The sequence below is a fragment of the Neopelma chrysocephalum genome, unplaced genomic scaffold (genome assembly GCF_003984885.1).
Source record: "Neopelma chrysocephalum unplaced genomic scaffold, ASM398488v2 Primary Assembly neopelma1_43, whole genome shotgun sequence".
NCBI classification, from domain to species: domain Eukaryota; kingdom Metazoa; phylum Chordata; class Aves; order Passeriformes; family Pipridae; genus Neopelma; species Neopelma chrysocephalum.
In genome coordinates, this window is record NW_020897702.1 from 6,995,852 (window position 1) to 7,067,940 (window position 72,089).

The following is a 72,089-nucleotide window of genomic DNA, read 5'->3' on the forward strand; positions in this document are numbered from 1 at the left end:
ATTTTGTGTAACTGGTAGAACTGGAAACATGCCAGAAAATAAATAATATATTTAGCCACTGTCAAGAAGTTATTTCAAGTGGTTTATGTGTTTCTGAAAAAATAACTCAAAAAAGACAGTTTTAAGAAACCATTAAGTGGAGTGAACTAATTAGAAACAGATCACATGATGATAAATGAGGTAATTGGATCTGTTGACTGTACTACTAGCCTGTAAGTATGCAGAGTGACCCTGCAGATAATTGTATCACTACCTGTGCTAATAAGGGTTTATGGAGATCAAAGCTGTGCAATATTCCCAGATCCTCAAGCCCCTGAATTGTATTAAGATTAGATTAGTAAATACATATCAACTAATTTAAAGCAGTGTTATTACAATGTTGCAGTTATGAAATAAAGAGAAGGCTTTGAAATGTGGCAGCCAACCTTAACTCTGACCTGGTCCTGCTGCTCTTGTTCCATAGAACATGAGGGACAGTGAGACAGGAGGGAAGGGGTATTCCAGCACCAGTTTTGGTGGTGTTGTCTGGAAGTGACCTTCCAAACCTTACAGAGAGATACTCCAGAGTAGTTCAAAAATCATGCCAAAATGATGTCTGTGAATGACCTTGGAAAGAAACTAAAATTTAGAACATCCAGTGTTCAGTCCTGTTGACTCTCTTTCTGTCTATTTGACACAGCGACCCTACATCCCTTTGCTGAGAGCAAAGGTTTTAGGTGAGATTTCTGTTCTCAGATCTCCAGGACATCTCTCAAAACTGCACTTGCTTTCGGTGACTTTCTCTCTGGTGGGAGTTTCGTAATACTTTTGTAAAATTTATGCCATGATACATTTATGCTCCATACACTTGAAAAATACCTCTGAAAACTGCAGCAGCTGATAAAGACATAATTGTTCTAAAGCAAATGCAGGTAAAGTTATTTCTTTTGGGCTTACTGGCATTGATTTCAATATCCTACTGTTTGACATGATAAGACATTGTCCACTGTTGCTTTTATCTTTCTTTTTATTTTGAAGATATATTGTATTTAAACCTCTTTACTTGCTGATCAGGAGTTGAAAATATGGCTTGCTCAGTTTTCCTTTTTTTGGTCCCTCAAAATTTCCACTTTTGAAAACAAATAACACTCCCAAGGCATTGTATTTCACAGAATCACAGAATCCTTTAGGTTTGAAAAGACCTCTGAGTTCATCAAGTCCAACTTTTGACTGATCACCACCCTGTCAATTAGACCATGGCACTAAGTGCCAGTCCTTTCTTGAACATCCCTAGCCACCTCTAGGGGGACTCCACCACATCTCTGGGCAATCCATTCCAACATTTAACAAACCTTTCCATGAAGAAAATCCTCCTGATGTCCAGCCTCAACCTCCCCTGGTGCAGCTTGAAGCTATATTCTCTTGTCCTGTCAGTAGTTTTCAGGGAGAAGAGACCAACACTCACCTTGATATAACCTCCTTTCAGGTAGTTGTAGAGAGCAATAAGGTCATCCCTGAGCCTCCTTTTCTGCAGGCTGAACAACTCCAACTCCTTCAGTTGCTCCTCGATGGACTTAACCTCCAGACCCTTCACCAGCTTTGTTACCCTTCTCTGGAGACCCTCCAGCACCTCAATGTCTTTCTTTGAGTGAGCGGCCCAGAAATGGACACAGTACTCCAGGTTCCTACATTATCACCAACAAATACTTACTGTCATCCCTGATATACAAAATTTTCTGTTTTCTTGGTCTATCTTCCAAACATCATGCAACAATGCAGAATTTTGTTGGGAAAATATCTGTAAAGTGAAGATCTCCAGTCATCTGGACCATTTCTAAGTGGTAGACCAGCCAGTTTTTCAAGTCACACAATCATCTGCTCAAACTCATCTCTGATGATCTACATATGCACACAGATGGATAGACTCCCTCAGCGATAGATTCACTGCTCACGCGTTGCCTGATGTGGAGAAACGTCTTGGAAAACTCACATTTGAGGTCTGGCTGCCATTGCCTAAGCTATTCACAGAAACTGCTTTAACCAACTTTTCCCTGGGGATTCCTATGACTTTCTCAAGATTCAAACTGGAAGCCATATCGGTTGTTCTGGCATCCTACTCCCAGACGTGCTTTTGCTTACCTGTTCCCCAATTTTGAGCTATGTTGTGTGATGGACAAAATCCCAGGTGACACTCAGAAACACAGTAGTCAGAAACGTGGTTTTGATCTCATCAAAGCAATAGAGGCAACCCAAAATTGATTTCAAGGAGATTCCTGGGAAACATAACCACCAGAAATGGCTCTTGACCAGGTGATTTGTTCTAGGAGATCATACATGGCTCCATTGGCCATAATTTGATCCCCTTTATGCTGAAGGGTGCAACATCACATAATACTAGAAGAGTTGCCAAAGATGTTAAAAAGTCTTATTTCAAGAAAATTAGAGAGCAATAGAACTCTCCAGAGAAGATAAAATCATAACGGAAATTCAGAGTATAATATCCACAAATATCTTCGGCCTTCATTTGGATGGAGAGCCTTGTTCTACCTGGTCTGAATACTCCTTGGAATGTTACATCTACAATACTGTGAGACCACCTAATCTGACTGGTTTTTTTAGGCATATCTGAAGCTCCATCAAATAAGATGGCTGCATGGAAACTATTACATTTTGCAGAGATTAAATGTGCTGAACACTAATGCAGGCTTTCTTCCAGAAAATATTTGAAAACTGGTGATTTGAAAAATTCTCTCCATTGCTTTTTAAAAAAATAATTTTATTGAAAGTTAAAAACTGCATGTCAGTTATGCAAAGCCACACAGAGGGCATCAAAATGGATGCCAGCTCTCAAAGGGATCCAGGCAACTACATCAGGCATCACTGGAAACAATAACCTTACACAGAGTTGTCTTATGATTTAGTTAATAATAACAGTATAATGGAAAACAAAATTCAGAAATCCCACAAAGCACTCATTCTAAAAGATGAAAAGATTTATTTCCAGTATTCCAAGCCTCTAGCATAAACCAGTCCACATCTCTAAGATAATCCAAGAGCTCATAACAGAGGAATTCTAACAGAGGATGAAGAAAGTATCTTTTCTTTTATCACAGAATCATTTTGTGCACCAACTAGTGCTGAAGCATGAAGTGTCCATGTGCCAATGACTGCATCACATCTCTCAGTGCCAGTTTCAGATCTTAAGTCTCCTCCTGTTAAAAACCACACTATATTTACAACTGGAATTTTTTTCTACCTTTAGCAGCCAGCCACTGGGTCTTGGCAAGAGAAAGAAAAATAAAAAAAAGGTGTCAGCAATTTAGAATACTGTATTCTAAATCAAGTTTGCTTGTTGTGATGGACTGAGTCACTGCCTCAGGGACTGCAAGGATTGATTATTCAAAGGGAAAATTATGTTAACCTTTAGGTCTCCCTGCATTTTGAGAAATTATTGTTCATGTAAGTATAAAATGAACATGGAGACCAAGTCTCAACAAAGTCCTGAAACTTGCCCTACAGGCATAATAATAATTTGTCCATGATGGGAAGGGAGGCTAACCTTTCTATCCACTGTCTCTGTGGGAGGCACAGCCCTGCCTTGAGCTCTGGTGACCACATTCTTCACAGATATAATAATGGTTTTAACACATCTGTTATAATGTTGGTATATAAATATGCACAATGGTCAGTTGTTATCCTGATGCACTGAAAGAGGGTATTACATTTGTTTCCTCTGCTCCCTATTCTACCAGCGCAAGAGCAGGTATTGACAGCCAGGACTTTCTTAGGCTGTAACTGTTCTCACTTTCTGCATGTTGGTGGCACCTATAGCCCCTCTCTCTCCTGCTTGATACCTGGAAGTATAGGGACCCAGGCTGGGTTTACACCATGTGCCTAATACTGGTCAGGAATTATCCCCAGCACCCCAAAGAGCAGAATCAAGCCAGTAATGTCTTCTGCAGGACAGTCCTGCAGTTGAAAATCCTGCCAGTCATCGAGATGGCTGTACCTGCACACAGCCTCAAAACAGCTCTTCATATCACCATGCAACAATTAACTATTTGCACCATCTCCAGTTTTCCTTTCTTCAGAAGATATCTTACATAAACTGGAAAGTACAAATAAAGTCCACTTTATGATTGAAGAAAGAATTGTTTAAAAAAAAAAATCTTTACAAAAGCAGATATTCTACTTGTCTATGCATATTGAGTATGACATTTCCAAAGAAAACAACCAGAGCACTAGAAGAAGCATACCATCGACAACACCTGCACCAGCAAGTTTAAAATCATATCATATGCCACTATAGTGAACATAGTTTGTTTTCTATTATTGCTTAAATATGATGATAACCAATTTAGGGATTGACATAAACCCCATATTGTATTATTCTGAGGCTTTGTTAAGAGCAAAGAATGTGTGACCAAATCAAAGGCTTTACTAAAGCTAATAAACACAGCTTCAGTCATATATGTGGCCTTTATCCACAGCTTGATTGATATCACATTTAACCTAGAATAAGGCTGAGGTTATGGAGAGCTTTAAACAGAAACCAGATTTGAAATAGGGTAGGGTGAGGGGAGTAATATGTTTAGATTAATAAAGCCATTGATCTTTCCACACACCAAACATTTGGAAATGTTAGCTAATAGCATTAAAGCAGCTGAAAACCTATGATTACATAAATCCAAGAAAATACCACCTTTCTGGTACACAAAAAGTCTTCCAAATTGTTCAGAGATTCAGCAAGCACTGAGACATGCTGAAGGAATCATGAAAGAAAACAATTGCAGATTTGAACGGTAAAAGGGGGATTTCATCCACCCATCTCTTCAAAGGGTAATTAATTGTTTTCAGTACTTCATTAAAATGTATAGTTTCAAATAAGGAAAAGTTGATTATTGATTTTAAAAAAACCCCAAACAATACAACAAATTAGATTAACTTGACTCCTCAAAGGTCAGAAGGTTTCTAAATCTGTTAACAGGCCAGGTGATGATTATTTAATGCCCTAACTATTTGTTATGTCTGTTACAAATTAACCCAAATCTTTAATTCATTAAAATGAGTTGTTCTAGCTCTGTTTAAAAGTCCTTTCATTCCTTTCCAAATGTTCTCAGATTCCTCACCCCTTTTTAACATGATAATCTAAATAAAATGCAGTTTTTGCTTTTCTTAACTCATCTTTATTTCCATTTCAAAGTTGAGTATAGTACCTGGGTCACCAAGTACTGTTATGTCTATTATTTTTGCTATTTCTTGTCTCCCTACTGAGATACTTCAATCTGTCATGGGTCATTTGAGGATAACAGTTCCCTGCTTTAACCTGACTAGTTCCTGGAAATCTGAACTGACTAGGGGTGATCATCATTCAGAAGTTAAGCAGTTGCCTCATAGTGAGTAGCTATTATTATGCCAAATAGTCCAAGAGCTCTAGGCCGTAGGGTGGATGTGTAAGAGGAGAGCAAAGATTTTTCCCACTAAAACAGCAGCTCCCAGAATTGCTATAAGAAAAGTTGCTTCTGTTAGAAAATTTCTGTCATTCAGATAGAGCTGAAATTAGCAGAAGGGTTTAAAATAAGTCAAGCAAAGGATATTGTAATAGACAGCCAGGGATGGATGGCATTTGCCAAAAAACTTGAATATAATACTGCAGGACCAGTAAGGAAAAATGAGCTGCTAGGAGACAGCATTGGCCAAAGGGAGATCCTGAGAATACACAGACAAGATAGGAAGAGCCGGGCGTGGGGATGGAGGGGGAGGGGGCGGTCACCTATGGCTTTTGGAAGGTCAAAACAGGTATATTTATCCCCAACTACACTTGTCATTTGCAGGTGCCTGAAGACACGCAAGAAGGGATAAGCTTACTTCTGTATGTGATGCATATACTGCACCCAGTTGCCCACATCATTTTGTATAACCTAAATGGCTTTTTTAAGACAGGCATTTGTAAAGCCCACTGACCAGGTTTGTGAAAAGTTGTTTAAAATCATAACTCAGAGGCAATTAAGTGGGTTAAAAACAGCCAAAGCATTCATGTGAGACCTAACTACGCAGTATAACATCCATTCAAACTTGGTGACCTGACTGGATGTATAGTTTGGGGGAATTTTTTTTTTGTAGTGTCTTGCCACTAATCACTCACCCATCTGGTACACAAGAAAAGAGTAACTGAAGAAAGGCAAAATCTATGTTTTCAGTCAAATCCAAATCTCATTGGACAGATTTCATTGCTAATAGGAACCAGCATACATAGTGCCATGATAAAATATTAAAAATTTATTAAAAGCATCTCCTCAGAGTTGAAAGCAGAAAATATTTAATCAGTCCTGACAATCACAGGATGATCTAGTGGAAACACACAAGATTCATTCCAGCAAAGAAAAGATGGGTGGGCAAGTCTTCTTAATTTGCTCTGATTTATTTCATATGTTTTTCTATGTGCACAGCTCCATTCACAGGTCTCTTATTTGTACCCATTGACACACTGGTACACAGATCATTCCAAATGATTTTCTTTATTCTCCTCTTTGAGAGGTTCTGATTAAAAAGTAAACCTAGGAAATTCTGTTCAAATGAAGATACCACTATTTCACAAGTACTTGTGTCCAAGATTTGGATGAAAAAATGAAATAGCACAGTTTTGGGGAAGTGGCAAGGGAAATGAAAACAAGCAATAAAAGTAGGTATGAAAATGTTGTAATACTTGATTTGAACATTTCAATGTAAATGACTTCCACATTTCCAAGACTATCACACTAAGTGAGAGTACTTTTAGGAATTTCCCAGGGCTTTGCAGATCCCACATCATCCCGTGCTTCGTATGTTACACCCAGCAGGTTACCACACATCCAAAATTATGAGGGAAGCACCAAAGAAGCCAGGTGTGAGTTTGTCCAAGCCTTTGCTAGACATCTGAAAAGTACTTCTCTGATCATCTAGCACTTTACCCAGCACCCAGCTGTGTTCACATATTTTCTTTCAGGTGTCTTCTCCTAGGAGTATTTTTTTACTGTTGTTTCCTGATCAGCTTTCCCCATCCTTCCCATTCTTATTCCACCCAAACAGATGAATCTATAGCAAACCCACAAACTATGTGTTGAAAGACCAAAATAAATGGCAATAGTGGAATGATCTGGGCCTACAGGACATTATGAAGATTTACACCAAGTCCTTCCTTACTGTGCACTTGTAAATTTGCACAAGGCAGCTCTGATCACATCAGTTCCCACTGGCATTTGTGCTCCAGCCATCCCATATAGAGACTGGCAGTTCAATGGCTTTTTTCTAGGACCTTCAGTTCACCCATGGTCCACCAAACACCATCATCCTCAAATTCCTTGGCAAGAACACTGGTCATCAAGAAACCCTGTCAAACTGAGATGAACTGCATTTGATGCCTCTGCAGATATATTCATAAATTGCAGTATTAGCCTCGCTGCTGCTGAACAGCTATAGTACAGGAGCCTGTCCCATCCATGATTTTTATTCCCAAAGGTATTTAAGTCACTTTCATTTCCACTGATGTTAAAATATTAAAATATTGATAACACATATCATAAACCAAAAATTGTTATTTGAAAATATGTAATGTATATGCATGGATTTTCAACAGATCTTGGAAATTAGCTGTGCTAATCTCCTTGACTTCCCAAGACAATTTGGTTCCTGAGAATATCATTCCAAATCATTAACCTCAAATAAATTTTTGCTATTAACTTCAACAGGATTAAGTCTTAAAGACACTTACAGCTTTAAGGTAAAGCTATAAAAAGATATATTGGGGGTGTGTGAATATTCATGTGTCTCTAAATAAAAAAAAAATCAAATTAATTATGTATTCAGAAGAAACAATTAAAATGCAATGATGAAAAAATTCTGGACATGAGAATAATTGTTGTCCCAGGGAAAGTTGGAGGGTATTCTTTGAGAAATAATATGCTAATGGGTAATTAAAGGCCCACTGAAGACATAATACATCAAATAACATACTAAAGGTTTTATGTTCAATCACCATACCTCAACTTTGTCATTCCCTGGCTTACGAATGACTAAATAGACAAGCTTGATGCCTTATAGACTGCTCTAATGCTATTTTCAAAGAGTATCTCTGATAGACCTGACACCCGAATTGTTGCCATGCAACAGTTTACTCCTGCTGTGTGCTGGCCTGTTTACTGAGATGTTTTTTGTATGACTACACTGGCCTAACTCACCAAGCCTCAGCCTGGAAAAAACCTTAATACTCAAAAATCTTAAGAGGTTTAGCCAAAACTGATAGCTTTGATGATGGTTCTACCTCTGGCGCTGTCTGAGAGCAATCAAGGACCTGCAGCCATCCAAGGACAGAAGAACAAAGGATGCTAGTAACATTTCATAAGAGTGCTTCCAGAGACAGCAAGCTGTTGCTTGGGAGAAACAACGGATGAGTAGAAACTCTTTGGCACATCTGAGGCTCAGCCTGCTAGCCTAACAAGCATGGTGGGACTGAGGGCCTCTAGGTAATTTAAACAGGTGGAAAATCCACTGTTTCATTTTAATTGCTTTTGGCTAATATCTTTATGTCTACTAGTAAACAACTAAATAGTGGAGTTTTCCTTAAACAGGTTCTGGGTCACAAAATTTTGTTGCAGGATCGCAACATGCTCCACCATCCCACCTGCTGCAGCAGCAGGCTGGACTCATGGGTGTAGGAATGCTTTATTTATGATAAGAGTGAATACAATTACATTGTAAAAGCAAAGAATCACATAAACACTCAGTGGGTTATAAAGTAGCTGCTGTACATTTTATTTTCTCCTGCTTCTGACCCAGGCGCTCTCTTACTGAAATAAAGCTGCGCAGTGGGATGCACTTCTGAAAGAGCAAGTTCTAGTCAGAAAATCTGTGTCTGCACTTCATTGCTGAAACCTGAGCATGTTTGCCTATCTGGCTACCTCAGTGGGAATATAAATCACAGAATAGAAGCAGCATATGTTGAGGTTCATAAATATAACGCATTTTGTAGTCCACAAAAATGTGAGCATATATTTGGCAGATGCAAATTGCCGAACTCTAAAAATTGTGGGCCTTTTTATCTATCAGTTTCCATGCCGTGCATGGGCTGAATGGGAGCTGGCTCCTGCCCAGCCCACTTGCAGCTCAGCTGAAGTGTGTCACATCTTTTGTCTCCCCTCAGCACAGGATTGCAACACCTTAAGAGAAAGCTGCAGCTGACCTTTCTGAAAACAGACCTCCCAGACACAGTCCTGTTTTCAGAAAATGTCTTCCTTTTTTCCCTTCTCTTGCATACAGAAAGCTATAGGTAAGTAGTGAAAGAGCCTTGGCAGAACACACAGATAATTAAATATTTCATCATTCTTCCGATTTCAAAGCTCGAAACAAGAAGAGGTTACAGAGGGTTTTATGTAAAATACTTCAGATGGAGTCTAGCTATATAAGAAAATACTGGGATGGATCCAGATACAGATGTGCTATCTACCCAGAAACTATTTGGCAAGTCAGTGAACTGTGATATTGTAAGAAAGTCTGGGCTTCAGGACAAGTTTTCAAAAAAGTGCTTGTTGGCTGAGCTATCATAGTAAAGTTGTTTATTGGCAGAGATGTTACATCGTAAGCTGAAACGAAGACCCTGCTTCTTTTCCCACTGTGATTTTTTTTCTCACCACAATGAATTTATTATAGGTAGTTCAGTCCAGACCTTCTGCATAGTGGTTAAGGGACAAAGTCTAGACATAATTTACTGGCCAGTGCCTGTTGAAAACAGAATTGCAGAATGCACATTTTCCCTCTGTTTCTCTTTTTTCTCCTGCCAGACACATCAAGTACGCTGTATGCTAAGTATCTGGTATGTGAGACCAAACTGACTGAGGAAGGTTTTCCTTTTCTAGAGCTGTCCTCTGTCATATCGTGATATTTTCACATCATGTTAAACAATAAATATCAAACTAAACAATAACAGCAGTAAAACTTTGATTACTTGGTATGTTTTTTCTGCCTTTCACATGAGCCCATAAAAACAAGTAGCGGTGTTCATCAGGTCCCTCCATTTCACAATTCCTGTTAGCTGGCTAGATGCTTTTTATAACCACTGTATACATTGACAAAGTGCAGAGCAGGTAAATTACATGATCACAAGATATCAATGGCAAATTCAAGAACAGAAACCCAAAAACCTTCCTAAGTTTTAAAGGGGGGTAATGTGGTGCTGCAGAGAAATATCAGAGTAGTAAAACTTGTGGTATGGAGACAGGCCAGGAACAGTAGAAGTTTGGGACTTGGAGGGTCCACTTCCCATCTTCAGAATGCTTTACAAATGTTAATTTGACAGTCACTAAATAATCTTTAAAAGAAGACCTAGCACAAGTTTATGCTTAGTGGGAAGACAGCTGGCATTGAGAGTCTGCTCTGGGTGTGCCAGTCAAATCAGTAGCAGAGATGAAATTAGAATTAAGCCTTTCTGCATCCCAGGGCCACAACACAGCAGATTAGATAACCCCACTTGCTGTGGGGACAGAAAGGCCTCTGTTTACATGCAGCCATGCGGCTGGGACTGTGAAGTCTTATCCCCCCACTGCCACCAGCATAGAGATCCATGGCTCAGTCCAGGCTCTGGGGTTACAGCAGAGATGAAGAGGATGGGTCCCACAGCCTGACTTCAGCCTGGAAGTGATTTCAAATTCATTCCCTAGACTGCATTTGCCTGGTTAGTCCAAAGGCAACGCAGCTCTGAGACAGTGCAGTGATCTCTGTTGCTTTTACCCACAGCCCAAGCAGTCACTGAAGCTGTCACTGCCAGTGTGCAGAGAGAACAGATGTTACTCTGATGTTCCACTGGTGGTGATGGTGCCTTGGGGAGGAAGGGTCACATTTGAGCTCCAGGCTGTGGCAGGTTTGCATGGCTGCCGATCAGGGAAAGCCTGATCCATTTCTTTACAAAATGGCTGTGTATGGTGCATAAGCTACTGCAAAGTGTTAAAAGGTTGCTGTGATAAGGCTGGTTCATGGTATGGGCAAAAAATTTCACTTTAAATAAGGAGTGCCTATGCTGCTGTCAGTTCACGACAGGAACACTTTCAAAGTCTCCCACAAAACACTGCTGCTCTCAGGTCAGCTTGCCCCCAAGACTGATACTGGCATGGTGTCCTTCTGTCCCACCTGTCTGCTGCACTTGCTCCAAGCTCCTCTCACCTGTTCAGCAGCCCCACCAAGGGTACAAGCTCATCTTCATTACCTCCTGCCCAGCCACTGGCAGGAAGCCATCCTTCTCTGCTTTTTAGGTCCTTATTCTCATCTCTAGTGGTATTACTGCATTGGAATAAAAAATACTATGGGGCCACTTTCAGCTGTTCCTAATTCTCACCCAGGCAGAAACTCAGCATTAATTTGGTGTAAGAATCACTTAAGCAATACCTTGTGGGGCAGTAATCTAGATGTTTTCATGTGGTTCTTTGACAAAGCTGATGCTGATATGTCATTAGCATGGTTGTGAACAAAAATCACATGAATTAAAAAAAGAATTATATCTCTGGGAGTAGAATAATAGAGACCATTATACAAACATGCACCTAAGTCTGAATGGTGATACTGAAAACAGTAAAAGTAGCTATTCCAAAAAACCCCAAAAACTGAGCAAAGAATTTCTCCTAGCAACCTTTCATAAGGATATATAATAATTCTAGCATATAATGGCTGTAGGAAAAGATGGCCTGAAGGAGTGAAGAATTGTAAATTTACAGCACAGATGATATTCCCCAAATACTCAGCAGTTCATTTACAGTATTAAGCTCTTTGTAACTGCTTGAGCACCTCAAGTCTAACTCTTTCATGCAGGATTCAGAAGAAGGAAAGTGAACTGCAAAAAACATGAGAAAGAAAAGCCCTAGCATTAAGGTGATCCACTAGTTAAGCAGTGAATTTATCAGAAGTTTAGCAAGTTTACTAAATTATTCAGAATAATTGCTGTGGATAATTGGGAAAGTGTCTGACTCAACAAGAAACGAATGGCAGATGAAATTGAGTGTAGACAAAAAGTGTCTTTTTTATAATCTAAAAGGTAATAATTATTACAATGAAAAGAAGGGACTTACGGTTATCATAGAATGCTCATGAAAACATCAGGTCAGTTCTCATGATCAGTCAAAACCCCCAGAGTTTTAGGAGAGAAAAATCAAAATAGAGAACATCATTATGCTGCTGTAGAAGTTCCTTATCTGCCTAAATTCAGGAATACTGAGTGCAGTCCTTGTTCCCTTGACCCACTATGGCTGTAAGTAAAATAGAGAGATTCAGAGGATAACAATTATGATCAAAGCTGTAGATAGTACGAGGAGTGGCTGAGGGGACTAGGAACCTCAGTCCAGGATAACTTAGGGGAATTATGATTGGAGCTTATAAAACCATGAGTGACACGAAGAGGATGGGGACTTAGCTTCATTGTTTTCTTCAGTACAATAACTAGAGTCTCCAGAGGAGCTAGCAGAAACCATACTGAAAATAAAAAATTTAAAAAGTGCGTGTTCTTCACACAGAGGATAGCAGGCCTCCAGTGACTCTGTGATTCCCAGTAGTTTACATCAGTTGAAAAGGAGAACAGACAAACATATGAAAAAGCAACACACTAAGGGCTAATAATACAAAACCACACCCAGTTTAGAAATCTTCTTGAACTAGAAATAGTCAGATGTTGAGAAAATATTCATACATGGTTGTCCAGATGTTGAAGATAAGATACTGAGCCAGACAGACCTTTAGGTTGGCAAAGTTTTTGTGTGGTTATGATAAATCAGGATACACAAGCACATCTCACAAGACTTTACAAGTTTTTGTGGGGAAACAAAAAGGACACATTTTCACAGTAGTGAAAATGTTTAACCCTATTAAAACAAAATCTGATCCTAAACACTCAAGCCCATAACCTATATTTTGCCTCTTGAAAAATTCAATCTGAACTCAGAACAAGTGATAAGACCCAGTGCAAAAAAGTGACCAACAACACAAGGGAAAGCAAATATTAGACATCCCAAATGAGTGCGGAGATTTTTTGTTAATTTTGAGATATGGTATGTATATCTCATACGTATTCCTATAGACTGTTTCTACTGAAAGGTGAAATATTTTAGTACAAATAGAGAAATATATCTCTTTTGTTGGAACGCATCATTCGTGTCGTGCCTTCAGGACAAGTATCCACTCAGATAATCACAGCAGCAAATAGAAGAAGTCAAATCTCATACTTCCATGAACATACAAATATGTGATTTGTCTGAAAACAGCATACAGGTGGATGCTCAAAGGTGACCTTGCAATAACAGAAGTCAAGGTACAATATTCTATCTGTAAATTAATATCAGACAGTATTTTAGTGTTTTATTCTTTGTTTCTACTAGGAGCAATGATTTGGATAGCCTGACCTGGACAGTAATGTCCTTACCAGTGTTATCGTTTACTTAATCACATCCTCTTTACTCTGCAAGTGACACAGGAGTTTCGCAATGATCCTCCACCTGTCTGTATCCTTGGCTTTCTAGCTGATTTCATGTTAATCAGCCCAGCCTCATAGCACAATCCTGTGTAATTCAGGGGGCTTCTCTGCTCATGTGCTACCTGAAGTTCCAAGCTGAACTCCAGAATTATGAAAATCCTGTCCAGTTTCCTCCAGGTTTAATTAACCCATTCCAACATATCTATTCTGTGTATCTTTGTTTTCTATTTCATCTATTAAATCTCTGAAAGCTGAAAACGATTTAGATTTTTGGACAGGATTTCAGATCTGTTTATTTTTTCGCTCTATCCACCATAGTCACATGTACTTCACATTTCTGTGAAGTACATACTGAAGAAATGAAATGTCATCATTAGTAATAGTTTCTTATTATTGTTATATCTGTTGTCAGGAAATTACTTACAATTTCCCATTTCTAGTTTTCATATCTTCTTCACTGCTACCAAACACCACGAACTAAATTAAAATTAATAAGCAGCCATGGGTATCTTTTCTAGTCACTCACACGTTCTGTTGGGTGATGAAGTGTTATTTGCAATTTCAGACTTTTGCATTCACTGAAAAACACCTGCCCAGTCTCCAGGTTCAGAAGACACCGTGACTTACGAAACTTTATCCTTATCACTTGATTTCAAACATGTCACCAAATACTTTCATACTGCTCATTAGAAATAATGGAGACATATTTCACTGGAGATTTTCTTGACAAGTTCCACTATGAGCCTTTGTGTTCAGGAAAGCCTGGTCTTGCCCAGCCTTAGGGAAACCTAAGAGCTGCATTCTTGTGTTTCCAGTCCTATTGAGAGCTCTCCAGAATACCCAAATGGACCTTCTGTGATCCAAAAAGGGAACCATCTGATTATGATGAACAATTGTAAATAAGAGATCATGAGAAATTTTACCAAAGCGTTTTGGAAAAACAGGCTTTGGCAATTTGCCACACACATTCTAAGGGACTTCATTATATGATTTTACAATTAGGGAGAAAACATCAAAACATATTGTCACATTCAAGTTAAAAACAATGGCTTGTATTGAAAAGCATCTGTTTCAAGTTAACTACAGATGTGAACTGTTAATACAAACCATGAATATTATCGTTGGTGTTTTTGTTTTACCTAACTTTGTATCAGAGAAAACTTAACTGATTCAGGCATCTTGTAATTAAGTTGATCTTAATCCAATTAGGCAGGAAAATTCTGATATGTAAAAGAAATGGTTATAGTTTGGAGTCCTCTCAAGTAGAAGATTTTCCTAGTGTCTTTTGAAATACACTCATTTTTGTCTGTACAGTACATGAGTTACATGACTGCTGTGGACACTTTGGGTTGATTCAGCTCTCACAAATACCTATTCTACCTCTTTCTTACTTTTGGAGTTATTTTGCATGCAAACCAGCGTGAAAACTGTAGCTGAGCATTTGATATTCCAAGGAAAAGGGGAGAACACTATTTCTTAGCTAATCCCAAAGTGCACAGTCAGTGGGAAGGAGAGAAAACTCACGCAAGACATCAGTCACAAATGAGAACATGGACAAGTTTATGAGTGCACAGAGAATGTAGCAAAAGGGTAAAATGCAGTTGACCAACAGTTCTAGGAGCCTGCAGCAAATCTGTACAGTAGCTTGAGAGAATTTAAAGACAAAATATGTTTTATTGGATCAATAGGACCTCAGGTAGCAGTGCGTGTGTGTGTAAAAGTGTCAACCTGGGGCGCTGGGTTTTCTCATGTGTGGTGTTTCTAAAACAGTTCTGTTTTTACATACTCCGAAGTCCAAGGAAAATGGTCTCAGAAGAATTAAAGAACATTAAAAGGTATTCAACTGCAAGGAAGCATCATATATCTGCAAGGTAGGTTTTCTCCTGATGAATACAAATCTCTAGTCAACAGGTTAAAAGAAAAACCAAACAGATCAGGCAAGTATCTGCAAAAGCTTTTAATTAATTCTTAAAATGAGGTGAACAGGATATTCTAAGGAAATAATAGTATTTTTGACTAATGTTATTAGCGAACATTTAATTAAAGGAAAGTGTTCCCAATTTGATTGTTTTCCTAATTCACATTGAATTCAAGTGGGTTTTTTCCTTTCCTTCTAACAGATCAGTAAGTGTTCACATTTTTGAAACAAGTCAATATTTTTAAAATAGTATTTATAGGGTGATGTGTTTAGTGTGTCAGTATTTCTAAGTTATTTCACTTCTGCTGAAGGCAGTATAGAAAATGATAGGCAAAAGATAACCTAATTACTTCTGTCACAACCACTGTGTATTAACACAGCTATTAACTGAAACATTTTTAACACTTGGTAAGCAGCAATTTCCTACTAATTTATTCCAGGTTGAGGTAACAAAACATAAAAGCTTTCATAAACTGTAAGGCTTTGCACCTTGGAAAGGTGGATTGCATGGTTCATCATTGATAGAGTAGAAATACTTTCCCCGTACATTTTCAATGGCAGGACTAGGATCCAAGGTAAAATGTTGTTCATTTGAAGCTTTCAAAAGCTTACTGTGAGAATTTTTCTAAGTGTTATACAGTGAAATAATTTCTGCTGATCTCTGCATTTTTAAACTTCATATCATCACATTGTTTGTCTGCAGCCAATATACAATCCCAGACATAATGAGATATGTTTCTCAAGGACTGTGTTAAAAATTTACATTTTTTTAAGCAAACAAGTTTTTTTCCACATATGAAAATGCTTAAACAAAAATTTAATGACTGGATCCAGAAAGTTCCCTTTAGGCCACAGAAAATTACTTTAATCAGTGATTTGCTTCCATCAGAAGACAAAACTCCTCAGTCAACAGTATAGTTAGCTTTAAATGTGGCTTTGTATTTGTTCTGCTTTAAAAGTGCTTGTCTCTATCCAGAAAGCAAAAATTAATGCCTCTCTCTGCTTAAAGAGGTGGTGACTGAACAAAGGTGTTTATTGGTAGAACACTCATTCATTTAATAACACGTTCAAGCAGCCACACTATATCCCTGATGAAAGGTTAGTCTTAAAACAACACATTGTAAAAGCACAAATTTAACTCTGTTTTACCAAAAATGCTTCACAGAGATAGTTGTGGAAGGGAAGTGCAGATTCAGAAAGTGTAAAAATCAAGAGTTTAATAATCTTGTTTAGCAGTACTGCACAGTGCGAAAGGTTGCCATGATGAATGCAAAAGCAATCAAGGCCAAATGTCTTTTATGGATGTAGTGATAAGTACAAACTCAACCAGCTTGATGCTCCAGGATAGGAATGAAGAAACCCAAGGTATCCAGTTAGCCTTGTTATCTAAAACTATACCACAGACATTCTTAAGAGCTTCAAAATGTGGCCCAAATGACTTGTCATTAATCTATGTTGTTAAAAATATGCTTTGACCAAAGCAGAAGGCAGAACGGGCTCTTCAGTTTACCAGATTTGTTCTGAACATTTCTTTTATTTATTTTTATGTCAGTATGCTAACAAATATATGTTTAGGTAGCACTGCAGCTTTAAAACTTCCCACTGTGACATAATAAGATTACAGGTTTGTTAATTTCATAAACATAAACAGAAGCCAAAAGAAAAAGATCCCAACAGGGAAATTATTACTATTCCCACCCTTTTCCTCAACATTTGGAATTTCCACCCCCTCAACCCCTCAGTTATGCCAAATGAACCATATGATAGTGTTGCTGAGGAAGGGGCTGGGGAGGAAAATGTGGCTTTGAAGAAGGAATAATAATATCCTGGAGTGGAGATTAGGAAGCATTTGACCACAGATGTTCCCACGAAGCGGTCTCTACCTCACAGGGAAGTTCAAGGGCTGGATGGCAACAGCATGTAGGGCTTCAGCTGAGATGTTTATTTGTCAGAAAAAATATGAGGATAAAAGAATAGGAGGAAAACCAATTTCCTTGAACCTTCTCTTCTTTTCATGTTAATAATCACTTTAAGTTGAGGTGTTTATGCTGATTGATTACATTAAGCAAGCAGTACTAAACTCTGTGTTGTCCATTAAATGGAGATTACCATATAAGACAAACCTCCTACCAATGGAGAGACCTTCATGCAGGTAAAATTTGATGGTAGTGAACTGCCCTTTAGTTGGTCCTACTCAGAAAAGTATATGTATCCATGACCCAAGTTAATACTAAAGTACCTTCCCAAACTAAGATAGAAATACTCAGTACTAACCACCACGGTTTTTGTCATAATGACAGTGACAGAGGAGCTTCAAAGCAGTGACATGAATACCTAGAAGTTCACACACGCTAAATAAAGTGCACCAAGTTGGACCTTTGACACTAAAATCTCACCTACGGTCACTTTTCACTTACGGTTCATGAAAAGTGGTCTTACATGATAGGATAAAACAGAAAACTGCGAAGTCTTCACACATGTAAAACCTCTTAGTCTTAATACGTGTTCCTCCAGAGGAGTTTTACTTCGGCAAAGACAGCAGCATTGAGCTTAACACCTTGGTCAGAATATACAAAGGAAAAGGAAAGCTTTTTCCACTTACAGTATCTATCAGCTGCACTGGCAGTAAATTCTCACCATGAAGGGGACCCTATAATCCTACGTAATAAATCTTTTTACAGAGTTTAATCTCCATCATGAAAACCATTCATATGCATTGACCTTCTGCCAGTCTTAAAAGAAATAAAAGTTATGTACTGTAAAATGAAGCCACCTCAAGCTAAAACTAGCATTAATTCTCTAGTTCTTACTTTTTCCTTCTGAAAGCATGATTGCTGTGTGATGCATCCTTTTGGCACTGTCGAATTAGTTTTCTCATTCCTCTAGAAGCCCTTATAGTGAATTAGAGCAAAACAACATGTTGAAGAGGTTTCTTTTTCCATGGTTTGACTATTTCTCAGCAACTGCATGATTACTTCATTTGCAGTATAGCTCTGATGATGAAAACGCAAGGTTTTCCTAATGCAGAAATTAGAGATTCCCATATTAAAATGGTTAGGGGGCTAAAATATGGATCCTATAAGTTCTCCTCTCAGTTTAAAAGCTCTAAGTTTGGCATAAGGCTGCTCCAATGCAACTATCTGAAGAGTTAGAAAACAACAAAAGCTGCAAATATAGCCACCTCCTTTCCCATTTTCTTATTCCTTGTAAGATTGCAGGAAGAGTTGAAACACTTATGTTCTCCCACATGCCTCCTCTGAGAATGCCATGATGGAAACCCACAGAAATACATTAATTTGTTTTCTTCTCTTTATTTGTACTTCCCAATGTGGTCATTTGATGTATGTTATGATCTTCAAAGTACTACCTTCCCAGTAAGGGACTGAGAGCCATTTTAGAGCACCAGCAGTACAAAGTGGGACTTGCAGGAGGAAATCATTGGTAGACATTTCACCTCATTAAATCTAGCATTGTACCTTTACATAAATCTTGATTCCTTTTTGATAATACAGTATTGATCCAAGAAAGCCAAACACCTTGTATGAATGTCAGTGCCTAACTAATGGCTTTTAGTTACTTGCTTTGAATTTAAATATATTTTACCTATGACCGAAAATTATTTCAGTTTCCAAAGAGGCAGTCCCATGGCTGAGCACTAATCAAGCACCTCTTCAGTGATTCCTAAAATGCTAGGTCACCATCCAACTGTCATCTGCCAAATTTTTTATGGCCACTTTCTATCCCAATGATTGAAATTTGAATTATGGATCATAGGTGCCTCAGAGGGTCATTTCCTCACAGGCAGTGAGGAAATTTAGAATGCAAAGACTAGGGAAGCAGAGGCTGGAAAAAGTGCTGTGGAAAGGCACATGGGGGTCCTGGTTGATGGCAAGTTGAATATGAGTCAGCAGTGCCCTGGCAGCCAGGAGGGTCAACTGTGTCCTCGGGAGCATCAGGTAAAGCCTGTCGAATAAGGTGATTGTTCTGCTCTACTCTGCAATGACGCGGCCTCACTTTGAGTACTGTGGTGCAGTTTTGGACGCCACAATATAAAAAAAACATTATGCTATTAGAGAGCGAGGGCCACAAGGATGATGAAGCATCTGGAGGGAAAGCCTTATCAGGAGTGGCTGAAGTCACTTGTTTTTTTCAGCGTGGAGAAGAGGAGACTAAGGGGAGACCTCATTGTGGTCTTCAACATCCTCACAAGTGGAAGCAGAGGGGCAGGTACTAATCTCTTCACTCTCATGACCAGTGACAGGACCCAAGGAGGTCAGGGGAGGTTTAGGTTGGATATCAGGAGAATTTTTTCCCCCAGAAGGAGGCTGAGCACTAGAACTGGATCCCCAAGAAAGTGGTCACAACACCAAGACTGTCTGAGTTCAAGAAGCATTTTAAGACCTCAAGTCTCAGACCTAATTTCTCCCTTCGACTGCAATTTGCAGTTATCCCCCAAAAAAAGTAAACCCCTTGCTTCTCAAAGGTATCCTGCCAACTACACCTGAAAATGCAACACCCTAAGTGTCGGAGCTATGCATTCACCAAGGGAGTTTTACTTTAAAAATATACAAGGGTCAAACAATATCCACCCTCCATATTATTAGAAGAGCCCTCGGTTCTTTTAACACCATAAGAGAAAGGGCATAGGAGAAAAGCTACACACATTTTCTCAGAGGGTACTATATTGGTAAACTTTAGAAAAAATAAGAGTACTTGGCAAAAGATTAAATGGTAATATATAAAATATATAACCAAAATAAAGCCTTACACAAAGCGTTGACTTAGCACATGCTGACACATACAACTTAGCAAAAACCAACCTATCTGATATCCAGCTACCCAAAATATTAAGAAAGGAGATTAGAAGAAGAAGAAGAAAAGAAAGAGAGATAAAAGGAGAAATATAGCTACCGTTCCCAGATCCAGCGTAGGTCCAGCTGCAGGAGTTCAGGAGATGGAGGGTTTGAACATGTGAAGAGCATGTCTTCAGTTTAATCTGCTCTGACCCCTCCCAGGTAGGACTTGCAGCCTACTGGCCACTCTGGGGCTCCAGGGTGGGTTGAGGGGTGGTGTTCCCACTTTGCCAGCCAGTCTGAGTTTGGGTTAGGGGCTCCGGGCTGTGGTATAGGCCATGGTCCTGGGCTGCCTTTGACTGACAACAGCTCCAGAGTTGCCTGGTGAGGCTGGAAGGGGCTGGGATAGGCTTTACCTCACCTCTGCGAAATTCAATGTGTCCCTTCCCCTGCCCTCCCCCTACTTGAGTTGGTCTGAGCCAATAATTAATATAATAATCCAGTGTCTCACAGGCACATGGTGTGATTCTTGGGGTGTCCTGTGTAGGGCCAGGACTTGGACTCGGTGATCCTGGTGGGTTCCTTCCAACTCAGCAGATTCTATGATTCTGTGAAAAACTTCATCATACTACTTCTGTCTTCCAGATTAGATCCATTCTCCCACCTGTGAAATGGTGGTTCTCCAATGTCTCCATAAATATTAAGTATAAAAAATATCAAAGTATTTTTTAAAAATCAGAATAGCACTAGATGCCCCTAAGTACTCATCACTTCCTTGTCATACTCTTATTTCTATAGTCATCACATTAAAACATACTTGAAAGATGTCAGCTTTGGGACCTCAGTGCTTGAAGTATGCTTCATCACCTTTACTGAACCAGCAACTCAGCCGTATCTATGATCAAATAAGCAACTTCAGAAGAGCATCTGTTAGCCTGGAGTGAGACTATTTACATTGGTCTTCAAATTGCAGATTTTTCTAATATTAATACTGTAAGGCAATTTACTATGCAGTGCAAACATTTGGTAGTCTCTTACTCCAGAACTGTTGCTTACAGCATCACAGGTCACTCCTGATGTGAGAATGCAGAACGCTAAGGGATACAGAAAGAAGCAAAGATAGACACAATGTGGCCAAGACTACTTTTAAGATAAGTATGATGAAAGTGTTTAGCAGAGGTCCTAGCAACTGATATATCCACCACAGTATGGTTGACTTCTGAATTTGAGCGTTTCCACATGTGCTGGGCAGCTGGCACATGTGTCACTCTGTGCCTGCTCAGAATTACTGAACTGGGGAAATTTACCCTGTAAGAAGGGAGCAGAACATAAGCAGAATTCTCTCAACAAATGTAACTATCATTGATTAAACTTAACGTTACTAGGGAACCATAATAAGATAACATTAAATAGTCATTGACTCATTTTCCAAGGAGTAATGAAAATTGAAAGGATTACCATATGCCATTAATTTAAATGATATCAGAAGGGCCTCATAAGAATGAAAAATTACTACCGTGGGTAATTTGTATGTATGTTAAGTCAGACTAATTTAGAATCTTGAGAGTTCTGCAAACAAGAGGACAAAACAATCTAGAAATTCTCTTTTGTTACTAAAATCGTATTTTCTGGAATTGAACCCCAAGAACAGAGGAGACATCATTTGTTGTCACTCCAGATAGGTAATTACCTGGTTGAGACCATGAACATCAATAGGTCAATAATTAAGGGAACCAACATTGGTTTTGATTTACATATATGCAGAGCAGATTCTTGGCTGGCATAATAATCAATGTATCTCTGTCCAAGTCAGTGCTATCAAGCTGCATTGATTTACAGCCATTGGAGACAGAGACAATGTAGACAATAGCTATTTTTAGAAAGTATTCTTTGGAAGAAACTGTTATGAGAGGCCAAATTCTACACCCCTTGCTAGGATGCAGAGTCCCAGTAGGACTGAGAGCAAGAAGAGAAAAACAGCCCATCTTCTGGCAGTTACATCTGAGAGTTGAACATAAATTCTGATGCAGCTTAATAATAATCACATATGAACCAAATACATATACATTTAAAACACTGTAGGAGATAGAGTAAATTGTAAAATCAGTGAGGCTTGAAACACAAACATGTCTGTACTGAAAAGATAAGAAACCAATCCCAGGCATAGATGCTAACATTGTTCTTCCTCTCTTATTCGACAGCTGCTTGTCTGAGGATCTGTCACACGGAAAATATGTGAATACGATGAAACATCTGTTAATGTATCTCTACTCCCACCCAGCTCCTTAGAAGCAAAAACTGTAGACTTGTTTCTACTTTCAATAGTTCCCAGACACTTTTCCTGTGCATCATAGTACAGGGATGATTATTTCTTGGGACTGCCTGACTATTTGGGGCCAAAATGGCAGTGCATTGTGATCATCTCAGACATGTGGGGAAGTACAAAGACAAGGTCTTAAAGTAGCATGTAATCCTAAAAAGTGCCATTTCAGAGGATTTCCATTTAGGAATACTTAGCATGAGGAGAACTAACTGCACTAGCAGCTAGTTATTTTGCAGTGTGCTCTAGCTAGGAAGATAACTATTAGCCCAGTTGATTCTGTTACCTTTTTTCATCTTACTAGACAGTCAATTCTCTGATTTCTTGTATGTTGATGACACATGGCTTTCATACCTGCTGGAAACACTGACAAATTATTCCTGTCATTTTTTATTGTTACTTTGTTTCTTTACTGAAGAAACTGGGAGAATGTCAGTAAAATAGGTGCAATAAAGAAAAAAACCAAGGAGACTCCTTTTTTCATATAGAAAAGGTAATTAAAGAGTCCAAATGATTGTTTCTGTTGGCTTTAGCAATAGTCATGCAGCTTCACAAACTTAATAAAATACGCACCCTTCTCCTTAACGTCTATAGTACATATATTCCTGTCCAGAAACAGCTATCTCTCACCAGACTGAGAATGCAATGAAAGGGATATATGAGTCCAACTAAGCATTATTTTTCTACTGACAGACAAGGTACTTTGTGTCATTTCAAAATCTAATAGTCAGTATATTCTCATCGTGCTGTTTGTTTGTTTTTTTTCCTGTCTGTAAATGCAGCAGTAGGCAAGTTTAACCACATTAGGAAATTTTAATTTTCAACCTGATGATGAGATGACAATCTGTCTCAGTTGCTATCATGATATTCTATCTCAATTTGACATGTTTATTCTTGGCCATTTACACCGTGGTTGAGAATGCCATGAAGGAGACAACTTAAAAATGTTACTTTTGGTTGAATATGGCACTGCAAATAAACATGCCAATACACTCTGTAAGTTTGTCATCCTCTTTCATCATCTCAATGCTGCAGCTGATAACCCTGGGCACCTGCTACCAGCCAGTCCATAGAATAGAATCAGATTCTGTGGGCTTCAGACAGGTATATATGAAAATGACCCATAAATACCAGCTAATAAGAACAGAATTCAGATTGTAGAATTGTAACACCATGAAAAACAGTGTAAAGACTCTGGAAAAAAAAAGAATAGTTGATGTTCACTGCAAAATTCTCTGATACCCAAAAGTCATACCCTTGTTTACAGAAGAGACCACATAGCAACAGGAAGAGAGAATCACACAAAATGCGCATAATTATCCTCATATTGGCCAGTGAAAGATTCCTTTTAGAGAGCAGTATTCATTGTGCTACTCCCACTGTAAAATGGGTGTAGAGGCAAATCTCATCCGATGACGAAGGTGGAAAAACCATACTAAATATCCATTTCAGTACCTTTTGTTTTTACTGCTTTGGATGTGCATTTTGCAGAGCCATAAAAGCATGGAAAAACCTGCCAAACAAGCAAATGCTCTTCTTTAACCGTTTGGCACTGGGCAAGGATTGTCTGGAAATCTTGAATTTTAGTGTCAAGGGTATCAAAACAAAACAAACAGAAAATCAGCTCACAATTCTCAAAGTCTGGCAAGAGAAGCAGACAACATAAAAGCTGTGAAAATTTTCTGCTTTGAAAAGTGGTGTTTAAAGCAGAAATTGAAGAATTCATCTGAATACTAAGTAAATAGCAGTAAACTAATCTACATAAGCTGTTTTTTTATTGTCATGTTCCCGCATTCTAGTCAAAGAAAGAGTTCCAAATAGAGTGATGTAACAAAGTGTTTCTGAGTATTATAACATCACTTTCCCATGTTTGAAAATCCAGGATTGATATAGCTTAACCATTATGTTTTCAGAATAAGAAGAGATAAAAGTAATTTGTATTTTGACATTAAGTTATGAAGGAAGGAAGATTAAAGATCATAGAGTTCCAAAATGCCTACCATGGGCGGAGGCATCTTCCATCCAGCCTGACCTTGAACACTTCTAAGGATGGAACAGCCAAAACTTCTCTTGTTCTTTCCTCTATATTGTTCTGGTCCCTCTGATTCTAGGAATTTTTCTCCTCATCTACCATAGGTTAATGGGGGTTAATTCAAGGTTATCAGGGCTGCTGGACATGCAGCATTTGAAATAGCAAGTACTCAGTGCTTGAGCTCTTTGGCTTGCACCTCCAAGTTTGGCTGTGTCCCTAACTTGATGGCTCTGACTACACACACAGTACTTCTGGGAGCCCCAGTGCTCCAGCAAGTACCCCTGCCCTCTTCATTTGGAGCACTCAAGTACAAAAGGGAACAAAAGGGACTGACTTTGCTAAATCACCCAGAAGGAAGCTGTTTGCTAGAAAAAAAGAGGATGAAACTTAGTTCAGGCACCCCTCTGCTGCACTGCTGCCCTCATTTCTGAACTAGCACACACCTTGCGCTAGCCTTGTCCTCAGTTCATATCTTCTCCAGTTGTCACCTTGGGTGAAAGGGAACATACCTGCTGATATTTAAATCAACCTCGTCCCTTTCTGAGTGCCTCTGGTGTGATCAGAAAAACTCTGGGGATGAGGTCCCTTGGCTGTGTCTGAGACCTCTTGATCTGTCCCTGCACTGTTGACGGAAGCAGTAGGCAGTGAAGGGAGCAAGTGACAACACTCATGGGTCCTATCGGGAATCTTTGTGGAGCAGAGGGCATTGGGTGGCTCCCAAAGGCAGGCAGGCTGCTGAGGTTTCACCAGTCAAGGAAGAGGTCACAACACCAAGCCTGACAGAGTTCGAGAAGTGTTTGGACAATACTCCAAAGGGGCTAAGAATTGGACTTGATGATCTTTGTTGGTCCCTTCCAACTCAGCATATTCTGTAATTCTGTCTACCTCTACTTTCAGCATTAAATCAAGCAGTTCAAAATAATGACTGCAGTTCACTGCTTGTGAAATGAGGATAGCAAATGTATAACTGTTTGAAAGGGCTGCTATGAGGGGTTTCACATGTAAAAGTTTGAGAGGAGCTCAGATATGAGGACAGATATCCCCAAACAGGGACTATTTTTGTAAGAATGTTGAAGCACAATTTCTAGCGCTTATGGCAATTATAATCTTCCAGATCATTCTTCTTTCAATGCTTTTCCTGCACGGTGGGGAAAAAAATTTGGCCATACTTCCGGATGTAGAGCTTCTTCCTTTTTCCCATACACAAGAGTAGGAATGTTTAATTCTGGGGTTTATGTATGGGCACTAAAATCAGAAGAGAATAGGTTACAGAAACTATGACAAGAAGATCTGCAGGTGTGCGTCCCATGATCAGAGGCAGAACAGCTGAGAGGTCAGGAAATTGCTGGTTTTGACTTTGAAGAGGCTATATAATAAATTCAAGCTCCCCTGGGGAAAAAAATCAAAAGCATTTGCTAAACCTGCACATCAACAGATTTCATATTTTACCTGGATTGCTTTTGAGCTGTGTGACTCCTCCTTCAAATTACATTTACATTAAAAGACATAAAGTTCCGTGTACTTTTTTATTCTTTCACCTTTCTGTCTTGATGACTACTGCAGTTTCTGTAGATACCAAAAGACTAAATAAGAAGCACAATGGTCTTTAAAGGAGCTGTGCAAATTTCAGATATGACTCTCATAAAAATATTGCCAATCCAGGAAGTAAACTAAGGACTTGATGATGTTAGGAAAGCCAAACCTCAAATTGCAGTTGAGACTTGTAACAGGTGTCAAGGGTTTTCTTCGAAAAGCATGGTTGAATAGTTGGGTGCAGTGTGTAGTGACTAGTGGATTGTACTCAACTTGGAGACCAGTAGAAGTGAAGTAATGCAGAGAACTCTCTTGGGACTTGTACTGTTTAACTACTTCATCAATAACCTGGAGGAGGCACGAGAATGTTTGAACATCATGTTTACAGCCCAGTCATGTGCATGAACATGAACACTGATCCTTCTCTTTGAGCAAGATGGCATTTATTTTCAATGCACCTGAACTAGACACAGTAGTCCTTCCTTGTTTCAAGCTCTTTGTCCTGTGCCTCATATCACCATCCTCCCCTCCTGCGCCTACCATTATACACTCCTCAACCTGTCCCATTTTCCCCTATTCCCCATGGTATCTTTTCTGCTTTTGCCTTCTTTTTCCCTGATCCCAACCCACCTCTTGTCACTGTTCCCTAATCGATGCTTTTCCTCACTGTTCCTCCACTTCCAGCTAGGCTGTCCTTGAAACACATATTTTCTCCTTCTCTCTCCAAGTTTTTGAACTACTGTCCTGGTTAGAACGGCTGGGACCAATTCATCCCTGGATGGGTGTAACCCAAAACTGTGTATTCTATAGCCTCCATGCCATTTCCCAAAAATTGCTGTCAGTAGAGGCCTGCAAGGTGGGAAGATGCTCCTGTACCCTTTTATGGAATTCCCCGCTCTGATATCCTTATATGGAATTCCCCGCTCTGATAAGAGGGACTGAGCATCCACATGCCCTTTTATGGAATTCCCTACTCTGAGGGAGGGACTGAGCACTCCCGCCTGAACTGGAGAGTATATAACTGGGAGTTTCAGAGCCTTGGCTCTCTCTCTCTCGTGGGACCCAGAGGAAGACAGCAGACCACCGCTGCTCCCAACCAGGCTGAGACCACCACCCTCAACTGGACTGCAATCACCACTTCTGACCAGACTGCAGCAGCTCTCCCACCAGCAGGTTTATTCCCTCTCCCTTTGCTTTGGACTCGGGGGGTGGGCCAAGGTACACCACTTTTGTTCATACCCCAGGGTGCTGGGTTTGTACATTTGGGTTTTGTGGATTAAAACCAATTGTCTGTCTGTATAATTGTACTTATTGCATTATTTTAATAAATTGTTATTCTGACTTATAAATCTCTCTTTTGAATTGAGTTCATTTTGCCTTGCTGGTTAACTTTTAAACCAGCACAACTACAACCAGGAGAGTGTTGAGAGGACAAGACAGGGCAGGTTTACCCTTTTGTAGAAGGCACAATAATTTGTACCAGGGACAGACCCATACAGATGCTGCAACTTCAGCCTGGCTCACAATTGATGATATGGAGTCTTCAGAGATGCTAGTGCTGACCTCTGACAAACAGATGGAAATGGGGTTCCTGGGAGACTCTAACAACAGGGTTAGGGTTTTCCTGGTGTTCACAAGGATAGCAGTAGTCACTCATTTTGAATCTCGGTTTCAATGGTTCCCAGGTAAAGCAATGTGGCCAAAACATAGATCACAATAGAGATACTTAATGAAAAGTCTGTATAACATTTTATCTTCACTAGGAAAACATTAAGACATCCCTGAAGAAGTCACTTTTTTGAGCAACTTTAACTTGAAACAGGAAAAGAAATTTAAAGTAACATCCAAGGTGCAAATTAATCTGTTTGATCAATTTGCAGACGGTGGCAACTGAAGAGGATGGTGACAATGGAAAATGGAAAGGAAACTTAACTCTAGTTATCATTTCCACTTCTTCCTAAACCAAAGACACAACTAGCTCAGCCACCTCTGTACATAGTGCTTCTTTTACAGAAAGTACATATGGACCACTTCCTCTTCCCTAGTACAGGATTAATACAGAGTGATGCAGTAGTGAAGGACAAAGACAATTGATAATTCTTAAAAATCAATTAAGCAGGGGATCCTTGTCATCAGTGGCACAGCCAAGAGATCTCCAGAAGCAAGAGAGAAATAAGTTCTTTCTCTGTTAAATGACGAAGTAATGAAAAAAGGGCTGTTGTCTCAAATCTAGACACTCTTTATATATCCATTCACCTTAATCCAAGAATCAGTTATGCTCATTAAGGATATCTAGTGATTTAACATATTGTAAGGGGAGCCTTTTAAGAGAATTCCAAGAAAATTCTGAATTTTTTTCAAGATTTGAGATTTGTTCATTTAGTATTAATGAAACATGAAATATGCCAGCTGCCAAACTTGACAGTCTAGGCAGATTTCACAATTAGCATGTTTTACTACTCTCTCTTCTTTAGTGGTGACATGAAATAAAAATAACATTGGGGATTTTGTTTCGCTTTGCTTATTTTTTTCTGAGTATATATGCAGGCTTTGTTTCTAATGTTCTTGCTTAATATCATGTTCTCCAGAAGACCCAGAAGTAACATAGCCAAAGATAGCTCCAATTATCCAATATGCAGTATACAGAAAAACAGTATTATTAATCTCTTTTTCTTCTTTCTATATTTTGCATCTGTAATCAAGCTCATGTACAAATAATAATACTTAGAATCCTATGACTTGTTTGTGCCTTTAATTCAGGAAGTGAGATAAATAAGTGGTATCAGCTGTGCCAGCAATTAACTAAGCATTGAATTGTAGTTTCAAAAATAGAGACTAAGTTGACTCTCTTAAAAAGGCTGGTCCCAGAATACCGCTATAACTTGTGCATTCCTATATGTATTGTTAAAATATATGCAGCCATCAAACATTTCCTAATATGCATAGCATATTATGGAGTGGACACCTACTGCTCATTGTGAAAGAATATTCAAAAAGGCAGGAATGGACTCAGGAACTTGCAACATGAACGATACCTTCGGGTCTCTGGTCATATCTACGCGACAGCCTGCGGTGCTGTGCATGGACACACAAGCTTGATGAGCACGAAAAGGAGCATTGCTACAATGCCAGGGTTCCTCCATGGCAGTGTACAGCGTAGAGAACCCTCAGCCCAACCCTGGCCTGGATCATTCGGAACTAACTGGGGCAAGTAAGCCAAGAAGTGCCTTGCAATATCAGCATTTGCAAAGTGAAGGCAACCACAGTCCACTGCATTTTGCTCCAGTCAAACTGGTGTAGAAAGACCATAACCTATTCCAGTTCTAGATAGGAAAATACATCCACATGTATACTTTAGTTGACCCTGCTCTGAGCAAAGACAATCTCCAGAGGTGTCTTCATACCTCAGGTATTCTACGATACCTGACATGGGGCAAATGTCAATGCTATCCATCTCCTCATTAAAATGCCAAGACATCACTACTTCAAAAAACTTCAGACTGCGTAAATGAAGGAGGAGCTGGGCAGAGGGTAGATGCAAGTGAAATGTCTGAATAGCCAGATCTACAAAAAAACAAAGAAAAGAAATTTAAAATGGAAGAGCTGGATAGTGGCACAGGCAGCTGGTCTAGAAGAAAGCTAAACCCTTTTTTAGCGGTCATTTTTTCTCTGAGAGAACTAGAAAAAAACAGTCATTGTCAATATAATGTATGAAGACATCAGCTGTTTTTTTCTGTCAGCAAATCACCGGCAAGCATCTCCTTAATTTTGAGAATTTGCCATATTTAAATGTCCCATAATTTATGCAAATATATTTCCATCATGCACACAGAATACTAGCTATTAGTTATTTATGAGTAGTAGTCAGCTAGCTCAGGGTCGTGACTGAAACTGTTCAAGCAGGAGAAAACAAACAATTTAGGAATAATGAGCAATAAATATTCTTTCTTTCCATATAGTACTAAACCTGTTCCTTGGTGAATATATACTGAAAGTCATCATTCACTGAATAGATATTAACAAAAATCCATTTAAAAATCACATGTAAATAGCAAATAGAAAAGGTTTCTATATAGCAAAGAAGAATTGTAGGATATTCTGGGTCAGATATTCTAGACTGGTGTGAAATCAGCCTCATTTTAGTGACAAAAATGGGGTCACTGAAGTTTCATTGATTTATACTAGACACAAGTCTGGACTTTATTTCTTCTTTTTTTTTCATTCCCGTTGTTCAACCTACTTCACTGCAGAAGATGATTAGAAAGAAATACTTAAGAAGAACACAATAGCAAGCAATTGGAGAGACAAGATTCAAATTGATAAAGAAATGAACAGCTTATTGCAGAGAGGCGAAGGAAAGAGAAGCCAGATTCTGGCAATGTTTCTGTGGTTATGACATGTGATCTTAGAGATGATGGAGATGAAGGGCAGAAAAGAAAGTCTGGATTTAGGAATACCTCCAGTTCTGCAATAATTCAATGCTAAACTTCAAGAGCTGAAAAAATTCTTAACAAAACTCCTAACAAATTTAAGTCAGGAAAAGGTTAGAGAAACAGAAAGACTCATCAAAGTATTTTACCCAGAGCACATTTAGAACAGGTTTTCTTCAGCAGATTTACTGTGGTGTTTATTTTGGCTATTTTTTTAATTATTTTTTTAATCATGAATTAGGACTATGACAGCCTTTTTCCCACTGCCTGGCTTTATCACCATGATAACAAAAAAGGTATTTTTCTAGAAATATTGGATAGCTTGAATTTTCCCAGACAGAGAAACCACGCAATGAGAACTTGTGGTGAACCAATGTGAACTTGCCTAAATTTGAAAACAAAAGGATACTGTCTTACTTATATGTACCAGTGACAGACCTAAAGTACCACAAGACTTGTTTCACCCAGCATAACTGCTATAATCCTGCCTACCTACAGGCATGCACCAGCTTGTACATACACACGTTTTTTCTTCACCGTCAGAGAAATCCGTAACAAAGAAAGAGGCTAGGTTTAATTTGTAAAATGCTTTAAACCACAAAATTACAGAAAACACATGGGAAACAAGAAAAGCAGAAACTTTTGAAGAATAACCACTTCAAACCCAGTTGCTTATGCTCAGGAACCCACTGTTTAATAAATTGATACTAGACATATATAAAAGTTTACTGTCTGTACTAAATACAACATCCAGCAATGCTAGTGGGAAGTAATTTACATTGACAGCTTTTCAAAACAGCTAGTTTCCCTTGATCCAAAATAAAATTTTTAAGAATACACCACAGCTGTTTTTAACCCTACACTTAAGAGTTCCTGGAGGGGAGAAAGAAATAGGAAGAACAGATAAAAATGATTGTAGAAAGGGAAAGGCCTTGTCCCAGCCAGCTCTTTTTCTTCTGTTTCTCCTTTGACTAGGTACTCCACAGTAAAGGAATGGAGAAGGGCAGAAGCCTGAAATCTGGTTCCACATATCAGGAGAACTGCTAGAGGCTGTGCATGGTTTGGCCTTTGACGGCCAATACAAATAAACACAGAGCAAGAGAAAATCAGGATAGAGTAAGTAAAACACTCAGAAATAAAAGCAGTAGCCAGTACAGCATGGAACAGAGAAGAAATATGAAAAATTCTCCCTCTGCATGGCACAAAGGAGAAAAACTAGGATATGCTTCAAGTAAACCAGTCACAAATACACCCCTCATAGAGCCTGTAGCCTGATAGGATTGGCTCTGCTCATAGGAACAGTAAGATTGTGATCACCTCTCATTGCACTCTCACAGTTCCTCACGACTTAATGCCAGTTCAATTGCATGATACACCTCCTTGCAAAGATATAGGGCTAAAGGCCAGCCAAGACTCATGGAGGAGTGTGTCGCTCCTCCCCTAATTAATTCAGGCAGAAGGAACCTGATCAAAGAAGTGCTGACATTCAGTCAAAAGTCAGACAATATGCTCATGAGTAATAAGCACCATCACATTGTCAAGCATTCCACTGAAGCACATATTGGAAAAGGGGTAGGAAGGCCAGAAAGGCAATTGCAACATATGTGACAGAGGCTCAACAAAAGTAAATAGCTACCCAGCCAGAAAATAACCCTCCCTGATTCCCCTATGCACTGCAGACAAAACACTGTGCACACTAAAACTGTTTCATCTCATATAATTGCTGAATGCAGGAGCTTCATCTGGGTGCAAAACCTAGAGGTGCCATACAGTCACCCACAAGCTGCACGCCAAAAACCTTGCCCAGCACAGATGAAAACAACTCAGTATGTGAATTAAGCACACCAGCCGTTTAAAGGACAAGGAAAAGGTTGGCAAAAAATTGACCCTTTTGGAAAACAAATACACAAAAGCACAAGTCATCTTTCCTATCTGCCAGTCCAAGCCACTGTAAAACTGCCTTACCTCATTGGGGTGGAGCAGGAACACTCTCCAGGTCTTCACCATTCTGAGTTTGTCCTGCTTTTTAGGTAGCAAGGTCAAAAATCTTCACTGACAACAGGATTACAAAACTTTATCCCTGATGTTTTCCCCAAATCACTGTAGCACCCAGGTTCATACATAAAGAAAAAGCTTATAGGATATTATGGCAAAATTACTGAAACTGTCTTTCCCTGGAGCTAGGGTTTCTAAGGAAAAAAGTCAAGACCTGAACATGTCTAGCCGTGCTCAAATCTGCTCATTGCCAGTGCTAAACAATGTATGTACCATGTATCACCAGTAGAAATATTAAATATTTATTTCTTTAAACTAATGCTGTATTTTCCTCAAGCAAAATCATTACCATCTCCTATAAATGCCTGTCCTCATAAATTAAAACTCTTACTTTTACCATTCCTTCCAATAATCTGATTTTGCTCATCAGCTGGACATGTCTCGTGGCATGAAAGTACATGGTATAACAACTACAATATGGTAAATACTAAAAATCATACCATTACCTTTCTCTATACTTTTCTTTTTCACACACAAAAAAAATAGTTTAAAATATCTTCAAGAATACATCATGTGTCTTGGAAACTAGTTCCCATAGACCTTTAAAGAGGTGATATTTTTTGCACTTAAAAATATTCTCCTGTGAAGACATCTTTGGTCATGAGCACCTCAATCAAGCAGAAGATGTCATAGAGAAATATGATTTATAAAAGCTGACAAATTTTTACTAGAAATCAGGTATGCAATAGTCAACAACAGCATAATGTGCTTAGGGTTGTAACAGTCTCCTATTTCGTGTCTATTAAATAAAACCTCTGGCTTGGACACTAGGTGTATGAACCCGAAACAGAAATGTTTGGTGTCTGTGGCCTTAGATGACCAGGAGGGGGGTCTCTTCCTGTCTGAAACCTTTTTGAAGCATGTGAAGTGCTGAGAGTGGAAAGGCTATGCTAAAGGGCAAACATATTATGAGCTTACTGACTGGAAAGACACTTGGAATATCACCTCCATGCCTGTGGAAGTAATTTTAACCTTTTCCTTATAGAAAGGTTGTTTTTGCCTGGCTCTGCCTAACGAATTATAAGTACAACTGAGGCAGAATAGGGTGTCACCAGCTCTCCACCACAGTGACAAGAATAAAGAGAAAAGAAGCTGTCAGAGCAGATGCATAAGACAAGAAGCCTGACAGGGAATGTCTGTGAGTTTCTGCCTCATTTCCAGACAAGAAAAGCATGTGACCTTTTTATAAAGTATATTCAAATAAGATTGGGTTTGTTTATCAGTGCAGATCCTTATTTTAAGCTTTTCCATCTCTCTATCTTGCAAAATAATCAATGTTGTGCTTTCAGTACCTGCAGCTCTAAGTAAAAGTCAAAATACAAGTCATTGCCTGTAATTTTTTATGATCCTGTATTATTTTACCACTTTCAGATGGCGCTACATTATGGAGCACATACAGTGTATTATTTTTCAAAAGTCCAATTAAATGCATCTCTAATTTTTAAGCTGATGTTAACAGCTAAAGTCATCTCCATGATAGCAAAGTAATTTGGATATGCGATGGATGTAAAAGGTCCACATTTGCAAGTACTCAAACACTTCTGAAGTTGGAGAAACTGTGTTCTGTTGAAGTTCTATTCATCTCTTCAACACAGATTAACGGTAGCTGTGGACATTCAGCAAGTCTTAAAATAAAGAAACCTGAAGTTAATGTTGTCTTTTCACAAATCTGTCTGCAGGTATGTGCAAGCAAATTATGGATTCTGGCATTTCAGTAAAGAGAAAACTAAGAAAATGTGTTTGGAACCGATACGTCTAATGAGAAGTGCTTGAGTTTTGTTATGGAAACTTCTTAATGTTTTAAATACATTCTTCAGTGGAAGGAAAGAATCTTTGGAGAGACATCCATTCTATCAATTAAAAAATCTAAATATTTGGGGCAATATTCACCTCACTTGTGTCTAGAAATTTTAATTTACGTAACTAAACCTGCGTAAGTCACTGTTGGTTCTTTGAATGGTGAGAAAGAAATTACTCCTGATGTGACACTGTTTTTGTCCTTTGTTGTTGTTACTCTTAGTTTTCCTTTAGAATAAAAGAACTGTATTTTGATAGTACTTGGTGCTCTGGGACAGCACGGTGTAACAGCCTTATACTGTAACTCCATTGTGGGGAAGGAGAGGAGATTGGCTTCTCTGCAGTCAGAGGAGGGAAAGCATCTCTGGAGATCCCCTAGTTCAACCCCTGCTCAAAACAGAGTCACCTACAGGAGGTTGCTCTAATAAATCTGTGAAACTTTTGGGACACTAATACCAGGCATCAGGCAAGGAGACCAACGCCTTTCCAGCATTGTTGTGCTTCACACATGACAAGAGACCAACAGCAGCAGTGAAGGTATCAGAAATTCAAAGCGGCAGAACAGATCCCTTGACCAGAAACACAAATATTCAAAAACAATGAAAAAGACATAAAAAATAAAAAGGGGTGGGGTGGGTGGGAAAGTGACAGGAAAAGATTAAAAAAGCCATGTCGTCCTGTGTAATGACTTGGTAGGAAAATGTTTTCACACTTCAGCCCACTGAAACTAGACTGAAGCTCCACCCTGAGTAATGTCTATATTTTAACTGTAGATAATTGAAAAGGAACACCCCAGCCTTTACTTACCCTGCCTAATGAATGTTATCATGTGGAAAAGGTAAATCAATAACAGCTGCGATCAAACATACCAATCTCCTTTTCAGTGTACAATGCTCTCATTTATGTAAATCTTTATAACCTAACTGCCCTTCTCATTCAAAGGCAGTGAGTGAAACATTGCCCAGTACAGAAGACCTTCTTTCTTAAGAATTCTCCATGCTGCTTGAAAGGGTAGCCCAAATGAATTGCTGGAATGACCATTGAAAGGGCTACTCGTTAGCTATGACTGTCCTTGGGAATTAGCCAGATGTGAGGTAACAAGAGCACAAAGTGCTGTTGGTGTTGGCAGCAAAGGCAAGGTTCATCATAGTACTTCTTGTCTAGACTAGGGATGTAGAAGGAAATAGAAAACAATTCTTTGACTATATACACTTGATGTTCCATCCCTTTTTCTATAGAAAAATGTAAGACATTTGGAATTTTTCATTTTTATTTGGGAAAGAAAAATTTGGAAACCAGACTGACTCATGCTGGAAAATGTCTGACTGGCATGTGATAGCCAGTTTGCTCCAGAAAGTTAAGGCCATAGGAAGAGTTTGAGGAAGGCATGTGAATTCAGATTTGAACGTGATTTAACTCTTAGTATCCTTATAATTCATTTTGCTTTATTCACCATGTAAATAACAAGGAAGGCCCTTACATGGACAATCTATCTGTTTACAAACTGATATATACCAAGAGGTTCACATACCCTGGGAATAAAAGTTTCAGGTTTAGGAATGTGTTACAAGTTCATTCCCAAATGCATTGCACAAGTCTTCTTTCAGGTAAGAAAGAACAGCACAGGTACCCTGGAGAGAAAGTTCAGATCAGACCCCTATTTCTGACTCATTTCGACATCTGCAAAACAAATGCTTTACTCTGCAGAGCATCCTGGCACTGTGGTATCCCTGTCTGAATTGAGATCCACACACTCTTTACACAAAATTCCTTCTCATTTCCAGCTGCTGCACTTTGTTCTCTAGCTCTCTCAGGTTTTGTTACAGCAGGACTGGCTGACTCAAAGCTATAGCCTGAAGGAAAATTTATAGTGTTTTCACAGGATTTTCCTCAGAAGCTGAATCACAGAAGTCTGGGATTTTTATTTTTTTTATGGTCCAATGGCAGCTACTGTAAGCTTAACTGCAGCTCTCACTCTTCTTTGCCTCCTTTCCTTCACCAGGCTGCTGACATCCTCTATTGCACCCACCCTCATTTCTTTTAGGAAGGGTAAGCACTAAGTTTCTTCTGTCGCCACATCTATCCTACCTCTCAGCTCTTAGCATTTACCCATTAACTCATTTCCTAATAATAAATCAAGAGGAAAAATTCACCATCTCTGCTACCAATGTTTTTAGTGTCCCTACTAATTCAGGCTATTAAGGTAAGGACACATTACAATGCCCCCTTCTTTATCACCATCTTCTTATAGAAACCTTGTCTTCTGTTTCCATAAACATATCTTGTTCCCCACTTTATCTTCCAGTGTGTGGTGCCCATGTATCCTTTATTGTACTGAAAAGGGCAGAAGTAGATCTTTCCATACCTGTTTATCATTCCAAATAAAACTTGATGTTCTTGCAGACTGGCATGGTTTTAGCAGTATGACTGATAGCACTCACAGCACTTTTACCTAAACCTACCTACCATTGCGGCTCCTCGTATGACACTGGAGTGCAATGTCGACTGTTTGACACTCCACATATATACAACCCCCTTAAAAGGCTTTTTTATTATTTTTTAATCATTCTCACATTCCCCTACTTCAGTCCCCAAGTACTACTATTCAGGCACAGAGGCAAGGCTTTCTATGCAAGACATTTACAGTGTTGGAGTCCTACCAAAGCAGGCCAGCCTGATTCTTGGACCTCTCTGCTTTTCTGATCTTTGGTTGTCACCTCCTCATTGAAGTGACACCCTCATGTCCCAGCCATGCCAAGGCCTCAAAGCTGGGGCAATGTTTTATATTTACAGACATACGGAGCAGACACATAGAGTCCAAGGAGTACCAGATACCAAACAGTACTTAAATAGAGAAACAACCATACAGATGTGAGCAAAATGGATATCTGCACCCACTTCCTACCTCCTTCTCACTCTTCTATTACTATGTCAATCGACATGGCATTTGTTAAGGAATCAAAGGACTTTCCAGATTCACTCTGCTCTGCCAGCTTGTTTTCTAAGTAACTCTCCAACCATAAAACTTCTTCTCAACTCACTGCCCTTCCATATCCTTGTTCAAACTTCTCTTTATCACCTCTTTGCCAGCTTCCAGACCTGCTTGTCATGTAAGTGATGATCTCATAAGGTGCTCTAAAAGACTGCCCATTACTCCCCCACATTCAAACTTGAGTTAGATCATAATGAGTTCTTTGCATATGTACACATTAAACCATCCAGACATAACAACATCTTGAAACACTCCTTGAGATTTCAATCTGCCATAAAGATTAAGACTAAAAGAGGAAATGCACATGAAGACTGGTGTTTGACAAGGATATGCACATCTTCTATGTGAAGGAGAATTGACAAGTCATCAAGATCTTCACAAAACCTTGAAAAGCAGGAGCTCTTCCTCACATGACTGTCTTATGAAAAGAGATGGCAGAACAGACAGGGAAAACTTTTGGTAAGGACAAGACAAGGGCTGGAATAAAGGCAAGAACAGAGAAGATGAAGAACAACCTGTGTAGCTGTAACAACGAAATCCTAGTCTGGCTCTCAACTTGCAGATTAACAACTGCAGTGCCAGACATTTTAATGTTTCACAATTATTTGGTTTTCACTTAGGGCACTGACATGATTAAATCTATTGAGAAAGTATGTCTTGGCCTTAAAATTCTAAGATATATTTAATTCCTTTTACATATATATTACACAGGGCCAGGTGTTATATTCGATATATAATTTGCATTGAGGAATTATTTCTTTTGGTTCACCCAAGTAAGAAATGCAATCCCCATCTGGTGTCCTGATCATCTATATATGGAAAATTCATCCGTCTTTTAATCTGCTCTGAAACTGGTCTTCATCTGATACTTTGGAGTGTTCAGGTCAATTTTTTCTACTGTGTGTCTTATTTCTGATTCTTTCTGGACCAGAGCCATAAGTCTTACAGTAAACTATCTCTACATGAGAATAAAAGCCCCTTTTTTAATAAAAGATTGGGATAGTCTGGGTCAGATGTATGATCTAAAGCCAAAGCATCTCCTCAGCAGCCTTCTCATTATTTGGTCTTGATCACATGTCAAGACCATAACTCAGATCTGCATAACTAACTTTCATTTGCTCTATTACCTACAGAAATGACAGTAAAATATCTCACTCATCCAGGATTGTTCAGTGACTGTTATCAGGTGAGCTGAAGACAAAATAAAAAAGTATACCTTGCTGATATTTTATAATGTTTTCCATTCACTTCTCTTTTCTCTGTTTAATCAGGTTATCACTTGGAATGCAACAGAGGTACTGCTCACATCCTGAACCCTGTGGTGCTAAGTTCTGTGTGCAAATACGAACAGTGAGTCTTTTCTAAATTAATATGTACTTCCAAGTATTTTTTAATTTGCTATCACAAACAGGGATCTAGATTTCAGTGAAAGCAAAGTTTACTAAACAAATACGTACATGCAGAACTGAAATGGGAAACAAATTGTTGTGGAAAAAATGTTGACAGTTAAGATTAAAACAACCTTGTAATGCAGTGATCAGCTAACTCCTGTAAGAGAGCTGGGCTATGCTTCTCATTACCAAATATTATTTCAGTTTTCTAAGACAGAGTAACTAATCAGAAGAGTTCTCCCAGAATTGAAATAAGAGTGGGCATACACTATATCTTGTTTAAATGACATTATCACTATAATTATTATTAAAGGCTGGTTTTGTGAGCTGATATACATAGAAATGAGCTTAATATACCTCTGTTCAGTATAAGTTATTTGCCACAAGTCTTTATTTCTTACTGTGTTCCACAAGTGACTTCCCCATCTTAATTCCACACTAACTAATCTGTGTAACACTGCACAATCACAGAATTGTACATCACAAAATAATTAAGATTGAAGGACCCCTCCAGAGGTCGTCTAATTCAACTCTTTCTCTAAATAGGGTGAAATAGATCAGATTGCAGATATGTCCAATTGAGCCCTGAACATTTTCAAAGACAGAGGGTTCACAGCCTGGGAAATCTGTGTGACCACCCTCATGGTGACATTATTTTCCTAATATCCAGCTGGAATTTCTCTGTGTTACAACTTATATCTGTTGTACCTCATTCTCTCACTGTGCAACTCCAAGAAACATCCGGCTACATGTCCACACGTAGTTGAAGGTAGCAGTGAGGTCTCCCTTTTGTCTTTTCTTCTGAAGGCTGAACAAGCAGCTTTTCCTCAGCCACAAACATTATGTCCTTTCTCCAGCTCCCTTCCGTTTAGATGACATCCAATGGACTCAATACATTTAGCTGAAGTCTTTCTTGTCCTGAAGAACTCAGAGACAACACTCCAGATGGGGTCTCAAAGGTCCAAACAGAGCAGAACAATACTTTTCTCAACCTGTTGGCTACAGTCTTATTTATGCTGCCCAGATGTTTTCAGTTTTCTGTGCTGCAAGGGCACACAGCTGGCTCATGTTGAATTTACTGCCTATCAGGGCCCCCAAGTCCTTTTCTGCAAAGCCAGGCAGTTGGTCTCCAGCCTGAATTGTTGTATGAACTTATCACCTCCCAGATACAAGGCTCAGCATTTTGTTTTAACTCATGTCCTCTCTATTTCTCCAACATGTCAAGATCCTGGTGAAGAGCAGCCCAGCTCTCCCCAGCTTGGTACTGTGTGTGAGCTGGTTGAGAGTGCACTCTGTCACACCATCCACATTACAGACATCAAAAAATGAACAGTACACATTATACTTATGTATAGAGAGAACTACAATATAGGTATATAAATTGTTTAACATACTTGCCCTGACCAATTATCAGCAGAACAAGGGTTAAAATGTGACTGTTAACAGAAGGATTCACACATATAGCTGCCATCATTACGAGCATTTCTGGAGAACTCAGGCAAAGGAAAATTTTGCTGAATTCAGGAATATTCAAGAATATTATTCTGTCAGGATTGGAGAAGCTAAAATACCAGCCATTATAAACCATTTTTTTGCCTTGTTATTTTCTCTGAGCTTAGCCTGACCATGCACATAAGTCTATTCTAATCTATCATACACATGAGAAATGTTATTTTTATCTTCACCACAGTGGATAGAAAAAATGTCCTTTTATAAGGACTTTGTAACTTGCTTTGGGAAATCTTTAGGCGCCATGTGTTTAAATCTCAAGCGTGTGCTCTCTTCCTCCTTTCTTTGCAAAATATGTCAGGCTTAAGGTGATTGGAGGGAAGCACTATTTGCAAACACTCTAGCTCTTCACACTATTCTTTCACTGTTGCAGGTGGTCCATAAGCCAATAAATACATCGTGCAAATCAACTCTTCCTTTCAGGAAGAGATGTACCATATACTGTGTCTTGGAAAGAAGACATTTCTTCCTCAAAACAGGAAGGACCTGGTGATTCATCTTTGGTACTACAACATTGAGTTTGCCAATGGACATCCAAAATAAAAGTTTTTTGTGCTTGATCCTTCAGGCAGGCTGAATGTTTCTCCTCTTAGTGCATGTCCATGCTGTACATTCCCCACATCACATTCTGCAGTGATAAAATGCATTTCTATCACCTTGCAAATCCTCTTTGAAAGGCCTGCATCACCTTTCCTCACCAGAAAAGGTTTGTGCTGCATGGTCACTAAGCTACATGTGGTCAGGCTGGGTTCTACTATGTTCTCTCTCCAACAGTCTTAGCACCTCTGGTGTCCTAAGTTCAAATCATGGCTGGCTGTCAGCATGGGACACCAAAGTCAGAGCCATCTGAATGACATTTTGTTTCCTTACCCTCATGTCCAAATGAAACCTCTTCCTGAGACACATGTGCTAACAACTAGTCACAGCAACTTCTCCAGGAATGCAAACAAAAGGTCTACAAGTGTAACAGAACTAAATCATGATTTGGGTTTCAAAGCATTGGTAGGAAGCTGGCTATGTTTTAGTGTTTACTTATCCAATTACTCCGCTTGCTATGTCACTCAAGGTCTAGGAGTGAATGGGTTTTCACACCTGTTATCTCACTCTCTGAATTATAGTTGTGTCAGTAATGCTTTGTTAGCTGTGACAGGTTACACTGAGACCAAAATGTCGTTTGCAACCACATAGCCGGGAAATCTGTCCTGAGAATTACAGTTTAGTTGAAGAAGTCACTGAATTTCTCTGTTCCTTGATTTCATTCCTGTGCAGTAGATTAATTTGAAAAGTGCTAGTGATGCTTTGATGGCAATAATTGTTTATTATTATGATTCATTTATGCATGTACCTTGAAACAACAGAAGAATGTAAACAAACAAGTGATGTCATCATGTGTAGTGGAGAAAAAATAGTCTATGAGAACATACCCTTTATTACATATAATGACATGTTTTTGCTGTAGAAAGTCCCTAAGGCTCATTTCTTACTTGCAGTTTCAAAACATCATTATTACTAAGACACCGGGGAATAAAACTGTTCCATGAATCCATTTATGTCTTTACTGAAAACCATACTTTTCTACGTGATCAACAACAACAGTCATTTGCAGTTTTTCCCTCACAGCTTTTGATGTGGGCTAGAAAACCATTTCAGGTAATATGAGTAACTTACTCTGCTAATCTGTGTTGGGTTACTAGCTACCAAAAAGGAGGGAGCCAAATATAAAATCCATTGTTAACCTCATGACTGGTCATATGTTATTTTTACTACTGCAAGGTTTCTTCTTTAAATCTGACTTTTGTTGCAGCCATAAATATTTGGAGCCTATACTGAATTAGAAGACACATATTTATGAAATAATTCAATGGTGAGGTAGGAAGATAACTTGGCAAGATTGTTTCCCACCCTCAGGCTTATAAATTCCAGACTTCTTTTTTTAATTTTTTTTTTCGCCACACCTATTTGGCACATATTTCTTTTTTTTTTCCTTTTCTCTCTCTCTCTCTCTCTTTTTTTTTTTTTTTTTTTAGTGAAGAGCAGGAATAACAATCAACCCTGAAAGACATAAAAAAACGAACCTCCTTTAATGGGGCCCCAATCCTAACCTCCTGAATCTTTTTACTCAGTTCAGCTAGGTCTGGACCAGGCCCATACACCGGATTGCTCCTTTTCCTCAGCATGTTTCAGCTGACAGCCCGGACTGCACAAGAATGCTTGAGAGAACCCTCTGTCCTTGGCATAAACTGGCTGAGTTGTTAATCATTTCTCACCGACTGACATTTTTTTTGCCTTCTGACTTTCCAGGTCATCTATTTCTCTCTTCCTGATGCTCTCAGACACACCCCATTCTGGTTGCTTTGGGGACTTCAGCCACTCTCCATAGTCTTTCATGTCTAGCAGCCTCCTGGTAGCAGGTACCTCCCTGGTAAACAGGGCTCTGACAGATTTTGACTAGCTCCAGTTTGTGCTGCTACACTGCACTAGAAGAAGCAAAGAATATATTTCGTTTAAAAGTGAAAGAAAGGTTAGTTCAGTAATGTGATCTGTTGCAAAACCACTCTCTCCTCTGAGGGCAGTCAGGTAAAATACATTACACAAAGAATTTCTAAGATTCTTTTTTCTAAAGTTGTCAGTAACAATGCAGACCATTGTTTACATTTTAATTAACTTCTGTTTCACTGATTTTTAAATCAGATTAATTAACCTATTGCTTTCAGCTGAATTATTGCAAGTTGAACCTATTCAAGACATCCCTGAGATCTTCAAAACCTAGCACAGCTGGTTTATATAGAGGAAGTCTAATTAGCAATGACTTTATAGCAATTTAGTAGCTCATAAACAATGCAATGATGAGAAACATTTCTTGGAGAATCTCTCCTCAGCAGCCTTTAGTCTTATAGGAATTTTCTTCTTTACCTTTGTAGTATGTACAACTATCGCAGCTGCCTAGAAAAGAAGGAAAGGGAGGTTACATGTGTAGTACAGTAAAAAGTCAACATCAAAAACTCTAGAACTAAAACCCTGCTTGTGCCAAAACCAAAGAGCACACCTGGTCTTGACATCACTCAAATGAAAATAAAAACAGAGAAAACACTTTGAGTGCCACTGTCCTGTACTTACTACCCTCTCATCTGCACTTTCTCTGCCAAAATCTTAACTCCAATTAGGAATCTTATTGCTTTTACACTATGCTTTTCAAATAGTTTTCAATATAGTTACTAGCAAATATGTAACGAATGTGTATAGAATTGGGAGCAAGCTGTGTAACTGTGTCTCTCTGGGAACATTGCACACCTAAAAGGAAGTGTATGATTAACTCATTTATAGGGAATATATATATAAAAAATATGTCTGCCTTCATGAATCCCTGATATGAATCAGAATGATTTCTTGATGGTACACATGTAGCCCCCTAGATCTTTGGCTAGCACTACAAAGCACATTACACAACACAGGAAACGTGAAAAAGGAGTTTCAGGCCAAATTTGCAATGTGCCACTCCCAAACTATGACGTGCTGATCTGATCTTCCAACATCAGTTGTTTGCTTTAAATTATCCCTCCTGTCAGTAGCACAAAAGTGCTGTGACAGCAGCTAGGAATTGTCAGGAAGAAATGAAGTTCCCAGCTGTGCCATCTTTTTTCTAGATACAACCTCTACGTGTACACTACCTTTTTGCCTGGCTTCCTATCTTCTCCAGATCCTCAGGCCCTTCCTGTCTCTTTCAATTTTTGGTCTTATTTTTGGCATATATTTTTCTTAACTGAGTCTTCAGGCTGTGTGCATAATCCCTCAGGAGAAGAACTAATGCAACTAAGAGTTGATCAACCTTTGTTCTATTACCCAGAGAAAAAACATTCCCTTTCTAACAGGATTTGTTGCCAGCCCTGCAGGCTTTTAACAATTTTCATACACTCATAGGAAAATCTGAAGAATATTTTGACATCCATTCCCACATAGCAGTGATGAGTTCACATAGGTAGTTACTAGACTGAACATTGAGGACATAAGAAATTCTTTCCAACTCTGATGAAATTTGAAGTCTTATGTCCATTCTACCCAGGAGATGAACTTCTGAAATCTATTCATGTTGCAAAAAGTTTAATTTTTCATCATACCCTTAGAGGATAAAACAGACAATCACCAGACTAAGAAGCCATAATGATCTGGTGACCTCAGACAGTAATGCCTTGTCCCCTTGAGCTCTTCTCTTTCACAAACAAAAAGTATCCCCACAGTTCACCGACAAATTTTGACAAATAAGTAGTCAGATAAAATTAGATAGGATTGCATGTAGTAGAAAAACAATCCTGAATCTATTTGACAGTAGCATGAGGAAATAGAAACCTTTTACTTACTTGTCATCACATCACAAAACCATCTCAATTCACCAACTAGTCACATGGACATTAGAAATTTCGGTCCTTGTCCCTCTTTGGTTTGGTTTGTTAAGAGTGGGTGAATTAGAGAGGACTTCTCCAATCATAATAACAATAATAAAAAATCTAAGCAGTCCCAGACCACTTTATCCAACAAGATACTCTGGAGCTTAAAATGCAATAGCTTGATCAGTGAAGGCCAAAAAGTTTTAGAAAATACTGAAGTCACTATGCCAAGCAGAATAACATGTGCTTTTACTCATGAATAAACAGGAAAGCCCATTTACTTGGAGATATTATGGTCACAAAATGCCTCTGTTGTCATCCAGCCTGATTTTCTCCTTAACAGATGGCATATGCCTTCCTATTTCTATGACTAACTTCATTTTCAAATTGTTTCATTGGAGTTAGACTCTATTGTTTAAAAGAGGTCATTCCATGAGTACCGGAATGGACGGAACAGGTTTTCTGTGACTCTGAACCTCCAGGCTGATTGACTGATTAGTTAGGTATCTTTAACATATTGGAATTTTTATTAGAGTTTCTCTTTTAAGAACACAGTCTATTTAGAACTATAATCACAGCAGCAATCAAGTGTTAGAAACTCAAACAAAGTACATTCACTCCAGACTTCCCATTCAAAGCTTTAGCAGTGAGAGAAACTAATCAACATGTGGATTTTTTGCGTAGTAAAAATATGTGAACATACTGCCACGTCATGTCACAGAAATTTCAGACTGCTTTTTTTTCCAAATCATTCATAGGAAAGACTGTTGTCTGTGAGAAGGCTTCCTTACCATGAAATGGATGAAAATTAGCCAACTTAGTCTTAAAACTGGGCAGGGGACACCCTGGCAAACAAACAATTAGCATGGTTACCTAAATATAATTTCTAGATATTTCAAAATTTCTAATTTCATTTTCTGTAGTTTAAAATTTTTGTCAGTCATTAAAACCAAGAATTAACATCCAAATATAACCGTCTCCTGTTTTATTCACTATATAATAGAAACATTTAATTTATTTTTTCCCTTTTTACTAACATCTCTGTCATTTTTTTCTGTAAATAAATGTAGCTATTGTGTTTTTTCCCTTTATAAAAGGCTTTAGAAGCTCCTGCTTTTTTCTTTCCTGTTTAGAAATATCTGAAGTCTTCTATTCATAGTTTTTCTCATGTCCTTTTTCTTCCTTTCTTAATTTTTTCAAACTCTTTCATTTCAATTTATATCCTTTCCCATTCATTATTAATGTTTCTGCCTAAATGAATTAGAAACCTACTTCAGACAGGCACCTTAAAAAAATGAAACAATCTACCCAGTCTCCAGTAATACAATGTAATGCAGAAGATCTTTCCAAACATCCCATTCGTAACTCACAGTCATCCGATCTTTGACTATCAGATACTGCAGCAAAGTACTGTAGCTCGTGGTATCTGCTACTGTACTGGATACTTTGCTATTAAGATTCAAAATGGTGCGCAGTTTCTTCTTTCCTGGGGAAAAAAATGTGGGTTTAGCGTGTCCTGGATCTAACTGCCTTTTGATTCCAAAATGTCTGCATACAGACATCCTTAGACCTCTTAAATTTTCTCACTGAGTTACAAGATGGCAATTATCTCATAATACTGCACACCACACTTGTGAGGTTCAGAAAAAAGCCCTTCCATTTTTGATCTCTGCACAAGTTTTTGAACCCAAATAAGACCCTGAATAATTTCAATTCCAGACAAGAAAGTATCATGAAGTTCCTAAATCTTAGTCTTGAGTGGGATGAATTGGGAATTTTGATGAACTTGGATGCTAAGAGCAGAAGTAGAGTAAGAAAGATATTTGCCTGGAAGATTTAGGTTTCAACCTATGGAATTCAGAGTCATGTAACGTAAATTATGAGAAAAGGCAGAGAAACATTGTTAACATTTTAACTTTTAAAGATTTTAAGCTACAACTCTTCTTTTAATAGAAAGACTGAACTTTTTGATTTTCTATGGAATGCCCTTGGACATAGCTCAGAACTAGCACTGGGAAAAACAGCAAAGTAGACAGATTTTCCAGAAGAAAGGACTGAAATGAATCAAAATTGGAAGGTTCACCTCGCTCACAGTAGTTTCTACATTGAATATTTTCCAGATCCAATATTCTGGAATAGTAAAGTTGTCTGAAATTATACCCAGTAAATGGGATTAAAGGTTAGATAAAATATATATTTGCTGCACAGAAACACAAACATTTCTCTAAGCTGAGCTATAAAGTTAAATCTTGCACCATATTCTGAAGCTTTGTTCTCTTGTATGTCTTATCTAAACTATGTGATGTGTGTATAACTGTGGTCTGTAAATCAGCATTGTAATACTCTATCCCAGGCCACTTACCATCCACATAAGCACAGCACCACCTGTCCCATCTGTAGAAGCTGCAGGCTTCAAACCACTTTATGCACAACTGCAAAGCAAGTCAACATGTCTCTTTGTGAAGTAGGTACGTTGCTGTTAGTATACTTCAACTTATTTGTAGTTATGAAAACATAAAAGTGTCAAAAATTCAGAAATTAATATGGTCTGAACTGAAGCTGTTCTGAAAAGAAAATTTTTGAGCAGCAAAAAAAATTCAAAAATTATTGTTCAAACTGATCAACTTTTTATTTCTTTGTTACGGCTTGCTCACTTCACTGAAAATTTAAAAATTATGTATTCACATAGCTCAGCGTCTGAGCCTGAGACACATCCAAAAGAGACAGAAAGAACTGCCAGCCTGCCCCAGATCTTCTTTCCTATCTTCTTCATATTTTTGCATCTTGATGAAGCAGAAAAGAAAGCATAAGAGCTGCTGGGTAGAAATCAAGCTAATAAACACCTGGGCCAGTAACTTTCAAGAAAACATTACAAGTTGACTGAATGGTGAATTGGAGGTGAAACAAAATCCATAAATATTTGAAGGGGATGATCTTAAAGAACAAATGAGATAATTTAAAGCACCCTGATGTATTGCGGGGGAAAAAAACCCAACTAAACCCAATAAAAGAGAACAAGCATACTTAGGTATACAGCAGCTCAAAATATCCATTGGACAAAACAAGCAGGGAAAAGTAATACTTATTTTCACACTTGTTCTGGTGAATTAGTGTGAGGTTAGTTATTTTCTAATGAATTACCAGCATGGAAAATGTATGGTAATTAGCCATAACCATACAGAGATCCGAGAGGGGCAGCAGACTTCACTTCCTAACTAGTTTTAAGAAAACAATAAGTTTATGAGGAGAATGTATGACATAGAATCATGCCTGTTAACCATGTACATAACCCAAAATAATTTGAATGCCTTTAGGAGTGCCATAAGCTCATTGACAAGGACTCAATGATTCTTCTCTGCCTTTTGGTGCTGCTTTGCCACAACTCAAGACATCTCATAACTTTAGCCATGATAAAGAGAGTTACATAGTGGCAGAAATGTAAACATGGAAAACAAGTTAGTATTTCTAATTTTTTTTTATACCAGTTCTCTGGAAATGTTGCCGATTAAAAAAATAAACTCAGCTGAACCAAAATAATAACAGATGTACTGTAAGTATTCCCAGACCTAAACACCTAAACACCTTGGAAATTCTGAGGTCACATTTATTAAAACTGATCCCTATCTTAAGCAGTTTTGACACGTATTCTTGGCCTTGATTGTAAGCAAATCAATAAGTCTTTGAAGCATTCCAAAGCTGGCTAACAAGTATCTGTCATGTAGGGCTCTTTTGTCCTTATATTTTTGCAAAAATTTCTCCAGCTTAGCTAAATTCATGAAGATTTTTGAAGTGATGCTTCATGGAAATGACTTTTTAAAGCAACAACCTGTCAGCCTGGGCATGTGTGTGTGTAAAATGAAAGACAGCACTTACATATTCAAAACTCAAGTGAAGTGATACAATTGAAAGTAAACTGGAGGTGACATATCATCAAATAACTATAAAAGTATTCTCTAGTGACTAGATTCGAATATATTTTCAACAGAGACATAGTTCCTTACATCTTCTTCATTTTCCTGATTATTACTAAACCAGTAAAAAATCTTTTCTAATTTAGTATATTGTTTTAATTTGGCATAGGCAGGCATACCCACTACTGCAATATGACTTGGTGAACATGATGAAAGCCATCTGCTTCCAAAGGTTATGGTTCAGAATTTCACTGAAAATGTTGTGCAATGGTTCCAATTACAAATGCTGACATTCATGTGCCAGTGGCATTAAAGACCATGAAAAGTCAGTCTCACCAGATCTGTCCAGAAACAGGTTCATCATAACTTCCCAGATATTCACAGACAACCCCAAAAACACAGCTGGACACATCTTAGCCACCCAAGATATTTCCACACCACCAACTGGTATTTATATATTCCAAGGCATTGATTTTTAACTGTGGCTTTACAGTTCTGTTAACCTACATGAAGCTTTAGGGAAAAAAAACTGTTGAGGGTAAATCCTAAGGATCAAAATAAAACAATATAGATGGAATAACTAAATGTATGTAAGGTAATGGTGACAGTAAGGTGGTAATTTGTTTAATAAATACATAAATAATTAAAATTTATAATTAGAAAAAAAAATCAGAAAGTACAATAGATGGGTAGAAGGTTAAAGAACTAGCAGGGTCTACTTATAGTGATTCAACATGCAGATCAGTAGGATGGTTCTTACATCCTTCTCTGAAAAAATTTAAGGACAATGCATCAAAAATGTGTACTTCCTGTGACTATGAAAACATATCCCTTTTAACCTTCTATCTTCCGTCTTCCTTAATATTCCTGTTTTCTTACCCTGCTTATTCTTTCCTGTTGGCTTCATTAGACTGAGTTCCTCGTGCCTGGAATCTTCTTTGAGTTATAGAACCAATAAGACAAATTTGGTTGTGATCTTGACTTCCAACAGCAGATGCTATCGTAGAATAAATTCTCCAGGCCAGTAGCAGATTATCATCCCTTGTTTTTCACCTTTGCAGGGCACATGATGAAGTGTTCAGTGAGAAGCACAGAGTGAAGAAAAGCCATAATTCCTTCCACTGGTCTTTGGGTTAGCACACAATCCAGCTCTGTCTCTAGAGCGCCTTTATAGCAATTTTGTGTATTAAATAGCTGTGGATTTTTTTAATAATCCAAAGGTTTCTACCGAGAGGTTACTAGCTTTTTCTTTAAAAGTCAAAGGTTGCTGGTGAGGTGAAGACAAATCTTAGTCTAAGACTTGGTTTTGATATGTATGGAAGAACAATAATGGATAGTAAAACAGTTACATACCAAAATATACAGAAAGACAGAATCCTAATTCACAACTAAATTTAAGCACTTAAATTAGGCAGACAGGGTCTCACTTCAGAAGTGTCCAAATCATTTACCTCCTTCCACCAGCTGAGGAAGGAACACTGGGCTCTCCTCTGTGCAGAACTGTCTCACTAAGGGCCTACAATTCATCCTCAAGCTAAGCACCTTACTCATGAAGACTGGACTCCATCCAAAATCACGTCAGTTAGTCAGGAACAGACAGCTCTAAATGAGCTGGAAATATCATCAATCAATGTGAAGTAAAATACATCAGAGAATATAAAGTGAAATTAATCTTACAGGGCATTAGAGTCTGTATAATGGCAAATGTAGGTACCGTTGCAGACAGCACACTAAGAGCACGCTCGTGGTCCCAAAAAATCTAACAGTATTCAAATGCTGTAGAAGCATAGAGGAGAGGATAGAAACAGCACAGAAAGTATCATAATGCTTTTACATATAAAAATGATAGAGCATACTTGAGATACTTCTTGCAGCACCAGACGCTGTGTCCCAGAAAACAATACAGAAGACTTGGTGAGAGTTCACACAAAAATTACAGAAATGGAAATGTGGTCTTATGAAGAGAAATTGGAAAGACAGAGGATTTTCCCTTCATACAAGAATGAATGAAAGGCAAAATGAAAATATTTTACAGATTAATGTTATCATATAAAACAGCAGGGAAAGCAGATCAGGGGCTTCCACTCTGGCTCTGGAAGGAAAAACAGCAAGGCATTCACTGAAATTAAAAGGTGGGCAAGTCAAAACTGATAAAAGGAAATACCTTTTTATATTACGTGTAATTAAATTGTGGAACTCATTGCCAAAGGAAGTTGTTGAGACCAAAAACTCAACCAGATTCAACAAGAGATTGGATAATATATCGATATCATGGATATCCAGAGTTACCATAATTAAAGAAAATAAAACTTTAGGAAGAGATATTAAACATAGTGCTTCAGGGCTTAAGCTAATTTCTCACAATTAGTAAGTAGGATGAGGAGATCTTTGTGGAGGCAGATTATTCTGCCGCTGCCTCCTGCAGGGTTCTTCTGTCATTCTTTATAGCATTTGGTACCGGTTATATCAGATAGAGTAACAGACAAAATGGTTCTCCAGTCTGACTTAGTCAAGGATTCCTCTATAGTTCCACTCCTCTGTAATGAAGCTCTACCCAGAAGTGGGTGTGGATATGTCTTAAAACTTTGTGTGAAAGCACAGGATGGGGCCACAATTTGATCCTTGGTCACATGTGAAAATTATATAAACACATGCTTACATGCTTGCAGGGATTAATTGCTTTTCAGATTTTAGTGTGAGGTTTTCCCAGCACTTCAGGATTTCTTATTCCTCACAAAGGTGCAAAACAGTCTTGAGAGATAGGTAAAGGAATTATATTTAACAGCAAGACAATCCAGATAACATATCGTGTTTGTGGTTCCAAAATAACAAAGCCCATGAAAAGCATAAATCAATACACAGGACACTCTAAGAAGCATTTTTTTGAAGGAAGTAATTAGAAAGATGCCTTTTTTCTCTATTTCTTCTCACCCTGTATTAGTTTTGCTGAGTCTCAACAGAAAGTCTCATCCTCACTCTGGCACGGGGGTCTTGAAGCCTGAGCACTCATATAGACCAACCATGAAAAAAGCAACCCATCGACTTTCCTCCCCGAACAGATATCCTGTCCACTATATGCAACTTAAACTTAAAAATCAGCAGCAGTGAACTTTTCTAAACTAGGGGGGGCAACAGGGAGATGCCATTATCATGGTTTGAGAAGACATCCGAGAGTAAACTGTCAATCAGTGGGAAAATATATCTTTTGTATTATTTGCATATTACAAAATGGGGAAGAAAAAAGCTTTTGGAATTAATCCAGACATAATTTTTACCTCTTTTTGAACCAACAATAATTGACCTAGTTTTACTCCAAACAATAACTGACCATGACAAACATAGGAGGTCTTTAAAAGCTGACTTTTAATCTCACCCACCCACCAAAGCATTTTCTTTTTTTGGAGAATTAAATTGCCTCACTATAAAGAATTCATACTAGCTTTAGTTCTAGAAATCTGATCCTACATTTTTTTCCCATGAAGAATAATTCCTTGATCTGCTATCTTTGGCACTTTTCCTAATCCTTACAAGCATTCATTATCTATTTTGTTTGGTTGGGTTTTGAGCTACATTGGGAGATATTGTTGGCAAGTACTTGCAAATATACAGTAGCCTAGGTAACCCCTTCTTTTGTGTTAACCTTCACACACAGGTTTAGTTTAAGCTACCTCTGTCACTGTGGGTGGAATTTAATGAAGTTCATAGTTACAATTTTCTTCATTTGACCATCCTTGAAGGTAATTTCTTTAAAAAGTAGTAACTGCAGACATAAATTGAAAGCATTACAGACAAAGATTTTTACCCTTCTAGCTGCTATTTTTGCCCTTGTCTGGGTGAATTTAAAGATAAAATTCTTCCACCAGCTCAGGTTTTTACCCTTTAGTGCAATTGTTTTCATTATTTCATTTTGAAAGCATTCCGACAATGACAGCTACTTAGAAAATTTCTTCTACCCGCTTGTAAAATATGAACTTTAAAAAAATGGATCAAAAAGTCAGGTTTCATACAATAGTGTTGTGACTAAAATTTGTGACTATTTGCTTAGTTTTAACTTTCGATGTCTTATTTAAGTTTATATAAACAACAACAATTCAGATTTCTATTTTTTACTCTCCTATCTTACTATTTTTCCCTTTTTAATCATCTTGTTTTAACCCCCTCCACCTCTATACACCCTACTGAAACAAAGGCAGAGAAGGTAAACACTGTGTGAAAACTGTGGAAGAAAATGAATTCTGCACTTATTTATGTCTCCCAAATGGAGAAATTCAAAATTATATGAATGAGAAAATTATGTTTGAGGTGATAAATAATAACAACAGTAAAAGCAATGCAATTCTACAGCTGAATAAATATATGAATATGTAGTTGTGCAAGTAGTTTTAATTTTCAATAAAAATTAATTTATACAGACTTCTCTGCAAGCCTCAAGCCTGCTTCCTCTGACCCAAGTATTACTGTCAAAAATGCAAAATTTCATCTTGGAGTGATTTTTTTATAAGTAACTCATAACCCAGTGCATATGGGCTATTTTTAATGGAGGAATGCTGACACAGTCCCATCTATTCTAGCTCAGACAGTGCTACTCAGTTTCCTGCACATAAAACTCATATAAATGCAGTGATGACAAGAGCTTGTGTTTCCACAAGCCTTATAAAGTTCAGTTCAAACAAATACCTGTTATCAGGCTATTCAAGAAAAGGAATGTGGGAGGGGGGTTGTTTTAATGTTTTACTTAGTTTTGAAGTGGTTGAATGGTTCATCAACCCACTGAGTAGTTTCCTTAATAATTTTCTTTTTAATTAATAAACTTGTGAACAACCACAACTGCCTTGTGGAAACACTAAACAGATGACTAACTTGCAGCAAGCAATCTACTTAATACAGTCTGCCTTAATTTGAGCCATACATGCTGAAAAATAAAAGCATGGCAACTATGCAGGTTATTGTATAGTTTTGTGTCTGCTTTAAGTTAAAACAAGTCCCTGGTGAGCAGAAAGCAACAATCATAAAACTGAGAGGAACATTTTAGATTTATTGCCACCTGTTAGCGTGATTTTGAGCCGTGTAAGGGACGTGCATTATCAGCCAGGTTTGTGTCACAGTGCTGGTGCTGGTGGCAACTATGGCTGCGGAAAGGAACGGTCAAGTGTCAACTCTGTGGACTAGGGCAGACGTTAGCGCCTGATTACAGGAAAGATAGCACACATTATCGCTCTGCTTCTTCTGTCCTGTTTCTGGATAGGAACCATCTACTGAGGGTTCATTAGAAACCAGCCTCGAGGCAAGCAGCTCGTAAACTACAGCTGTCTAATTGGTTTTGCTTGTGTGCGCTGTCTTTGCTTTTGTAATGGGGAAAAGCAACACAGCCTTTCTAATTAGATTGTTAAACATAATAGCTGAATGGCACAGCAGTAAAGAATTTGCCCTACTCTTTGTAATTCCAGAATAAGGCACAGCAAAGATCCAGGATTTTTCCAGCCCATTTCCCCCATCATCATATCCAATGGTAATGAGACCGGGTGGGGTTTTTTTTGCCTTAAAATAATGCAAACGATTGTAGGCCTTGCTAAAATCCAAAATAAATGCCAAAACAGAATTCCAGGAGCAAACACATCTCTTCCTTTATTCTGTTGTCTCTGCTTTCAATTGCTTCAAATGCTGCGGCTATGCACTAATTGGTGTCTTTGTTGGCAGTGAACACAAAGCGAAAAAAATGTACAGGCTTGGAAGATGAACTCTCCTCTCTGTCTGGAGGTGGTCCCCCTCAACCAAGGCTGAAATGCACTGGTGCAGTGGGGAAAGCTCAAAAATCACAATTTGTTGCACCTGTTTTGTATATTAAGAAAGGAATTTGGTCTGTCAGTTCAGCACCTTTCATAGGCTCTAAATTGATTCAGAAGGAACAAGAAAGCTCCACAAAGCCAGTTTTCTTCTCAGTGCCTTAGACTCAAAGTTCTTGATTCTTTTATAGGTCCTTGCTGGTTTTCACATAAAGATTTTATTAGTATGTTGAGCATATACTGAAGGATGCACAGAGGCCTCTGTTTCTATTTGCTTTCTACAGAGTAATTCAACACATATCCTCACACACATGATGTGGATATTTGGAAGGATTCCTAATACAGTTTTTCCCTTTTTTAACAATCATATTCTCTTTTCCTTTCGCAAGTCTATCCTGGTGCAAAGAGTCTCCATTGGATCCATAGGATAAACAGAGTAGTGGGCAAATCATCAAGTATCAAATAAGTGTACAATTTGTATTGATTCCAAGTCACTCTTGACAACATGCTAGCATATTTTTACCCCAGTCCTGAAATCATTCAGTGACTCTTTGTCAGATACCCTTTCTGATTCCCCAGTTAGAAAATAAGGAAATGGAGAATGGCTTGATAGAACATGAACTTCACCGTAAATGTTGTGCTTGAAAAGGTAAATTCTTCAGTACACATGCAAAATAATTATTTTTCTAGATTAGCACAGACACTGATGTTTGAGATGTATGGAATATGTCACGAGAAATAGCAAACTATTCAATGTGCAACTGCAGTAAATAACAGCAAGAGGAACCAGCTGGGCAACATTTATGTGAGTGTCACAAAGGAAATAGAAAATGAATAACAAAAGATAAGTGCACTGAACGTTTAGCACATATTACTCTCTACTGCCTTAAGCCTTCTGAGTCAAAATGAATTTGATTTCTGAACAGCGACACTTGCTTATCTCTCAGGGTTGCACCTTGTTCTGCAGAATATCAGAACTAGAAGTCTGAAAGGAATTGGTTGAACCTCATCTTGCACAGTCTCTTTCTATTATGTCATGGTCACACAGCCCTGTATTACCAGAAATACTCACAGCAAATAAAACTCATTTTGTTTTCAAAACTGGAGACTTTTTTCTTTTCTTTTATCTATAAAACAATAGTCTATATCATACAGCTCTTTCAATTCTTGAAAAATTGCTATGTTTAAGTAATACCTGTAAATAGCAAATACTGAAAAATTTTGGATTGTAACACTAGAGGATCCCAAAAAGCAACTTCTTTTCTGTAAGAGACTATCTCTGAATATGACAATGACAACTGGGTAATTTAAAGAAATATGCATTCATTCCTTATCTGCCTTTCACCTGACTCATCCTATTATGATATAAACATCATTTTAATAAGTAGATACAAGTCTATCACTATTGTGTTCACCATCCAAGATCTAAACATAATGGTAACACCTGATACCAAAAATTAAGTTTCTAAGATCCCCATTTAAGACCTTCATTATAAAATAGGTCTGAAAGACCGTAGGGGCTCACTTGGTTCTTTTTCTTTTTATATGAGATTGCTCATGGCTTTTTTATGTCAGGTTTTGATTATCTCCAGGGATGGAGTTTTTACAATATCTACAGGCAATTTGCACCAGTGTTAGACAACCCTCATGGTGAAGTTTATTTCCTGATATCCAATAAACATTTTCTTGTTTTGCAGTTTGTGTGTATTCCTTCTCATGCTTTTGCTGAGCATCCCTAAGAGAAGACACCAATAAGATCTGGCTTTGCCTTCTGTCCTTCAGTCTGAGTAAATCAAGGTTTCTCGGGCGCTCCTTGTACATCAAAGTACTTAGCAGCTAATCATCTCAGTAAGTCTAGGTGATAGACTGGACTCATTCTGGTACCTTGGAATTAGTCTTGTCTTGAGGAGTCCAAAACTGGACATAGGCCTTCAGATGTAGTCTCAGAAGTGTAGAAAAAAAGAATATTCTATTGCTTCAGTCTGGAGAATCTACTCTCACTAATTCAAGTCATCCACCAGGACTCTGTTAACTGGCCTTCTCCCCAGCCTGTCCTGTGCATGAGACCACTCTATATCATATTGGAAGAACTTACATCTGACTTTATTGAACTTCATGAGCTTTCTGTAAGCTCACTTCTCCAGTGTACTGAGGTATTAAGTATGTTTCTTCCTTATTCTTGTCACTGCTTGTAAGACAGAAACTTGCCCTCCCACTACTGGTTGCCAAGGCTTTTGGGAAACCCCCCTATTAAAAATAAATGAAGAGTTTTCTCCTTAGAACAAGTTAGTAGCTTTCATGGAAGTTCAATAAAACCTTTGTGCAGGAGAGTCCCACCTATCTGAAGCACAAACTCATAGGAAAGAATGAGGTAGGAGCCAGAAGGAACTGTGTTGCCTGTATGATGTGTTTGTCTGTATGACCTGGGAGGGATGTGTCTCTGCCACCATCCTCAATGAAGATAGGGAGGGCAGGAAAATGAGAACTCTTCCCAAAGTGGCGAAACTTTAGAGAGCTACAGCCTGGAAGATATGCATGAGCTGTTAGACACTACTAGATAGGAGTAGAGAAGCTTGTGCCCACTTTCACCTGTTTGTGTAGATATTCATCAAATGGAAAGAAAGTATGTTTGAAACCATTCGCTGCTACTGAAGAATTCTTGTTGATTGTCAAAGACTATCACAATTTAGCAGTGAGACCTTTTTTTACTGCAGAGTATAAAGCAGTCAGACTGGAATCTTTCTTCTTGAAAATGAAATTGATATAATAAATTAATGAACAAATGCATTCTGCTAATTTACATTAAAGTTAATCACAAAATTTTAGTGAAGAGTAAAAAAGGAAGAGAGAGAAAGAGAAGTGACTGTTGGCCAGAACGTTCCAGCATCATGCTTTTTTATTAGGAAGTGCCAGTTCTCAAAATATAGTAATTTTGTGGCACTGGATCTGTTTTAACAAGACTCCATGAAGAAATTTTCTGTATTTAATGAGACAACAGGTGAGAGGCAACCTAATAATGTAGTGAGCAGATATTTTTCCATAAGTAAGAGGCCCATCCAGAAGATACTACTCAGTCTTGATTCAGGTCCTTTCTTCTTGATCCAATGATATGAAACAGGCCCAAAAGCAGACACAAACCTATTTGTTAGGGCACTCACCTACATTAAGTAGCCTTGATTTCTCACTTTGAATGAAGCCAGACAAGAGCTTGGCTTTTCCCCAGACACTCTTCAGCAAATGCTTTAGGTAGAAATCTACTGTTCTGGGTAAGATTCTCACAAATTCCAGAATTTCAAAGAGTGTTTCTACTTAACTTGTAAGTAAAATGTAACCATTGTTCTCTGGCCAGACCCAGACTGCCAAATTCTGCCAAATTTATAGAAGACAACAAGGCTGGAATTCATCTTATTTAACCCCAAGCATGCCCTTATCCATGGAAAGAATTAAAATTTTCTGAGGTACGATACATCTGGTCTTTCTTAGATACCTTAGGTGAGACTTCTCTTACCAGATGTTCTTACGTCCAAGCTGGTCTCCCAAGCCAGTGGACCAAAAAAGGCAACTCTAGAGTATGATTTGCTTCATTCTAAGGTAAATGTCTAAAATTCTCTATAACTGTTAGTTTCTTTCCATAGACTATAACCAGAACAAAGAAGGACAACTCAGTGAAAAACATCTTTCTCATAAACATTTGACTCTGGATCCAATGAATCCTATCCTAAGAGGCAAAGTTTGTGGCCGTTTTTATTTGGAGTTATGGCTCATATCCAGCTTTAATGAAGAGAGCATGAAAACAGGGATTTAAGAGAAGTGTGGGGGTGTTTTCTTGGGTATGCTATTTGCTTTTGTAGGCTTTAGAAGAAAACCTATACTGTGTTCTTTCTTAGGCTATGTGTTGAAACATGTTTTTATGCTCTAAAGATTAAATAATTAGTAGAACATGGTCAAGATCAAAAGGCTGTTCTATGTCATAGCTAATTTGAGAGTTACCACAAGTATGATAACTAGTGATTCCTGCTGGTCTGATACCTGCTGTAGCTAACCATGTGGATTCAGAGTGAAATGTATTACACTCGCATTTTGTTTTAATTCAAGTTGTCATAAAGTGTTAATTTAAGAACTGAATATACTTTTACCACTCCTCATCTCCCAGTTACTATTAACATAAAAATGAATAATGGGCTTCTATTCTAAGGAAGAATAGTTAAACACCTGGCCAGTGACCTCTCAGACACCAGTTTCGAAAAAAGTGTATGCAATAAAAAGCTTTATGCTGATTCTATGCACAGCTTTATCACAAAGTAGTCTCACAATACTGTTACTGCATCTTGGGGGAGGGGGTGATTATTTTTCTTCTTTCCTTTCTTTCTTTCTTTCTTTCTTTCTTTCTTTCTTTCTTTCTTTCTTTCTTCCTTCTTTCCTTTCTTTCTTTCTTTTTCTCTCTTTCTTTCCCGCTTTCTCTCTTTCTCTCTTTCTTTCTCTCTTTCTTTCTCTCTTTGTTTCTTTCTTTCTCTCTATCTCTCTGTCTCTTTCACATTTGGCATATTGAGGACGTCCATCTATGTATTGTATAAGAATCAGTATCTTTGTTATGCAGCAAACACAGAAAATGACTGATTTAAAGAAGAATTATTTCATTCGGCATTATTGATAGATGTGAAAAGCAGTAAGCAAGAACATTCTATTACTCTGATGCAAAAAATTAGTCATTCTGTGCCAGTGACTCATGCATCAATGCTTTGATACGCATAAGCTGAAACATTCACCCTCAAATTAGGCTTTGCATCTTGCTGTGATCTATCCACCGTCTATCTTAACCACAGGCATTATTTGTGTGGAATATTGTTCCTACGCACTTCCCTGTAAACACATTTGAATACACATGATATGAAATATAGTCTTTGACTTCTAAAAGACCTCTGATTTGGATGTTTCAGTTTCAGAGGGAGAACTGCCATAGCCTCATCGCCAGAAATGAGAAGAACTGCTAATTGCTACAGCTTTTGTTAATCATCTGAACAGCAAAAATCGTGAGTTCTACTACTAGGTACATCCAGCTACACATGACTTTGAACTATTCAAGGTGAGAACGTTACACTTAGTTTTTTGGAGGTTGTCATGTATCTCATATCTTTGCATAAAACTAAACTCTAACAGAGAAGTAGCAGGCTCTCATATGACCTCGAAACAGTTGTTTACAGCTTTTCCTTCCTCTTTTTTCTTCCATTCCAAAGCTGTAGGTCTCTTCTTTCTCCTATGTTATTTTTTTTTAAAATTCACCTTTTTTTTTCTACTAGAAGGGTCTTATAACTGCCTTAAATCTCTCTTTTCTTCCGTATTCCTCTTAGATACTATATATTCTATCACACGGTCTGGCACTAACCTCAAGACCTTCCAGTAGACTCTCTTTTTAACTTTGTTCCAGCAATTATTTCAGTTAAAATTCTGTTTAGGAATTTTTTATTAAATATTTTTTGACCTTCAACAGATATAACAAACCTTAAACTTTTCATCATTATGTTCCAGTAGTGATTGAATGTAGCACAGTCAGGGTTGCATGAAATAAGACATTATCCTCTATTAGCTGAACTGGGGAAAATAACAGATATGGTTTGAACTTTGAAGAACACTAAAGGTAAAATAAGGTAACTTGCTTAAATATCTTGTTTTATTCTGCAGCGAAATTCAAAATACCTTACATTTGTTAATAATTTGCTATGCCGCTCAAATTTGACAGTGTGCCAGTACATACAGACAAAAGAAGAAAACCATCTGAAGGCCAAGAATGATTTCTGATCAAAATAAGAGATAGAAGAATCCACATACCAACTAAGACAACTTAGTGCTCAGGGCACTTGCCTGCAGGGCTGGAGACCTTGATCAAATCCCAGACTGACTTTTTCTCCCTCTGATTTACCAAGAAAAAGATCAAAGACCTTATTTCTGTTTGACCCTGGGTTTCAGCCATTTGGAAACTTCAGTAAAGAAGAAAACCTTTACACTTCTCAAAGGAGGAACGGTTTTAAACCCTTACATCTCTTTTGCTATTTTTTTCATTTGTGTTTTAAAACTCTACATGCATATTTATTTTGTAAACTATGTCCTATTTGTGATATAAGTAAGACATTGAACTTTCAGCACTGATAATGGCAGCTAAACTTATTCTGCCTTCCCAGATGAGCTCCAGTCACCTTCCTGTTTTCTCCAGTATAAGTGCAATGGGTATTCAGAGCTTTTGGATTTCACTTTTACCTAGATGTCTTTTAGCTGTCTTCCTTCAGCACATGGCTGATTTTTAACTGAGGTGCAAAGTGCATTGGTTACTTTACTGTGGGATTTTTTTTGTTTTGCTTGCATATTTGATTATATTTTTTGTAAAGCCATATATCACATAGTGTCCAGGGGAAGCTTCTCCAGAAATATTCCTTTTTTACTCTTTCATATGTCCAGATTCAGTGGAGACAATGAAAATTAAATCAGCTCTCAGTGAAGAAGATGCAGTATTGCCAGAGATACTGCTGTATCAGAGGGCATCTGAACCATGATTAGTCTTGGAGAGCAGGTTTGAAGATGCTGACACAGATAACAGAGCAAGAAAACTATGCATGTGTCATAGCCTTTTGAAGAAAGTCTAACCTTTCAAATTCCTGACAATTTGAAAAACCATGAACTTTATTTTGAAATCATAAGAGAGATCTATATTTTTAGAGTGATCTCAGTTCTTTTTTCTCTTGTTCTAAGGATGTGAGATTTCTGTGAAGGGAAAAATTAACAACATGACAACTATTCTAGAGTACATGCAGTTGCTTATATGTGTGAGAAAGTATACAGATATTCTTTCTCCAGTTTTGCAACTGTAACTCAATTTCATGAACTTTATCATACATTCATGGTCTTTATTGAGCCTAGAGAAAGCTGTTTGTGGGTTTCAACTTAGACGTGGATGAATGATGGTCAAAAGTGAATGATAGTCAAAAGCAATGGACTCTGTTCTCAATTCTTTAATATCTCCTTGACTGAGGTCAGAATTGGCCTTTTTGGCCCCACCAACATTCACAGGACAAGGCACAGACCACGGAAGTTTGTAAAAGGACTGAGAGAATGGGCTCATTCTGTCCTGAAGTTTCCAGCACAGCTGCGTGGGGCAGAGGAAGAAAGATGTAGTAGCGGTGGTGTCTCCCACCATGGAAGCTACCCATGCTGTGCAGCAAAGCTCTTCGAGGCAGCCAGCTGGAGGACCAAGCTAGAGCATGGACACACTCCACTCCTCACGTGAACACCAGGGACAGGGCGAGGGGGCTGCATGCCTGCTGAAGGAAAGCCTCTCTCTCTGTGTACCCTGTCAATACAGAGGATTTAAACGGTGAGAGGATGTAAAGGGCTCTGCTTGTAGTTACACCTGCCCTGCCAGAGAATGCAGGAACAGGCAATGGGACTGGAGGAGCACCCCAGAGCCAGGGAAAGGCCCCAGGGTGTGAAGCTGAGGAACAAGCCTTTTCCTAGGGAGACAAGGGGCTCTGCCCAAAGAAAAAGGCTGTAGAGAAGTCTTGGGGTGGCCTAGACCTCCATGGCAGCCCTGTAGGACTCAGTCCCTGTCCCATCGGTGCTGCAGCAAGGCCAGGCTCAGCTCCCCACAGCACTGCCCTGCCTGACTGTGGGCCCCTCCAAGCCAGACGACAGGGTAGGTGGCCCAACCTGTTCTCAACTCACCCCAGGGAGGTGTCTGGATGCCTGGGGCTGGCCAGCTACCCTGCTGCCCTGCCTTCCTAACATGGGGAAGCCCATAGCCTCTGGAAGCTGGACCACCCATCCATGAAGCATCATACCCATCTCCCAGGCTTCACCTCTTCTCCTCCAGAGCCTTCTCCTCTGCATGCCTTCAGGTGCTCTTGGTACAATGTCTGATACGCAGTGGAGAGCAGGAATGGAATATCCTCTGCCACCATCTCTGCTCCTGCTTAACCTTTGATGTCAGCCTCACATTCCCTACTGAAAGCAGGTAATCAGGAGCCTTGGGAATAGGAAGCATCAGGACCAGAGGGAAACCAATGCTTCACATCTTGGATTCTGTGCCTGAGAGCTCCTTTGCCCGTTGGCAATGAGAGAGACAATGATGGAGGTTACAGAAAGGCTGAAGCAGAAAACTACCTTCCCAGGTGAGGAGAGGAACAGGGGCAGACAGTCGTGTTGATCCATAACACATCCTCTGACCTGCTCCTTGGGATCAGCATGTCCAGGCCAGGGCTTTAGCCTGGAGCAGACAGCGCAGCCCAGCACTCTGTGGTGATTTCTCATCACCTTTATTATTTTAGAGAAAAATGTGTGAATACTCACGCATAGGCTTCACTATGAGGTATCATTTCGTAATCTATTCTCATGCAAGTTTTCTTCCTCATGTGTACGCTATTAAATATGATTGTTTAAGGAAGTTAGCTGGAGTTACTAAATATTCCAGTCATATGATTTTGGGGAGACTTGTTTTCTCTAGGTCTATAAAGACATATCAGAATTTACAGCATATACCACATATACTCTTGGCAAATAGGACTATGGGGAAGCAACTACAGTGCAATAAATAATTTCTGGCTTCCCTCTTGTTTTAGTGATACAAATTACAAAGGAAATATGACTTCAAGTAAGCATTTATGTGGTTCAAAATGCTACTTAAACACTTTCAGATCACCTTCGGGAATGTATTTCCCCAAGGATTTTATTTTGGTGGCTATATGTGAGTGTGCATTTGTGCACAAAAGTGTTTCTGTGTGGCAGTGGAAGGCCCATGGGGATGTGTTCTAGTGCATTATGGAGACATTTATCACAGCAAAAACTTGCTAAGGAGACTTAGTCTTCTGTAATTTAAACAAAACAGTTGGTTTTGTTTCATCAGCTTTCATAATGTCTGTTTATAGGTAAATAGGTAAAGGAGGGGAAAAATTGTTTCTATTGCAAAATGTTTAGAAAAATATTAGAAATTAAACTAGTATCTTTAATTTCTCTCTAGACTCTGCCACTTACTTTTTAACATACAGCTAAGTATTCTCTAACAAAAAAATATTTTATCCATAGTCTCACATTAGAAGTTCCAACTCATCATCACATTTTTGTGTATTTGTTTGCATGCATATTTACTTTACTGTCTATCTCACACCTAAGTAACATGTGTTTCTCTGAATGTTGAAGGTCACTACTCATTTCCTAGCTTGGAACTTGGGTTTTGAACAATACTTCTCTTCCCAAAACACAGATACATTTCTCTCCATTTATCCTCGGTTTTAGTAACACCCATCAAAGCTAAATCAGAAGGCTATACTGTTGCTGCAGTTTGCACTGGTGTTCGAGGCTGCACAGGTTACTGGGTACAGGGACATGCAGTCCAGCAAACATCTGCTAGAGTGATTAGAATTACATCAACACTGGTGGAGAAATGTTTGTAAAACTCTTTGAAGATGAAAAGTCGTATGCACAGGATAATCGTATGCAAAATTATAACAAAATTACACACAGGTTCCTTCTTCATACCTTTTCTTTGCTGCCAAATACCTTATCAAAATCCCCAACATCTTGCTGAGAACATAAGTCTAAATGTGTTTGTTTTGCAAGGAGAGATGAATATAAATGAGTGAAATTGTGAAGGCGGTCATTTCAGTTTACTGAGCTTGATTAAAAAGACAGAGAGTAGGTTCATACAGCTACATGCCTATGGTCATCTGTTGTCACATTACTCTCTGTGCGTATTTGGAACCCACAGAACACCACAGTGTGTGTCTAGGCACTTTCAAGGCACATAAAATGCAAACAGCTGTTTGGAGGTCATATTATATGCTTTCTGTAATTAATGTTATGCAAGTATAGAGCTAGACTGGGCAAAGACTCTGTACTTAAACTTTGCAAGCCTCCAAAATGCAGCTCACAGTCCTTGTGTACTGGCAGACATGAAGCATGACCACCTAGGCACTGAGGAATGAAGCACAGTGAGGAGCTTCAAATACAGGCTCCAGCTGGAGAACCAGATAAGTTTCCATCACAGAAGAAGAAACTGTTCTGAGAACAGTTGAAGGGGTGAAGTCCAGAGACAACAGTTATCAACAGCTGCCCAAAAAAGCAGAATAACCCTCTTGTGTCCCATGAAGTTCAGACAATATGCTTCCAGCCTCTATTCGTTGTGCGCGTGTGTGTGCGTGCACAGAAGTTGCATTAGTTCATTTAATGACTGAGAGTCAGGGTGCCTGAAATTATGTTTTATTACCCTCTTCTATACTAAAAAAAAACCCAAAAAACCAAAAAACAGAAACAAAACAAACAAACAAAAAAAACAACAAAGAGGGAAAAGAGGAAAAAAGAAGTCTATGTTGCTGTGACCAATGTTTGCTGATCCCTGACATGTGACCTTCCTAATATAAAACACAGGTTCTGTACTGTGGCCCTGCATATGATAGTGATTGGTTATTGTATAACCAATTATTGGTTATTGTATAACCAATCCACTGTGAGCACAGTATTAGACTAGAATTTTTCCAGCTGCCATTTGCATTATCAGATGAGCAATGCTTAGTATCAACAAAGTACAAAACTTTAAGTTTCCTTGTGCAATACCCTACACAAAATTTCCAATTGTTCTTTATTTTTCAGACTGGAAAACATTTATTAAATTTAGTCTTCCCTCATGTGGGGCAGCCTTCATCTCAAGCCGTGAATTTATGATTTACAAACAATTATGAATCTTCAGGAATTCTACAGCACAGTTTGGAAGAAAAACCTGTGGTCTTTCTAACTTATAATATTCTCTTCTACTTAAATCTTTGTCTATTTCAGTTACTCATCAGACTTCAGTACTTGTTTAGTCCCAGATTTAGTCGTCAGAAATGCAAGTGTTTAGTCTAAGCTAATTGTCTTGGATGGGGAAAGGCTGGCATTTCCAGAAGATAACCCTTTCTGCCTACTGGAACAATGTCCCTTTAAGTGTCATGAACATTTGATTAAGGTGCTTGCAAAAGTCTTGATTAAGGATCTTGTAAAGGTCTTGATTAAGATCTTTGTCCTTCAGTTATAAAAGAGATTTAGAGAACTAGTAATACCTAACATCAAGTGAGAAGTACATTACTTTTCCAAACTTATGCTCAGATTGTAAGGAAACTTCCATACCTTCTAAGTTTACACGGGCCAAGTAGTTCCTCAGACAATACTTCTTTTGCTTATTCCATTCCACTTACATCTGATTTATTCACTGTGTTGTACTTTATAAACATTTCCAGTTAATATGTTCTGAAGGGAACAAATAACAGTTTGCCTGCTATGAATGTGGACTTGTCTACCAACTCCAATACCGACTGTACAGAGAAAAAACTTCTTCATTTTTCCCTTCAGGATAGTGACTGGAAATATGTTATAGTTGTGGGAAGAATATTTTTCTGCTGAAAAGTAGTATTCAGTGCATAAACAATTCACTTTGCAGAGGAACCTGAAACTAAAAAAATGTTGCTTTAGGAAAAACATTTATAGCAAACTGTACAATAACTGTAGTTATTTTTTCCTCTAAATTTGTGTTGTTATAAAAAAAATCCTTTTGATATTTTTTATTTTAGAAATCATTTTGTCCAAGGAAGAAAACAGAAATAGAAAACTATAAAAATAAAATGTCTAAAGGAGGAAATTTGTGGAATTATGAAATGGTTAAAAATGTGTAAATTTTGGGTTTAATATTGGTAGAGAGGAAAATCTGTGTCAAAATTTCTTACAAAAAATTGTTCATGATCCTTTGAAATGTTTTGAAAGCTGACAAAAATGCGAAACAGATTTGTGCACTTAGGATGACTGATGTTTTTTGGATTGAAATGTCTGGTTTTTACTCAGTATCACAGCATCGACATCTGGAATTATTATTCTGTAGGATCCCTTCACAGTTTTGACAAATGTAAGAGCAGGTTCCCAGGCCAGAAAGCATCAATGTGCCTTTGCAGTGCATTGGGTCAACCTCAGTGAACACTCTTGTCCCTCAGGATAACTTTCTGTGTGCCCTAGTTAATACCGAGGAAGTGAAAACATCCTTGTGCCTGTAGTACAATGACACTGTAGCCAGGCAGGTACCACACAGCAACCAACACTTCAGGTTTTTCTAAGGCGTAGTGGGAGACTTTCTTTTTTCCCAGTAGGCGAAGCTGAATTTTAAATCTCCACAAAATGAAATAAAGGCATTTTCAGCATGTGTATTGCTTATCAACTCAGTGTACAATTTGTATCTATAGCTTCATATTTATCATGTCAGAGATGGTAGTGAGGACCACTACTAAGATCAGACTCCTTTGTCTGAGTTTTAATTATTACAGCATAAAGGGATCTTCCAGTCTCCTGAAAACTATCCTGTAACATGCAGAACACTTATCATATATCACTATCATTGCAAGCAGGGCAGGTATAAAGCCCTTCCTAAGTCAGTGGAAGGAACATCTTTGATTACTCCACTGCAGTCAGGCACAGCTTGCACCTGCAGAGCCAGACAACTGCCCTTGCATTCCATGAAGGAATGTTTCCTTGTGATATTCTAAGTGGGATCTCTCCAATGAGGTCGCAAAAGGAGTTTTAATAATGTCCTTCTTCTACGACAATGGAGATAAGCAACATACAACAAGGATAGTACTAGTAATACTCTGTTTCAGACTACACTTCCAAGGTGTCACTGTTGTCCTTCCATTTCTTTTTGAGCCCTTGTACTGCAACAGCAATAGTGTGGTAAAGCAGCACAGGTCAATATACAGAGCTACACATAACGAGGTGGCACCACTACTTGAAATAGCATCTTTTTCAGGAGCCAAGACACAAGAAAAGCCTTTCTCTTTGATATTTTTATGGTCATGAACTTGGCCTAGGAGTTGAGCGAGTGGATATGCCAGTCCTGCAGGACAAGAGCACCTATTCCAGCTTTCAAACACAGCCAGTACAAGTTTTGCTCCATACTGCAACAGCTAGTGTTTCCTGTACTCTAGCTAACTCATTGGAAGCCTTGATGAAATGCTGCATACACAGCACAGATGCCATCCTTGCACTCTCTGATGATGCAAACACCAGCTTCTTGCTTGGAGATGCATGTTTGCACTACTCCCAAAGCACTAAAGCAGTGTGAAGATTCTGGCATCTACTATTGAGAGACACCAGCAGCTGTGTTGTCTTTGACAATGAACTGTCCCAGCAATGGGGCTGCTTTACAATTTTCTTTAGAGCTGTGTTTTAAACTAAATACATTTTTTTCTGAGAACAAGGAGGTATTCTAAAAAAAAATGAACAAACCAACAAAAAAACCCCCAACCAAACAAAAAAAACTTGAAAATTGAAATTAAATTTCACAAAAATCTCCAAATAAGATAATCTTCACTTGGTGCTGTGAATGTAAAAGTAGCAAATTATATGCTCACTACTCAACCTCTCTGGAAAATGAGCTACTAGGAAGAAAAAGCTACTTATGAGCCACAAAGTCCCTGCTTAAACACTCTTTGGGAGTTTGGACAGAACAAGGCCTTCAGGGCTTGGCTTTGGAACACAGGCACCTCCAGTAAGAAGGAAAAACCATCAGGAAAAAGCATATGAGTTTAATGTAAATAACTATGTTCAGGAACCCATGTTTGAACATTTATTCTAATGTGAAAGACTTCCTTTAAGCAGAAAGTGACTACCTGGTGTGTTTTGGATCCTAACCCAAGGGAATACATCCGCTCCCATCACCCAGTGAAATCACATCCCTGCTGTTAATGGCTCCCTGCACAAAGACTAAGAGCCTCTTCCACAGTCTCCTGTTGTACTGCAGGGAGAATTCGGGACTTGCACTTAAAAGCACATGATTTCTGTTCCAGGATCATGATCCCTTCTCATCTGGCTGCTGCACTGATATAGTCACATTTGCTTTGTAACTGAAGTGTGCTGGAAAGCTTCCCCAGTTTGATTATCCCTTCCAGAGCTGGTGAAAGCATGCTTTTTTTTTTTTACCAAGTTATCTTGTTTAATCAGGACAAAGTAAACATATTACACACTAATAATAAAATCACTAGAAGTTCTCTACTTAATCTCCCTGATTTTCTTTAAAGGACTCAAACAAAGACCAGCAGGATCTCTAATCTTATGATCAACAAAGTTACATCACTAGCAGCCTCTGTTTTATCTGTTTACAGATCGGGCTGATGTTGTTAGAGGGTGGTGACATTAACTCTTACTGTATCAGTAGATAGTGCAATTGCATTAGGCAGGTCAAACTTTGCCGTCACTTCTGGTTCAAATTGCTGAGAAGAAACTGCAGAAATTATTTTTAATACCACGAGACAAAGTTGTGGACAAGTTTGGAGCAGTAGATCGCAGTTGCCACTGAAAACGCCATAGGAGCCTTTGCTGAAGCCTCCAGTCGTGCAGGAGAAGCATACCAGCTGCAACGCCTTTTGCCAGTACAAGACCTTCATTGGGGCCAGGCAACCCCAGCTAACTGGATGTGGAGAGAGGAACTAGGGGCAATAAGATCAGTCTGCTCCCCACTCCTTGGGCATGATGTCCCTCCAGCTAAAACTTGTCCTCCACTCTCACACTCTGACTTGTTCCGGGGGGATCCTGAGTGCAGGTGGATAAGGGTGAAATTGGCAGTGCAGGGAGTCAACCACCAGCCCAACAAGAAAGCACTCTGAAATGGGGGCTGCCTGCCATCTCAGCTGCTGCATGGTTGCTGCATCACCTTTCCTGCCCCCTCCATAGGCTGTGTCCTGGAAAGAGCCGTAGCTGATTATCATCATGCCTCCCACATAAGAGGGATGTGCTGGAAGAAGCATTACTCCAGTGAGCCTCCCACAGCTCCTTGCTTGAAGTTAAAAGCCTGATCTAACCCTTAACAAACACGAATAAAAGTGCTAGGAAAGGAATTTTAATTGGCCAACACTAAATGCTTTGAAGATGCTGTGTCATTATTTACTGACTTTCAGCACACCTGAGCCAGCCAGAGGGCAGTGATGTTAGTTTTGAACCCAAGGTATTACTGTTACACTGTCTTAGTACCCCACTGTTAAACTGCATCATCTCTTTCCACTGAATAAATTTGTTGTGCCTCATAGTATCAATAAAACCTTGCCTTTCTTCTGCACTGAGTTTGCAGGGAGGGTTGATGCTGGTTTCTTCTCACACCTCTGCCTGGCACTGTTCCATCACCAGCGCATGGTTCACCCACATGTAATTTTGAGCACCCACAGAGTGCAGCAGCATAGATAACCACATCTTCTATCCCACTTCTTGGCAGAAGTCCCCTCCCTACCCTGAGCTGAGCAACATACTGAGTGTTGTTACTCCTCCATGCAGCTGCCATTGCAAAAAAGAGAGGTTAACAAGGACAAGATAACGAAGGAGAGTTCATCTTAACTGACATGAAATCACCCAAATATGAACCTGAAATGATGCACACTGAGCCCAACAAAATGTTCCATATGGCATTATGGCATTCAGGTACTAAGTGTTTGTCAGACAAGACAAAGCAGTTAAATTCATAAAGAGCTACTGCACAGCCTTGTCACAATGCTTTCCAGCAGACAGGAGAACTGTCTTTGTATCCTCTGCTGAAGGAAGTCAGAAACTCTATATCTCAATCTTTTCGAGTGATATCACCATAAGATGTAGGGAGCTTTGTTTCTTTTTCCTTTAGAAAAGGTCCTTTTAATTAAAAGTAAATGGCATTTGATATTTAGGTGTCTGATGCCCTTTGTCTCCTATGTGATCACACCAAAGCATTAGGAATACTTACACTATAAAATACAATATATGATGAAGCCCAGAAGAAGAAACCTCTGTGACTATTTTTTCCTTACATAAGGATGTGCAGGACTAAATCTAAAGCTTATGCACAAAAGTAAATGAGACATTATTTGTGGAAATTCTGCCAAACTAACTAAAAACATCACTATTTTTCTTTTTTGATTTGCAAGCTACATTTTTCATTTCATGGACCATTTTAAAGGCCCCTTTTAAACATCCAGGAGACAACAGCAAGCTTTTATTACTCTTATTAACAGTTCCTTAACAGTTCCTTTCAGCCTCCAACAAGAAATTTCTTCTCTGCTTTTAAATCACTAGTTACATTAGTTGAGAATCCTTTTTACTTCCTTCATCTATCCTAGCTGTGTAGACAGCATGAGTGTGCAGTACATGTACAAGGCACAACCAGTGCTAGAAACAACTGCAGTGGGAACAGGGGACTTGCCATGGCAGAGGGACAGACATCCCCTCCAAGGATGGGGGAAGGGTTCCGGCACCCTTGGTCCCACCAGTAGTCTGTGCCTGAGAGCAGCCCAGTTCACATGATAGCAACAGTTAAAAAACAGCACAGAAATAGTTCTACCATTACAAGAAAGTCTATTCATTTGTATATCCACGCTTCAGTGACGGCTTTAGAAACATTAAGCCTATTCCTTCAAAGGTCAGTAGGTGGTATATGTGCTACCCTGAGACACTGAAATGCCTGAGTAAAAATAGACTGTTGAATGAGGGACCTTCTACAAATGAATTTTCTAATAGCTTTGATATTGTTGTCAGCATAGATTTCATGGATGAGCTGAAACTAGACTGAACTTGCTGTGCCACACAAGTTCATCAAAAACTGCAGGAAGAGCTTGGATGGGGAGGGGAGAAAGGCCCTAAAGGTGATTCCCACCACCTTTAAACCTAGGCCAGTCATCTAGAACAGCCTCCGTGATCTCTTTGTGGTTCACCATCATCTGGAAGAAATCCTCTGAACCATCACAGTTCCCAGATAAGACCATGCAAAATAGGTTATAGACAAGTATACAGAATCCAGTAACATCAGCCTGAGAAAGTTCAGGTTGGATATTTCTTTCAGACAAGCACTTCATATACATCACGACCTTCAGAGACTGTAAACTGTTATCCTGTTGAGGTAATTTTTAATCAAAGGCCAATGTGTCAGCAGCTGCACGAGTGAGGAATGCCTAAGAAAATAAATGCTAGTTAGAGTGCTATTTAATGCTGTTAACTGCAGTGGGTGGAGGCTGGAGGGCAGTAGCTTTTAACAGGTTTTATTTGAAAGACTCAGTGTGGTTGTCACGACAGTTGTCTTGGTGACTGAAGTTGTATTGCTAACAGATGGAAATCTGGCAGCTTTTTCTAATTTATGCAGATGCTCTGCAGAAGGAATTACCATCCTAGGTGATTCTAATATTAACCTTACACAAACCTTTCTTCACTGTGTTAATAAACAGAACATTCTGCTCAAAACAGTCAGAAATGTTCAACTGTGCCTCCCTTTTAATCTCTTCAGTTACTCTTACAATTTAGCATAAAAATTTTTTTGCATAAATTCTCTTACTAAACTGAGAGTTGGATATGTAGCAAAAGTCAGCCTAGTTCTCAAAATACCTATTTTAATTATAAAATTACCTACCAGGTTGTGTCTTCATTAATGAGCTAAGCTTGTGGACTTGTTTTGTTCTTGAAAACTGGCATTCAGTACAATAGCTAACAAGAATGATTTAACAAGAGAAGTATCTAAATTGGCAATCATTTAAAAGGACTGAATAATATTCTTAATAGCTGTGTAATGTTTCTTCTTTTTTACTTTGATTGGCACTTTTTTAATTGTTAACACTCTTTTCAAACTGGCAACACATTGTCTCATTCTAATCTGCAGTGAGCCCTACCATATTACAGACTATCGCAAGTGCTAAACGTGCTCAGGAACAACACACCACTGAGATGTTTTGAGGCATTATGTGTATTCTGTGGATCTCTGTCTGTTCTTTTAACAGATTTTAG